Below are 72,089 nucleotides of genomic sequence, written 5' to 3' on the forward strand. Positions count from 1 at the left end.
CAACTGTGCATAGGGGAAGGAACTGGATGGTCTGGTGTGGCTTTCCCAAGGATGCCCCTGGACAAGGGCTGACACCAACTTCAGGTGCTGTTTTTCCAGTTGCACAGATGCTATAACACCATGTTAAAGGGGGAAAGGTGGCAAGAAGCAAGAAAAGACATTCTTGAGAAAGGGCTCTCTCCAGTGAACACAAGTGTATCTTACATGGAGATGTTCCTTTCCCTTAAAAGAAGAAATTTGTGTACATGACCCATGAGAGTTTCTGATGAGGACGTGTGAATCCCAATCTTGGGAAAGACTACAAATACTCCCTTAAAACTAGGAGCCACAGTTAATGAGTGATCACCACAGGCACTAATCGTGTCTGTTAGCAGTATAGGGCCAGGGAAAAAGTTCAGACTGCGCAAAGTGGAATCGATCTTAACAGAACATACACTACAAATACAACACGGAAAAAATTACTGGTTTAGCTCTTGATTTGCATGAACTACCATAGCTGAATTATTTTCAGTCCATTCAGTCCAGTTGTACTGATTTATGCAGTATCGAATTATAGTCTTAGTAGTTTAAAAGTGTTTTTCAGCTTTGGACAGACTGGAAATTTAATTCAGCAATTGTAAGTAATTTCTGACTTTCAGGTTGGTTGCCCATAACCAAGTGGCTCTTATCTGGCTGTAGCTCCTAGGATGTGACCAAGCAGGCAAGATTTTTGCAGGAATTAAGTAATCTATCAATAATAAAAGTCATGAAGAGGAGCCTGAGATGCTAAAAAAAGTACATTTTGGGAAAACCAAGCACCTACACAAGCCTTAAAAGGAAAACAAGTATTTCACAAGAATATTCTCTGATAATTAATGTGGTACCTATGCTTCACACAGGTCAGATTCCTCTTTAACAAGACCTTTAATGGTCTACTGCAGTTCCATATTAGTCAAGTGACTCATGAAAGTAACAAAATTAATGAAATTTTATTGGCAAAAATCAAGCTGAATGCAACCTATGTAACTGAACAGAAGAGAGTCTCAGTTTAGCTTATCAAAATACTTCAGTTTTCCAGCTGGATCTGGAATTATCTGTACAAGAAAGAAGATTAAAATGTTAGTCTCAAACCAAACCCACACAAATGCAACAAACTATAAAACCAGAACAATACAGTATTTCATAATAAGATGCTAAGGCCAACCCACAAGGAGCACTTAAGATAAACTAACGAGTTGATTTGTTACTACATTACTTTTTACCTCTAAAAAATACTTAGTAGTATCAGAAAGATTTAACTAATTAAGGAAGAGAGAGTGCAGCCTACCAAAGGAAGAATTTTAGCAATTGGGAGCACATAAATCTATGCTGCTTGTCCCCAGATCAAGAATTTTAATATATTAATAACTGAAATCAGGAATCAGAATTTACTTACAGTTCTTCCCTTGGCCACCACACTCTCATGGCTTCCTCTGGTTTGATCTAATTAAATCAAACACATTTAGAAGGCATGGCTATATCTTCAAGAAAGTATTTCTGAACTACTCTGCTACTTAAATTATCTGCATCTTTTCCACAAAGGAGAAAGAGAATACTTATGTATTGGTATAGACCTTTAAACAGGTAGTATTGAAGCTGTTAAACTCAGCACTCTAAAACCATTCTTTAGTTAGAAGATGTTAATGTTGTATTTAGGTTATCCATGGCTATGGAAAGCAGAACTTTTTCAGTGCCTAATAAGGCCAGCCAGCCCTCTTTTTAGTTTAGTCTTAATAACCAGCTTCCCCCATGGAGACACTCTTCTATGGCCTTCTGGCCTCAGGTCATCCAGGCAAGTTTTCACATCCAGCAAAGAAACATGACTTAACATTCCAGTGTTTTTACTATCAATTACAATGCTCACTACTCTGCTTAGAGGCCGCTGGGACCTGCTTTTTGTTGAGACAGCTCTTAAACAACAAGGCTCTGTCATCACGAGATGGTCCGGAAGAAAGCCACATGCTCAGATAAATGAGAGTGATCTCATCTGAACTAGGCAGCTCGGACCTCCGGTGAAAGTTTCATTATTCTGCTGAGGCTTGACCCAAGCCCAGAGAACACAAACAAGTTCAATGGGTGTTTATCTGAACGGCAGCTCTTCTGCTTGTAGCCTCATGCAGGCAGGAGAGCTCTTGCGCAGCAAAGCAGTGCGCTCTGCTGGAGTTCTGACAGTGGCACACCCTGCCTCTGCCTGACACTGCAGCACTTTGGGAACTTGAATCTTTAACCTAGCACCCACAGGGAGACCTGACAAAGCCAAGAGTTTATATAGAAAAATAACCAAGATGGCTGGACAGAATTAAGGGTTTCCAACTTCTCATCAGGTGATAATAGGAAAAAAAAGCTCTTGGATCATAAACTCACTGCTGCTCAAGACAGCTTTGTCTTGAGACATGTAGAATCTGAAACAACTGGGACATGTCTAGTGTGAGGAAAACAAGCTCCTAATGAAATCAGTAGTAATGCAAAACCTGTAACTATAATAATGTAAGTTTACTCGTATCATCTCACTGAAAGTTGCAATGATTTTGGATATGCCTTAAGTGGAAATGATAAACAAGTGTTTCCTAGTAGTACTTGCATTTAAACATAAAAAGTGACTTACTGTTTCACTGCCAGGTTTCCAGCCAGCAGGGCAAACTGGAAAAAAAAAAAAAAGTATTTTTACACAAACTTACTTTTGTGCACTGAATATTCCCTTTCTGAACTTGAAATAAAGAAGTTAAGCAGTACACAGCTGCCACATGTAAATAGCTGCACCTATTCAATATGCAGTTTTCTTTATACATGGGATAGTGTCATAACCTTTTATACCTGATGCTATCTACCACTTCTAGCTGCAAACTGTGTATCTCTAGATGGATGCCTATGCCTCGGCTTAATTCTTTTGCCTTTCTAGGCAAAGTACTGGCAAAACAGTGTCTGAGAATGAACACCTATTCTAGTAGAAACAAAAGTTTCATGGCAAAACTCAGGTGACTACACAGCAACCTACCTTTCACTTTTCCAAACCAGTGCTATGGGAATTGTTTTAGCATAACAAACAGTTCAACAACTCAGACTAAGGAATGCTTTATGCTTTGCCTTCTCATGGATGTGAAGCAAAATGTGAATTACTACCCTAGAAACAACCTGTGGAGGTAGCAGGGCAATCAAACCACTTCACTCACTGCATAAGGCAAGTCTCTAATGCTACTGAGTACTTTTTCAGCCAAAAAAGCTACAAATACAGCTCTCAGTCTAAGTAAAACAATTTTCAACATAAAAAGTATTTTTAAAAGCACCTTCTCCATGTTTGTCTGTGTACTGGAATGCTTGTACTAAACGAAGTGTTTCATCCACTGATCTCCCCACAGGAAGGTCATTCATTGTGATCTGCCGCAGGATCCTCTTATCGTCAATAATGAAAAGGCCTCTGTGAAAACATTGTTGTAGGAAACACAACTAATTACAGTGTTGTGTTTACACACTGTTTTATGGGAGGAATTTCACCTCTGTAACAGAAAATACCACAACCCTCAGAATACTACTAACCTACTATTCTTTACCTGGGGTATCAGATGAGATGAGCTGGTGGCAAGTTAAAACCAAAAAGGGACAGTTCTTTGCAGACCAGGGAACTGAGCTCTGGCAGGCCCTGCCAGGGGATGCTGCTGATGCCATGACATTACAGGGATCCCAAAAGCAACTGATCAAGTTTACAAAAGATTTCTCTCTGGAGGCCCTTAGGCATCCTTAGACTTGACTCCACTTGGAACTTGGGAGGTCCCTGAGTAACTGTAATCCTGGGGCATTCTGCGTACTTGCCCTGCCCTAAGTATCTGCTGATGTCTGCTGTTAACAGGAGGTTACCCTTGACTTCTGTTCTGACTCATTACAGATATTTTTTTTGTGTTCTTAAAAACATATATTTTGTCTCCTAGCATGGATTCCCAAGTAAAAACTGCTCTCAATGGAATATATCAAATGCTTCTTTAGATATAAAGCAGTAAGTACTAACCAACAAAAAAACCCAACAAACTGTAACCAAGTTAAATACCTCAGTGTATGCCCTTGATCTACCAGATATACTCCATAATCCTTTGAAATTTGGTGTGTCAAATCTGAAAGAAGTGGAATCTTCATAGGTCCAAGTCCTCCTTGTTTCCGAGGAGTATTAATCCTTTGAAAGAAATGAGATACAGATGTATTTCTCATAAAGATTTATATTCCCCACACAAAGTTAAAAGTTGCACACCAGAACATTACAGTCAGAAGGATTTAGTGCAAGTGACATTGTTCTTGTTGTGCACACAAGGAAGACAAATGCTATTTATTGAGCAAAATGTTCAGTAGATCTTTTGCATTTTTGGCCACTATTAATTGTGACCTCTTTATTAATCAGTCATATTCACTTTATACCACTGTGCTTATGAAGTGGGACAGTGTGATGTGTTTCCAGATGCTTGCAGCCTTCTCTCTTTTTTTCTTTTGTATTTGAAATACTTTTTTGGACTGAGGTATGACATATTTCAAATAATACATATTAAACAAGCTTCAAAGGTAAAAGGTGATTTCACACGCTATGGTTACAAATTTTTGCCACTGAAAAATATTATAAACATTTGTATCAATAACATTATGCTTTTACATGACTTATATAGGCTAAAATCTGGGGATACAATTCTTCAGCTATGATGGATCCATGAATAATTTTTAGTAAAAGACAAGGATAAGATACATACCATGCTAAGTGAGTGAACTTGGAGTCCACAGAGCATGCTACAACTTCAGTATTTATTGCTCTGAACTCCTCAATTCTGTCACTGAAGGCGATGATCTCAGTTGGACATACAAATGTACTAGATAATTTAAAACAACGCAATGTCAAAATTTCATGAGACAACCAGTACATTATCTGTTTTAACTTCAAATAGTGGATTTATCATGAATTATTTCAGCTTTTACCAAATTTTCTTGTTTCTTCAGGTATTTAATCAAAATACTGTCTGAAAGATCTTCTAGTCCCAGACTCAGATTAGTTACAGTTTATTACTAAAGATGATTACAAACCTACAGTTAGCTTACCAGCTGCATACAAGTGTTTTCACAGTTACTTTCTTTTAGACTTTATGAATATTAAGTGTCTGAACTTAAGGACAATACGTCAAGTTTTTACAGAGGAACATACTATAATTTCTTGTTACTGCAAATGGTTGCAAATTTTAACTGTTTTGACTTGAACTTTTTCCACCACAGAAGAAATAGAATTATAAAGATCACAATTTCTAGGGCCTCAAAGCTAAGGGCTAAAAGCCATGTTGTTTCCTTTGTCATGTTAAGGTAGTCATGCATCTCTGTCATCTTTTCTTTATATTGTGGAAAAGAATGGGACTGTCAAGTAGAAAACAGGTGTTTAAAATCTGCTTGCACCTGACCATTTCTAGAGTTGGGACTTTGTTTTGCGGATCCAAAAGAAAAATAAATTTTAATGTTACCTCGGACTGTAACACTGCATTCTAAATAAAGGAGGGTATTGTTAGATGTTCTTAGGATGTTATGGGAAGAACTTAAAGAGGAAACACCATCTCTTCATGTCCTACATTCTTGAAAATATAGGTGGGATGCTATCTTCTGTTTGCAGCAGTGAGTTACAGCACCAGACAGAACGTAAAGGTTGCTACAGGAATGTAAAGGTTGCTACAGACTGAAAGTTATTTTTTTGTATACATGAAATCAGTGGACTCCCTTATTAGGAAAAAGACTGTATTACAATTTTACCAATGTATGGTAAAAACACAAATGCAAAGGATGTATTTTTTTCTGTTGCTTCTTTCTTTTCCCCATAAACCCTTACCAAACAAACAAGACCTCAAAAAAAGAGAAAAAATAAAGAATTACAAGTCTGGTGTAGCTGCTCTCAGTTGGCATGTCTATGGTAGTCTTACTTACAAGTCCAGAGGATAGAAGAAGAAGACAAGGTATTTTCCTTCATAATCTGTTAATTTCAGCTCTTTAAACTCTCCATTAATGACTGCTGTTCCTTCCCAGTAAGGTGCTGGTTTGGAAACTGAAATACAAAAAGCTCTGAATTAAAATTAAGTCAGAATAGGAAGCACGTGTTCAAACAAAGCTATTTATTAGCTGGCTGATGTGTAAGGACAACTGTTCCGCCTTTTGCTTGAAAAGCAACCTACTGCACACAGTTAACAGAATAAAACCTTCTTACCACTTCAGAAAGTTTGCAGCTGGCAGAGGTTACTGGATGATGAAGAAATGTAGGTTTCTGTACATGTGGAAAATAAGTAATTTGACCAGCTTGTGCTTATCCATTAGTCCTGTGAATCACTGATAATCAAGTCCACACAAACCTTATCTGGGCATTCTGAACAAACCCTGTGTGCACTAGCAGCTCACAGCAGAACATCTGTTAGACTAAAGGAGAAGCTGTTTAGCATTTCAGGAACCCTAAGTACTTTGTTAGGAATAGCTGCTGCAAATCAGAAGTACAAGATGGTTCAAATTCATATTGTTTCTTTTTAGCCATTAAAAACCCGCCTGGAATTCAAGTATACAAAAATCCCCACATGCTACCTGTTTAGAAACAAATGCCTAAAAACACAGTGGACATTTATTAGATTAGAACTCCTAAGCAAACTGTAACTTGAAGATAGTTGTGGGTTGTGGTTTTTTATAACGTATATCCAGTTAAAATGCATGAAATGTATTTAATATTCCTGTAAGAAAGGGCTAACCTTAAATTTAAAATGTTAAAAATTATTCTGCCAGGTACGATTTCATAGTAATGTGAATTCTGAAACAAAGGATAGGGTATGCTGGGGGTAAACTTGTGAAGTCAAGGACATTTACATAAAGCCCTAGCAAACTGGCCAAATGCTGATGAGAATAATATAGAGAATCTTAACCACCATCTGGATGAGGGGTGGTTTTGATATTTCCTTTTCTTAGGATAGCCCACAGCTGTAGAACATAGTTAGTGAGGATCTGCAAGAAGAACTGCAAAAAAATGCCCCAAATAATGAGAGAAATGGTTCCTGAGTGGAAAGGCAGTCTGCTTTGGTTTTACTTGCTATAACCCACAAGGGATGCAGTGACACAAGTAGAGGGAGTCAGTAGGTATGACAGATAATTTCAGTGTGAATTTTTTTAAGAAACGCTTTTATCGTAGAATCATAGAATGCTTTGGGTTGTAAGGGACCTTAAAGATCAGAAAGGTTCAACCCCCCTTCATGGGCAGGGACACCTCCCACTAGACCAGGTTGCTCAAGGCCTCATCCAACCTGGCCTTAAACACCTCCAGGGAGGGGGCATCAAAAGCCTCCCTAAGCAACCTATTCCAGTATCTTACCACCCTCATGGTGAATAATTTCTTCCTAACATCTAACCTCTAAAATCTACCCTCTTTCAGTTTCAAACCATTACCCCTTGTCCTGTCACTACTCTCTCTGGTCAAAAGCCCCTTCCCAGCTTTCCTGTAGCCCCTTCAGGTACTGGAAGGCTGCTATAAGGTCTCCCCAGAGCCTTCTCCAGGCTGAATAGCAGCAACTCTTTCAGCATGTCTTCACAGAAGAGATGCTCCTCTGATCATCTTTGTGGCCCTTCTCTGAACCCTCTCAGTTCTACTGCAGAATTCTTTCTGAACAGATTTCAAGCTCCAGACTTACAGACTTTATTGACTCTTTGAAGGCAGAACATTGCTTTTGAGTGAGCAAGAATTAACCTTCAAGTTATTTTGAGCTGCACGCAATGTTTCAGTTGTTGCTCTTTACGAAACAGCTGCACCCTTAATCTAATCTCTTTGCTGCAAAACATTCTGTTCATCTGACTTCCAGATTACTAGGGACAAGAAATTAAATAAAATGTCATACCTTAACTCATTTTCAAATGAAGGTGATATTTTTGGTTTTAAAAGCCTTGTCTGAAATGCTGTAATAACTTACCAAGGGAGGGAAAAGCAAACATAAGTTGTTACACATATCTTGACTGTTTTTCCATTTTTCTCATAGCATCCGTTTGCAAACATTTATAAGATATGTTGGCAAAGCAAAAGGCTATACATTCTTACAGCAAAGATAATTTTTAGGTGCGTTCTCTTTCTCCGCTCTACAAAACCATGAGTTTTGGAGAGCCACCGACCACTTGAGCAGAAACCCTTGAACTGTGACTCAACTGAAGATGTTTTCACCTGGGTCTGCTATAAAGTAAATAAATCACCAGGCACAAAAGCAAGCCACAGACCAAGGCCAGCAGTAAGTGCTGAGCCTCGCCAGAGGTGGCCGTTCAGTTTCTCTACCCACAGCGTGAACACAAGGCATTCCTCTACGTCATTTAAAGCATTTCCCTCAACTCATTCGCTATCTCTGGAACCACAGACCTTGCCTAGATCTCTGTGACACGTTAAACCCCCTGTCAATTTACCGCGACAAAAACGCAGGACTGGGAGGGTCGATAGCTGGGCCTTCCCCCACCCCGGTCGTCCTGCACCCTTCACCGGGAGAGGAAGGGTGGCTGCTAGGGTCAGCAGCAGCGATGGGGAGGCACTGGGGAGCCGCGGGCTGTCTGCTTCCTCAGGGACACCCGCAGCCAAACCGCGGTCACCCCACGAGGGAGCCGGGGGGAGGAGCGGGGCTGCAGGGCCAGGAGTTGCTTTCGCCCCTGCCGGGAAACAGCCGCCCCACCGCCGGGAGACCCCGGGAGGGAGGGCCGCAGTCCCGCCCGGCTCTCTGGGCCATGCCGCTCGGCCTGACGTGGCCCTCCCGCCGCCCTCCCGTTGCACCCAGGGTGCAGGCGGCCGCCCTCCGCCCACCCCGAGGCCATTAACGGCCCCACACCGCCCCCCGTTCTCTCCACCCGCGGCGCATTGCGGGCACTTCCCCCCCGGCCCCGTGCCGCCCCTCAGCTGCAGCGCCCGCAGGGCATTCCCCTCCCCTCCGCCTCCTCTGCGCTCCCCGCTCCCTCCTCAGCTCCGACCCCGCCCGGCACCTACTCTTAGCCTGGCTGAGATGCAGCGAGTGGTCGGAGAAAGGCACACGAGCCGCCTCCCCGGGGTAGACCTGCCCCCCCGCGTAGTAATGGCACTGCTCGTCCTCCCGCTGCCGCGCCGAGCGCGGCGCCTCCGTCGCCTCCCCTCCCTGCGCCGCCGCCACCACCACCGCCGCCACCACCAAGAGCAGCAGCGGGGAGCGCCAGGTCCGCACCCCGCATCCCGCCCGCAGCCGCCGCCGCACCGCCTCCATGGCCCGACGACCGTGTGCACGTCCCCGCGGCGCGGTAGCGGAGGGGCGGTGGCGGTGGCGGCGGGGCGGAGCTTGGCCGCTGCTCTCGCACACGCTCCCATCCCGCACGGCCAGGCTCCTGGCGGGCGGTGGCCGCGGCGGCTGCGTGAAGCGGAGGGGAAGGCTTGGGACCCGCCGCGCTGCCCCTCGCCCGGCACCCTCTCCCCTCACCCGGCCTTTCGGTGGGGCCTTGCCCTGCCCTGCCCGGTGGTCCCAGGGCCGGGGCCGTGCCAGCCACCCCGGGCTTGTCAGCTTTGTCAAGCCGCGGAGGAGTTTGTAAATTTATGTACACGTCTGCAGAAAAAGGGAAGGGGAAAATGCGTGTGTGTAGTCCAGCGGGTGTGAGTGTAGAAGGAAACTGTTAGCATGTGAGATTTACCGCCTGGTATCTGTCCTGTCTGCGGCAGCTCGGGTTCCGTGGGTTTTTTCATCACTCCCGGTAGTACCGGTCTGTGCCAAGCGCAGCTTGTGCATTCTGGCCTCATGAATACACGAAATGTGAGAAAGAGTACTGCTTTAGGTCTGAAATCTTGAGTTGCTGCCAGTCGGGTAGCAGTTTGTGAATGAGCTACGTGTAGTGCACGTGGTGGCTGCCTTAAGAGTGTGGTTGAACAGAAATGAGGCTGATAAGTGCCTTTTAATTCGTATCATAGAATGGTTTGGGTTGGAAGAGACCTCCCTGCATGGGCAGGGACAGTTCCCACAGACCAGGTTGCTCAAGGCCCCATCCAACCTGGCCCTGAACATTTCCAGGGATGGGGCAGCCACAACTTCCCTGGGCAACCTGTGTCCGTGTCTCACCACCCTCATAGTAAAGAACTTCTTCTGAACATCTAACCTAAATCTCCCCTCTTCTAGTTTAAAGCTGTTGCCTCTTGTCCTATTGCTACATGCCCTTGTAAAAAGACCCTCCCCAGCTTTCTTGTGGGCCCCTTCACTGGAAGGGCAGTGTAAGCTCTCACCAGAGCCTTCTCCAGGCTGATCAACCCCAAATCTTTCAGCCTGTCTTCACAGCAGAGGTGCTCAAGCCTCTGGTCATCTCTGTGGCCCTCCTCTGGACTCACTCCAACAGCTTCATGTCCTTCTGTCATTGGGGGTGCTGGCACTGGACCCAGTACTCTGGGTGGGGTCTCACAAGAGTAGAGAGGGAGAATCACTTCCCTTGACCTGTTGGCCACTCTTCTTTTAATGCCGCCCAGGACATGGTTGGCTTTCTGGGCTGCACATGCACGTTGTCAGCTCATGTTGAGCTTCTCATCACCCATTGTCCCCAAGTCCTTCTTCAAAGGACTGTTATCAATCCAATGTCACCCAACCTGTATTTGTTCCTTTGGATTGCTCCTGCCATTGTGCAGGACTTTGCATTTGGCCTTGTTGAACTTCATGCAGTTTGCATGAGCCTACCTCTTGAGCCTGTCAGGGTCCCTCTGGATGCCATCCCTTTCCTTCAGTGTGTTGACCTCACCTTACAGTTTGGTGTCACCAGCAAATTGAATCATAGAATGGGTTGGGTTGGAAGGGACCTTTAAAGGTCATCCATCCCAACCCCCTGCAGTGAACAGAGACATATTCAACAGGCTCAGGTTACTCAGTGCCCCATCCAGCCTCACCTTAAGTGTGTGCAGGGATGTGGCATCTAATACCTCTCTGGGCAACCTGTTCCAGTGTTTCACCACTCTCATTGTAAAAAATCTATTCCTTATCTCTAGTCTGAATCTACCCTCTTTCAGTTTAAAATCATTACCTCTTGTTTTATCACAACACACCCTGCTATAAAAGTTTATCCCCATCTTTCTTATAAGCCCCCTTTAAGTATTGAAAGGCCACAAGAAGGTCTTCATAGAATCATAGAATCATAGAATTGGCTGGGTTGGAAGGGACCTCAGAGATCATCGAGTCCAACCGTTTTACCACCGTTGCGGTTGCTAAACTATGGCACTGAGTGCCACATCCAGTCTCTTTTTAAATATCTCCAGGGATGGAGAATCCACTACTTCCCTGGACAGCCCATTCCAATGCCAGATCACTCTCTCCGTAAAGAAATTCTTCCTAATATCTAACCTAAATTTCCCCTGGCACAACTTAAGACCGTGCCCTCTTGTCTTGTTGAAAGTTATCTGGCAAAAGAGACCAACGTCCACCCGGTTACAACCTCCTTTCAGGTAGTTGTAGACAGCGATGAGGTCTCCCCTGAGCCTCCTCTTCCTGTAGCCTTCTCCAGGATGAACAACTCCAACTCAGCCTGTCCTCATAGGAGAGGTGTTTCAGCTCTGTGATCATCTTCATGGCCAAAGTGTCTTGGTTCAAGTTTGACTCATGAGAGGTCATTTTGAAGACAGGCTGAGGAAATTGGGGTTGTTCAGCCAAGGGAAGAGAAGACTTCAAGGTGACATTATAATGACTTTCCAGTATCTGAAGGGGGCCTACAAGAAATCTGGGGTAGGGATTTTTACATGGGTGTGTAGTGAGAGGACAAGGGAAAATGGTTTAAAACTTGAAGAGGGGAGATTTAGACATTAGGAAGAAATTCTTTCCTATGAGGGTGGTGAGACACTGGCACAAGTTGCCCAAGGAAGTTGTGGCTGCCCCCTTCCCGGCAGTGTTCAAGCCCAGGCTGGATGGGGCTTTGAGCAGCCTGGTCTGGTGGGAGATGTCCCTGCCCATGCAGGGGGATTGGAACCAGATGATCTTTAAGGTCCCTTCCAACCCAAACATTTCTATGATTCTATGGTTTTTGCTCAGTGCTGAGTAGATTTTAATTCATATCATAAACTAGCTACATATTTGTCACAGGTAAGCATAGCTAGAAGGTTATTCAGCAGATCATTTAATAACAAGCAAGGTTTTGAAGATAGTAAGTAGGCTGGGACAAACAGTAGGTAAGGCTCTACAGCACAATGTCTGATGCAGCCAACTTATGGTGGGCATACCTATTTGACCAGGACATTTTGGGCCACCTGCCAAGTGTTATCAGTTGAATTGTAATCAGGATGCTTAAAAATTTAGATATGAGAGAGATGGAGCTGTCTTTTATCAAAAGTACATTGACCTTTTTGTTCTTGGAGCACTGCGGATGCCATCCTCTGGGAAAATTGGTGGCTCAATAGAAAGGTTACTCCAGACTGACAATGTCAGTCTTAACAGAGGAACATCTGCGTTGTATCCTGTCTTTGCAGATATTTGTGATAAATGTACCTTCAGGATGGTCCAGTATCCATGCCAGAATGGACAGTACAATTTCTTTCTTTTTAAAAAAGATGCAGGAAAGACATGGAAAGAGCAGAGTCAAAAGAAAATGCTGAGGGCCATTTTCAGAGAATATAGGCTCTGTAAAAGAAGGAGGGGGTTAGTGAGGTTACCTATCATATGTTGTCTTGAACAAATATTTCTGTTTTTTTACAAAATAATCCATCCTTTAAAAAGATATTTCACAAAAATAAATTTACAGAAGTGGGAGAAACAAGACCCTGCAGTCTTGCTTGCACTTTTTAACCTATGATTTTAGTGTTCCTTTCACATGAAGCTCTGACTCCTCTCCAGAAGAAGTTGCTTTCTTCTTCCATCTCTTATCATGTTTGCCTTTAAGTTCTAGTCTGGGCTGTACATGTTGGCTGTACCAATTTCAGATTCAGGCATGCCTTACATTTAAGCTTGCCAAAATGTGTTTATAGATTGCTGTTTTACACCATCCAGTGCTAGTAGTATTGATTTTAAGATCAAGCTATGTTCTGTCTTGCTGCTTGTAAGGCCAGTGCCAGTCATGGCCTCTGTGAGTTTGCAGAGCAAACTATTTCTGTCATCCCTGCTCTTTCCTTCTTGCTGATGTTTTCAGCCATAGGTAACGGTGATTTGAAAAGCAGTCATATAGTAAAGCTGAAAAAAGAGCAGTTGAGAGGTATGAACTTTGCATAATGTTAATATCCTCTGTCAAAAGATATTCCCAAATACCTGTAAATGAGAGAGAAAACCAGTAAAATCAATACAGTAAAAATAGAAAAGAAAAAAGCCTCTCATGAGTGGAAAAAATGCTGAAGGACAAAAAAGTGTTTTATCTGTGGAATATGTTAGTTAAATAGCACTGATTTTAGGCTCGTATGTGATTAACTATATAATAGACACAGAACAGAGTTCAAAAGAGCAACAAGGAAAACTTTCTGGCTGCTGCTGTACTATAAAGACTTCTGCAAGTGATTAAAAAATGAAAAATTTTGCAAATTAAATCAAGGATGAAATCTTGATATATATCGCTCTTAGTGTCCAGATGAAGAACACTTTCTTTGCCCAGTGATGAAATACTTGAACTCAGTACTGTGTTTTGTGTTTAGATTGATGAAATTAGGTTATGCTGTTAATAAGAAATAGAGAAATGTTGTGCTACATTCATCCAGTTGTACAGCTCTTCTGAAGCTGGTAGGGCTCACCATATACAAGGGAAAAGCCCTTAAATCCTTCTTTCCACCTCTGTATTACAGGCTGTGTTCCTGGCCATTGCCAGGCCCTCAAGGATATTTCAGTTTTGGCAAAGGGCTTGACTGTGGTAGGGTGTCATTGCCACAATGGCACCAAAATTACAGAAGCAGAGTGATTTAGGCCACTGAAGCAGTTTAGAAATGTTTATGTAGGTTCTGACTGTTCTTGCTTGCATAATAAAATGCCTTACTATGATTTAGATGACCTAACATAAAAATATCTTGGAAAAAATTAGCATAATGTGTTGTCAGAAGATGCCTGTCACCATCTCCTGGAGCAGATGGAGCAGATGTTCAATATTTCACTGGTGAAACTAACAGTTGTTTTATCCTCCTCATGGTTTACAGGGACATTTTAACAAATATATTGCATTGCTTGTCATGCGTGACAGAAAACTTTGCCAGAGAAAGGAGGGTAGAAAACATCTGCTTTGTAAGTGTAATTGGATCACAATGACCATGGTTTAAATTGCCAGTGAGAAAAATCTTCTCCTTTTTGGCTTTTGGTAGGGATAGAGTCGTGGGGTCGGCTGTGTGTGTGTTCCTTGACTGCAAAGGGTCCTCAAAGGGCTGTGTGGTGCCATTTGGTTTGAGGGGAACTTCATCCTGACTTTTAACTGCTTCTGGTATTGTCAGCTGGCTGAAGTAGTATGACTAAGTATAAACATGAACTTCTTAAAATCTGCCACTCAGTAGGTTAGAGGTATCATGGATGTATTTATTCTTGTAACCTACCTTTGTGGAACGTGCTGGTGTCGGGAGCAGAATTAATGTGTTTCCTCTGCAAACACACCTGCCATAGAAAAGTTCTGCTTCATTTCTTTCCTTTTCTCATCCAGCCAGCTCTGCTTCTTGCAGCATCAGTGTCAGAAACCCTGCAGGGCCTGTGTGATAGGAAGAGGACTGAGAGTGTTATTAATGTGTTTGACTGAGCGTGGCAAAAACAGGGTGATCAATCCTGCTAGTCACTCGGAGGTGGAGGAGTCTGGTTCCTGAAGCACCACCTGTTCCAAGCTTTCTTCTGCCTTTGTAAGTGCTGGCAGAATCTACCAGTTTGTGAATATAAACAAATACTGTGAAACCACCTTCTTGATGTAGGAAGGTCTATCCCATTTTTATTTCCTTTGGCAAGCATGTATTCAAAGGAAGTGCCCATAAGGTGTCTGAGCATTAGCACAGTTTTTGGACAGTCACTCTGACAAGTGAGGACAGAGAAAGCCAATGCTGAGCAGCACCTGTGAGATGTATGCTGTCCACCATGGATCAGTGAACTTTGAAGGATAATTGAGCTATTGCACCAAGAAACCATCAGTGGATGTCTGGACCTGCCCTTGGCAGCAGCCTGAGACCATCACAACTAGGAGCTTGCTAGCCAAAACCTAGCTAGCTTTGTCTAGTGTTGCTGACCAAGAGAGGCTTCTCCTGCAGAGCAGTAACCTCACTGTGTCAGGTGAGGTTTCTGTCAGTGTCATTTGTGGGGCTTCCCAGGCTCCTGTCCTTGGAGTCCCACCTTTGGTTCTACCTTTTCGGGTCAGAACTGAGACTAGTGCTCTCTGGTCTACGTCTCAAACTCAGTCAGCCTTTGGGAAAAGGTGGAAAATCAGTCACCTCAGCTCAAACAAAAAGTGAACCTGCATCCTTCCCTTGCAGCTGCCCACACCACAGCTTCATGGATAGAACGAGACCCTGTGGGAACCCAATTTCATTTCATCTCAGGCAAGAATAGAGAGAGATGTTGCTGATGATTGTTGATGCCTGGGTATGCTGCTTCTGCAGGGAGTCACTGTAGCCTTGCTCAAGCTTATGGGTGTGCAAGCTGCCTTGCATTCAGCCTAAGTGAAGGAAAATGAGATATTTAATTGTTGTCAAAAAATAGACTTTGCTGCCTAAAGCATGGGTGATCACTTCAAGAGCTGTGAAGAAAGGAAGGAGCATTCCCATGATATCCAAGTAATATGGTCTTTTTCCAGCTTATCTCCTTATGCTTTCCTGCCCCTCTCCAGTCATCTGCGGAAAACCTTTTTGTATTATATATTATCTTGAACCGTTCTATATCTAAATATGCTTTTCTCTTCTGTTGGACTAGTGAACAACAAAAAAGGCTTTTGACCAGAGATATTAATGTGCTTTGATGTGTTAGTCACATTTACATTGCTCGCTAGGTGGCAGTAAGATGCTGTTAAACCCACTGAAAAATTGAAATGCATTCTCCAAACGCTTGAAATTTCCTAAAATCTGAGGATCTGGTATACAAGCGTTTTTTTTTTCTTTTTCTTTTTTTCCTTTTTTTTCTCTAAAATACAAGGTCCGCAAGTGTAGTGAATGCAAGATGAACTCTGTATTTAATACTCATGAGCAACTCCAGTTCCTGTGAACTTGTTGCAACAATAAAGGTAATCAACCTTGTATAATTTTTCAGTCAGAAGTTTTCTCTATTATGCCTCTGAGAATGAAGATGATAAGAATACTAAAGCAGCCTCTCAAAAAGGAGGACAGAATCAGAAAAAACCAAGCATAAACCTCATGTGAAAGAGGTGGAAATTTGTAACAGAAGATAACCTTTAGCCTGGTCACTTAGAGTACTGAAATCAATATTGGATTTTTGTTTTGGATTCCTTTTCTGCTAGCTACACACATTTTTTCCAAAGTCTAAGCAGCAGTCCAGAAAGCTATAATCTCCACTCTATTAGTGCAGTGGCCTTCATTTTCTGCTGCTTCAGAAACTTTGATGCTCCATTTAGAACTGCTGTAAATAAATTAAGATAATTATTAAGATATTAAATTTTTTCCTAGTAAAATCCTCATCTGTTCCAATTTAATTTTGCTTACATTTCAGAGATTTGCCTATTTCAGCTTGTCCACTTGGTCTAATCCAAGGACCTAGAGGCTTCCTTGCAAAGCAAAATTCCTTAGTCATTAGAATTGAAATAGAACTAATATTTTTGTTCCCCAGACAACAGGTATATATATCTTAACTCTCCTTCAGCTACCTCTTGTAGTTGAGTTTAGCATATTAGTTGTGTTGGTAGTGAACTGTACATTAATTTAGGCCAATAGTAACATAACCCCATTTGTGTCAAAGCTCCTTCTCTGCTTTGGATTGTTAGCTTTCCAAGAGGCCTTGGGAAACTGTGTCTGTGTGCAGGAGCCAATATTTAATCTACCACATCTCACCTTGAAATGGAATGCTGTTGTTATCCCATAATCAAAGGAAAAAAAAAGCCCATAGTTTCTCTTCAGGAGTTTTAATTATTACTGCGTGCTTACTTTTTCTTGAGAAAGGCATAATTCTTAGAAGTTTAGAAAAGTTTGCAAGATTACAAACTCTTAAATGGAAGTATAGGGATTTCAAGGTATTGCACTTAGAATATACTGCCAATGTGCAAAGCATTTATATGTTTATACCCTACAATCTTACAGAATCAAAATATGGAGGAAAGTGTTTAGAAGATACCAACATGTGCTATGGCTGAGTGGAGCTGATTTTTTTATATATCTGCCGCTCCTGAAGCCTCAAATAAGCATGGCATGCAACTTGGAGGAAACTGAAATACTAGACCTGTCTTCTTCAGTGTGGAGTCTCAGGTGGGAAAAAAGGGAATGAGTTTGTTCATGCCACTGGGTAATCTGCAAATAAAATAGCAGTTCTGCATATGCACAGTTCCCATTCATGCTCATGGCAGAGTGGTTTGAGTCAGCAACGCCTGTCCCTGGGTGTGTGAATGGGTGCACTGGAACTGCTCTGGAGCTGCAGACATCTTGTCAAAATTTGTGCCATCTCTGCCATTCACCAGTGGCAGGCACTGCTGAATAATTCCCCATCTAAAAAAAAAAATCCAAAACATTTTTAAGCTTTCCAAGATTTTGAACATAGTAAACTATTGCTGAGATGAAGAAAATTATGTGTGTACTTACTGCACAGCTAGCTGTTAAATGGAATTATTCTTTGGGCCTACTCCTTGAAAAAAATGTGACAAAAAGTTGGCTGAGTGAGCTGAAGTTCTCTCTTAAGAAAGCTGATAACATAGAATAGTTCATGGGGCAGAGTTCCGCTTTTAAAGCTGGGTGTTGATTTCTAGGATGAGGTTTCTGCCAGATGGTATTTTTAATGGAAACGAAACAGGCAGCAATCAAAAAAAAAAAAAAAAAAAAAAAAAAAAGGTCAGATTCCATATCTCCTGATCATCAAAACAGACCTCAAGGTCATTTGCAACATTTGCTGCCATTTTGCAGGGGACTGACAGGAGGCTTTTTGTACTGGTGAGTCCACAGCCATGTTACCAACAGACTGGAGACTCTTAGTGTTTAGCAAGTAATAACTCATTTTAAAAACACCTCATTAAAAATGCCTGACATCATCTTTTCAGTGATTTCATTTTTATTACCAGTAAGGTCAGTTTACTTACTGGAAAGCCATGGATACTGCCAAAAACAGCTGTGGCAAGTTGGCAATGATACTAAACAGGCTTGGCTGAGCCACAGGCTTTGTTTTTATTTTATTGCTCAATTATTTGTTAAGGGTCAGTAGCTCACTATAATCCCATGCTGCTTCAGCATATCCACATTCCCATCTTGGTGTTCCTGGATGCTTCTGAAAAACAGCAGGAGAGCTGCTGCCGGCTTGTTACTGCAGGACGGAGGGAAAAGGCTGTCACCAGCAACCAAGGGTATTTCCTTTCTAACCGAGTTTTTTTGCTTGTTTTATTTGTTTTGGGGTATTTTTGTTTTTGTTTTTTGTTTGTTTGTTTTTAATTGTAAATAAGGAGCAAGCAGAGGGCTCTCAATGATGGAATGCATAAACTGGTCAGTAAAAATCCTACTGCACCCACTCATAGCAAACATGAGACCTCCCTCTCTGCAGTTATAGGGGCTGGTTGTTTTTCAGAAGCTAAGGTCTTGCTTTTAGGCTCAATGTCTCTGGTGTGAAGCCTGATGTTGGAGACATCAGGGCTCCCACAGGTGAAGAGCCTGAGCTTGGCCTGGGCAGCAGTGCTCTGCTGCTTGGGAGACCACTGGGCCCTCAGTGGCACATAACAGCACCAAGCTTGGAAGACAGGAATTTATGAGCCCCAAGCTCTGACCTTTTGTGCAGTGTTGCCAAATCCAGATTCTGAAAGATTGTGAGATGGGGAGTGGTACAATAATAGACTTGGAGAGCTTTGGACCTGTCTGCTTCCTTGTCTGTGTGTAGGGTTTACATGTCTTTGCCCCCACAGAATTATTGTTTGATTTAAAGAGAAAATGAGTTTTCATGGGATTGTGAGACTTTTCGAGGAGGAACTATGGGAATACAAGCAAATATTGTGGTGCTTCTTAAGAACTGTGCCCCGCCTTTGGGCAGCTGAAGGCACAAGAACCTGAAGGAGTCTCCTCCTTTTGCCATGTGTCATGTTTGGGGTTGGCTCTTACGCATGGCATCCATAAGAGCAGAGTGCACAGAGGTCTGTGCAGCCTCTGGTGTGCCTGCAGGCTTGTCCTGCCATGGTCTGGCTGCAGGAGAAGCCAGCAGCTCCTTCCCCACACCCTTGCCCAGCAGGCAAATGCTGAGAGGAGATGGACCAGGTTCAGGGCTCTTTTCTGAGGCTGGTTGGAGAAAAGGGGTTTGCAGGCATTGCTGGGAGGAATCTGGTGTCACTCTGCTCCCACTTTGCCTAGTGGGACCCTCCTGCCCTGCTTAAGTACCACGGAAGAGCTGGGCCAAGCCTGAGGCTGGAGGAATGCCATCCCTGAAAGGCTGAGTCAGGTTCCAAAGGGAACTAGCGTGGGAATGAAGTCTTGGGGAAGCTGTACTGAGGCTGGGCATGAGCAGTGCACCAAGAGACACAAATATTGCTAAAATATTGTATGAAATGAAGTTTAATGGGAAAAAAAGAAATATTAGTGAAGCACGTAGGGCTGGAAACATTGCTATAGTTCTTAGATTCTAATTAGTTGGAAACTGTTCATTCAAACTCTGCTTCTGTGCAGTGATTGTCCCAATGTGGTTTGGTTTGGGATCTAAAGCTGCTGAATTTTCCTTTCTTTATAAGTTCTAAGTACTGAAATATTCATTATACATGTGTCCTCCTGGCTTCTCAAGTGCTGGGGAAGGAGACTTCTTTTGTACACTAAATTTTGCAGTAAATTATACCAGTTACTTCCTAGTGGTACTTAGTGTAGCCCCAGTGACATGAACCACAGAATCACAGAATGTTCAGGGTTTAAAGGGACCTTGAGAGATCATCAAGTCCAACCCCCCTGCCAGGGCAGGATCAAACATAAATAATCTTATCCAAAAAGATTATTGATCTGAAATCAATCTGAATTGATTGATCTGAAACAAAACATTTTAGGGTGTTTCACAACAGACAAGTAATGCCACTGTATCTGCTTCATCTCTCAGCTGCAAAAATACCACAAAGCTCAAAGCAAGTGTTTTCAAAATGTTCCATGAGCTCACGTGGCTATCTTTATATGCATGTACACACACAGACACATATATGTGTTGGTGAGAAAACTCAAATTATTTGTGTATTCAGTGAAGAATAGTCCATTAATATTAACATACTTCATAATATCTGTTATATATCATACAGGAACGTTTTATTCCCTGGTGTTGCTTTGTATGAGTGGATATAGATCTATCTGTTAAGTACTGGTATCTTGAATTATACTGGCATAATTTTGGGCATCACTGTGTGGTCTGTTTTCTGATGTCTTGTTTGGAAGTCTTTACCTTTGCTGTCTTATCTGTCTAATGCCTTCTGGAAAGAAATTTCCCTTTACACCACTTCATAAACTTCTGCATACACTAGACTGGAGGTTCTGGGCCATTTCTCACATTTTGTAATGAATTTTCTGTTTGAATTCTTGTACAGATAGCACCTCATGAATGCAAAGCAGTGCTTAAGATCCTGGTGGATTTTTTACTACATGCAAAAACTATAAGAACTTGTGACATATTCTGAAAAGTTAAGTTACCACTGAAACGTTCACATTTATATTTTTTAAGGCACTGAATGAAAAATCTGAAAAGGGATAAGAATAAGGTAAGAATAAGCCTGTTAACATATGAAAATTAGAGAGAGCTGAGTATGTTTGCATAATTGCATTATTGGGAATAACCACTTCAATATAGAATAACTACCAGATCTGTTGACAAATAGCTGGATGTTATTAGATGAGCTCTAATAACTGGCATTAATTTAATTACTGTCTTGGGCTTTAGGTGAGTGCCATAACACTAAGATGACTGGTTTAGAATCGTGAAGGGAAGAGCCAGTATGGTTGTGTGAGTTCAAAATGTCCACCACTGAGCAACCCATATGAATTGTAAAGTAGACTTTTGTTAACCCATCTTAGAAGACAGCTGTCATCTTCATCAGGGATGGCTGAACACTGGGGAAAAAAGGCAGGGGCCTCACCCCAAGGAATACAGATCCCTGAGGGCCTAAGTTCCCAAGGGAAGAGCAGGCTGGCTGCAAGAGAGGTCTGGCTTCTGAGGGGAAAGTTATTCTGTAGGGAGTGTTTAGGGCATTAAAGGTGTGGAAACAGTCAGAAAAGGCAAACGTCAGTTTGACAACAGTCTTTAGAAGGGACTTTGGAAAGATGTCAGTGTGGCATTGTGTCTGGGAAGTTGTGTCTGAGAGAAATCTGCTGCTGTTCATCTGAAGCACTGACGTGCGCATGGATTAGGGTGATTTGGTTGGTACGGTGTGCTCAGATTTTCCAGAAGCTTTTGATAAGCTTCTCAATTGGAAGATCTTAAAGACACAAAACTGTAGCAGAATGAAAGGAAAGACCCTCCCTGGAACTGATGTGAGAGGTAGGAATAGACAGTCAGCTATTTCAGTGAGCGGTAACAAGTGGAAACCCGCAGGGATCTGTACCGAGACCTGTGATGTCTGGTATATTCATAAAGGGTCTGAAAAATGTGCTAAATAGTGACATGCTGAATGTTCCTCTAGCTGAGCTACTCAGGGTAGAAAAAATAATAATCTGCTTTTAAAACTGTGGAAGAATCTGAAGTTACTGAATGGCATTGTGATAAAATGGCAGCCTGAATTCGATGCCAATAAGCACAAAATAATGCACGTGGGAAAAAAATAAACCTGACTGTACAGAGCTGAAAATGGGCTTTAAACTACCTCTTAGCACTTGGAAGAGAGCTCAGAGTCACTGTCAGTAGTGCTAAGAAATGTTGGCTGAGGCTAGAGCAATGCTCAAAAAAGCAAATAGATTGTCAGAAATTGCTAGGGAGGACATAGGAAACAAAATAATAATTTTGCTGTGCATTCACCTCTTGATTACTGCACACTGTGCTGGTCTCTCTGTCTCAGAAAAGGTATAGCAGAGCCTGAAAGGGACAGCAAAACCTGACAAGTGTTTTCAGAAATAGAGAATGGCTTCTGAATTGAGATTGATTAAACAGACTCTTTAGATGGGAAAAGGGAAGGTAGAAAGGCATGTGATAGTGGTGTTTAAAATCATGAGTGGCATGGAGAAAATAAGTAGCAAATGATTATTTGCGTTTCTCCCATAACAAGCACAAAGGACATCAGGTGGAATTACTGGGTAGTGGCTGAAGCAAACAGCAGCAAAAAACTTGGTCCTTGCAGTGTGTGATTAAACTGGAAACAGTCTTACCATATCTGCCGGGTGTCAAGAGGTTAGATGGGCTCAAAACCAATCAGATGAATTAATGGGGAAAAAAAAAATCCATCAGAGGCTATTAGGCAGCAAGATGACATCCCTGCCTGAGGAACCGCCTGCATGGCAGGCTGCTGGATGCAGAGGGGAGAGAGTGGAGAAAATGCCTGCATGGTTATCCCTTTTAAAAAGTGTTTCCATTGGTATTGCCTGCTGGATCTGGTCAGTGGTGGGATACTGGACTAAGTGAGCCTTTGATATAATCCTTCTATGTTATGTTTTTATGAGAAATTAGTCTGAGAGAAAGGCAAATAAAATAGACTGGAGACCCACAGGTTCCTGAGGCTTGCTCTCTACTTAAAGAATTTAGACCAAGCCTGGATGTCCACTCAGTGTCTTGGAAGACATTGTCTTGGAAGTTTCCAAAAGATGGATCCAGCCATCTGAGGTGGGGAGAGCCCTAAGAACTACTGTAATGAACCAAAGAGACACTCATGCTTTTGGGTATTGAATTCTGTTCCTTGTGGGATGAGGAAGTAAAATGAATACCATTGCTGCACCTTGCATGTTATTGTGTCGTGCATTTGGTGGGATGAGAAGAGTCACCTGGGAATGGTGGATTTTGTTGAGTAAGGCATGGGATGTGGCTTTCCTCAACCTGTAATTCCATGCTTTGTAGTTCTCTGAAAAGTTACTGCTCCACCTTTTGGACTCTGCAGTTTACTGTTTGGCTTTCTGAGTCTGTGTGTAACATAAATGTGCAGGAGCAAGCCAGTGTATTGCTGTTGGTTAGAGCACTCACTTTAAAACAGTGACAAAATTACTCCACGGCTAAAAGTGCAAACTTGAGAACTGTATTTTGGGATGAGGGTAATGCTGAGCCGGAGTCAATTTGAGTCTCTGTTTCTTCAGGGATGGTAAATTTAGTCAGGTGCTCAGAATCAAATTAAGTTGGAAATCAGTTTGGAAAAACACAAGAGTTACAATCCAGCTAATGACCTGAGGTAATACTGGCAAGAAATTTTCTTTCCCATTGTAAGATGAAAAATTGCTTCTCTAAGTGGGAGCTGCGTCTTGCTCCTGATTGCCTGGGGTAGTTCAGGGCCCGGCATTTCCTTGAGAGAACAATTACAATGATCTGCCCTTGCACCATTTACTTCCCCTCCATTAGAGTGATACCAACAGCTATTATACTGTGATCAAGCATGTCAGTGTTTCTGTCATAGTGTTATTTTCTAACTTAGCTATTCAAGCTGGAAATGTTTTCCCAGCCCAGTCTGAAACGGCCTCTGTGGCTGGTGGGCCATGAGTGATTGAGAAGTGTTGTATCTTCTGCAAAAACACAGGCTCTGCTATGGCCTGTGCTCTTGTAAGAAGCATCTCTACATCTGGGAAGAGAGAACAGATCCTGCATTTGCCTGCAACCTTGCTGTAGGAAGAGGTTTGGATTGAACTGTACAACATTATTCTGATTAACATAGGTGAGCAGGGGGGCTTTATTCAGTATAGCTGAAAGGGGCCTGGTCCTCCTTTGCTGATTTCCTTCCTCTACAAAGGGGAGACTTTGAAGGGGCTGTGGCTCAAGGGTACTGCTCCTGTCCTCATCCCTGAAGGTGGTGTCTTTGGGCATAAATTTCTCTCTTTCATTGAGGGAGAATTTGGAAGTGGTGGCCAGAAGCTGCAGCCATGGTTTAATAGGAAGGGGAAAAGTGCTGCCCTGAGATTACCTGGAATTGCTTTTAACTTAAACTAGCCTGGTGCCTTGATCTTCTGTGACCTTTACCCATCAGGAGTTATTAGATAATTGAATTCAGAAGGTAACTCCCTAACTGTTTTCAAACTAAATTAACTTGCTTCAAGGGACCAACTTATGTTTGTATTTCTACAGAGATAATGAGTTTAGGCTTCAGCTGAAACCTTGCCAAATAATAAGGAAAAAATAAATCAATGACCTCACTCTTATCTGGTCTTAACAGGCAGGCTTTTCTTTGCTAAAAGTGACCCTGAAACAGTCTGGATTGATCCACACAAATACAGAGCCCCACGTCCTGCTAAGCAGAGCCATCCTGGGGAATGCTTTGCTCTGTAAAGAGATATAATCCAAATGTGCAAGTATTGGAAACGCAGCTTTTCTTAGAGGCAAAACAAATGCTTCTGAGAAATTCAAATGAGCAGCAAGATAAAGAGTTAAGGAGAAAAGTAGCTTTGTTACTAATTAGAGGAAAAAACCTGCTATTCTCACACTTGTGCCTGAGTCTGAGCAATCTCCATAGCATATACTTCCCTGATTCTCCCCAGACATATGCTTCTCTGATTGTTTAATTCTCTGGCATTGTTAAATAAGAAATACTTTTCAGATGTTAAAGAGAGAGCGTTGCCTGGCGAGAACTGGTGTAGCTGTGTTGGTGGAGATCTTTCCTCTGGTGCCTTGATTAATGGCAGAAACAGACAGCTCAGTACTGTTCCACTCCAACAGTGTGTACCTTCTTACTTCCTATATGGATCTCTCAAATGAAGGGTTAAATTGTCAGGTAAGAAATGTGATTTAACAGAATGTATGAGGCAATCCATTCAAGCATGCAGAGGTAAGAGGCAGGGATTTTTAGCCATTGGTAAAGAATCTGTAAAAACTACTCTTAAAGTCCAAACAGGAAGATTGAAATTTTATAGTAGCAATAACAGTAGTACTCACAGCAACCATTCTGGTCTGGTAAGAGATGTGACATTTTAGGGAGAGATGGCATCTTTTATTAAATCAGTTGATACAGGTTTTGTAGTAGCACTGCTTCTTTAATGTTGAACTTTATAGCAAAATGAGTCCCTAGGCAAAACACATGCCTCTCTGCTGAAAGATGTTTTACCCAAAAAGATATTCTACCCAGAAACAGACTTTTTCAGTGTTTTCAGGTGACTGACTAATAAAATTGGAACTACTTTAAGGAAAGGGGCATCTATACCCAAGTGTAGCCACAGTAGCAGGCACTACAAAATTTGGAGGGGTGGTTGTGGTGCCATTTAAAGGGACCTCAATAGGTTGGAGAAATGACCAGATAGGAACCTCATGGAATTCAGGAAAGTGAAAAGCCAAGTCCTACCCCTGGAGAGGAATAACCTTAGGCAACAGCACACACTGCCTGGAAAGGTGACCTGCAGTAAAGGACCTGGACACCAAGTTGAACATGAGCCAGCAATGTGCCCTTGTGGCAAAGAAGGCCAATGGTGTCCTGGGCTGTATCAGATAAAATACTGCCAGCAAGCTGAGGGAGTTGAGTCTTCCCTTCTACTCAGCACTGGTGAGACATACCTGGAGTGCTGGATCCAGTTCTGGGCTCCCCAGTAGACAACAGGGAAATACTGGAGAGAGTCCAACAAAGGGTCATGAAGAAGATGATTAAGGTGCTGTAGCATGTGACATATGAGGACAAGCTGAGAGAGCTTGGTATACTCAGCGTAGAAAAGAGAAGGATCAGGCTTCATAATTGGACCTCATAATGTGTCTAAAATCCTGGTGGGGGGGTGTAAAAAAGGTGGAGCCAGACTCTTCATTGGTGGCCAGTGACAGAATGAGAGGCACAAACCGAAATACAGGAAATTCTACTTATTTAAATTTATATGTTTATTTTTCTGTGAGGTTGATCAAACACTGACACAGGTTTCTCAAGGGGGTTACAGAATCTTCTTCGTTGGAAGTATCAAAACCTGACTGAACACAGCCCTGAACAACTGTCTCTTGCTGACCCTGCTATGAGTATGGGGTTGGAGTGCATGATCTGCCTTCCAACCTCAACCAACCTATGATTTTTGTGAACCTTGAATATATTTTTACACAGCTGCTAGGACATTCTCATGGGAACAGAAGCAGAGAAAAGAGCCCAGGTGTCCTGCAGGGGTAGTTGAAGTAGACTCCAAAAAGGGTTTGATTCTATGGAATCAAACTGGACTCCTTGGGATCCTTACCTTTTGCATTCTACCTGAAAAACCAAAGTCCCATGAAGCCTTTAGACAACCTTCCCACTGGGGACTGGCCATGTTTCCAGATTTATCAACCTGCCACCTATGCAACCTAGCCTTAAGTGACTTACATTTAGAGCAATCTTAATTTGTGACAGTTTTGTGAATACTAATGCCAACTTTTTGTATATTTGAAGATCATAGAATCATAGAACCATTTTGATCGGAAAAGACCTCTGAGGTTATTGAGTCCAACTGTCAACCTAATGCTGCCAAATCCATCACTAAACCGTGTCTCTAAGCACCACATCTGCAAGTCTTTCAAATACCACCAGGGATGGTGACTCCACCACATCCCTGAGCAGCCTGTTCCAGTGCCTGACCACCCTTTCAGTGGAGAATTTTGTGCTAATAGCAATCTAAACCTCCCCTGCCACAATTGGAGGTAATTTCATCTTGTTCTATTGCTATTGTAGGAGAGAGGCCAACTTTCCCCTCATTACAACCTCCTTTCAGGCAGTTGTAGAGAATTATAAAGTCTCCCCTCAATTTTCTTTTCTCCAGACTGACTTTCTCCCTGATCCCTCAGTCACCCTTCATAAGACATGCTCTAGATGTCAAAAGGGAGGCAGCAAAACCTTTCCAGCTTTGCTTAACCAGTGGTCATTCAGAAAATGCCTTCTTGGGCAATGTGAAGTGTGGCCAACAGTGACTGTGTTTGTGGTGTATCACCTGGCTCTCACTGTCCACTTGGGGAGGGGGAAAGAAGCTCAGGTTAATCTGTCCTCTTCTGGACCTAAGGCAGGATGGTGTTTTCCCACTGGAGTGCTTTTGTAATCATACTTTGCCCTGGGCAAAGGATGGGCAAATCCCCTGGTAGCTGACCCTGGTAGCACCACATGCAGTTATCACAGGCAGGTGTTTAGGAAGGTGATTTGTTGTAAGCATTAAATTAATTAATTGTAAGAACATCATGGGAGAGAGTAAAATGGACAGCATACTCCCATAAAATAAATCAGATACAGAGATTAAATATCATGACTCGAAGACAGAAGCTGAAAGCATTCTATGTAATACATTATATTTTCCAGGTATCTGCAGTGGAATTTTTTATTTTTTGGAATGGACATGTTTTTTAAAATCTTATGATTAAAGAAATTAAATTAAAATATCACCTGCCCTCTTTAAAATATTTTTATTTATTTATAACTATTTATATTTTGTTTCTGTAGAAGGTAAGATTAAAATAAATGTAAGATACAAGAAGTAGATGTTTGGAAAGCTGCTTTGTGTCATTGTCTTCAAGTGGTTCCCATAGCTCCTGACAACTTGAAGACCTTTGTATAGTCAGAGTGCTGCAGGAATGTGACAAGTGAGGCTTGAACTTTATGGAAATTGTAGGAGGTTTCTTGCCAAGAAAAGTGAAGGCCTGAGACCCTGCACCTGGAGGAGATCTCATCAGAGACCACAGAGAATGCAATATATAACATTAAAAACAAACAAACCCAAACCAAATTCACAATGAAAAGTCCATAAGAAACTGGTTGCTATTTGATTCTAAATTTGATTATATAGATAATTTAATCAAAAAGTCAAAGCTCATCCACTCAGCTGGATAATATCTCGACACAGAAGCAGAATATTTATCCAGAATATTTATCTATTATATGAGCCACAACCACAACTTGGATTCTAAAGCTTTCATCTTAGTTTTTAGTTGTTTTGTGATGACCAAACAACTCCTCTCCTGTAAGCTGTTGTCCTGACTGCATAATACAGTCCACTCAACATCCATTTCATCAGTGCTCCATCCAATGAATCCGTATTGTTCCCATTTAGAGATCAGAATGTCATGCAGGACAGTGCCAAATGCTTTGCACATGTCCAGGTAGATGACCTCTGTTGCTCTGCCTTATTATAAGAGGCCACCAAATTAGTCAGGCAGGATTCACCCTTGCTGAAGCCGTGTTGGCTGTCACCAATCACCCCTTTGCTATCAGATGCCTTATCAGAGCCTTCAGGAGGATCTGCTCCATGATCTTGCCAGGCACAGAGGTGAGACTGACTGGCCTGTAGTGCCCCGGGTCTTCTTTTTTTTAATTTTTGAAAATGGGGTTATGTTTTCCCTTTTCCAGTCAGTGGGAACTTCACCAGGCTTCTGTGACTTTTCAAATATGATGGACAATGGCTTTGCAACTTCATCCACCAGTTCTTTCAGGAGCTGTGGGTGAATCCCATCAGGTCCCATGGACTTGTTCACCTTCAAGTTCTTTAGATGGCCTCGAACCTGCTCTTCATTTACAGTGGGGGAATCTTCCTTTTCCCAGTCCCCACCTTTCGCTTCTATGATATGCAGGGTTTGATACCTCAGCCTTCTCTATACCTTGGGTGACGAGCTCTCCCCTTTCCTTATGGAATGGGCCCACATTTTCCCTGATCTTCCTCTTATCACTGACATACCCACAGGATTTTTTGTTGTTGCCCTTAACCCCCCTTGCCAAATCCAGTTCTCTCTGTGCTTTTGCTTTCCTATCCTCATCTCTTGCTTCTCTGACTACTTCTCTGTGCTTCTCCCAGGGCAGCATTCCTTGCTTCCATCCTCTGTAAACTTTGTTTGTAATATAACTGATCGCTTAAAATAACAGCAGCTTGAAATTTTATCAAAGTCATGAATGTTCTGGAAACAGCTGTCTCATTCAAGTTGTTACTGTGGTGTGGGATGTTTCAGAGCGTAGGCTTCAAGGTTTCATTTTGTTTAAAAATAATGCAAATGAAAGAATAGTGCTTAAAATATTTTCTCTAGACTTTTTACTTTTTGTAGGGGAAATAAAAAAGTAAATCTGAAGTTCTAAAACAGAAATTGTTTCTAAAACAGAAACAATTCTTTACAGAATTGCTCAAAGATGTGATTTTGGACCTGTTTCATCTCGAGGTCAAGATTTCTTGTCTGGTATTTCCTACCAGCTCCTTGTGCTATGTCAAGCAGGGCCTGTTAGCTTGACAGCAGCAGGTAATTACAGATGCTGTTAAATTTAACTTTCACAGAATCACAGAACTTTAGGGGTTGGAAAGAACCTTGAAAGATCGAGTCAAACCCCAGTGCCAGAGAAGGATCACCTGGTGTAGGTCACAGGAACACATCCAGGCGGGTTTTGAATGTCTCCAGAGAAGGAGACTCCACAACCTCCCTGGGCAGCCTGGTCCAGTGCTCTGTCACCCTCACAGTGAATAAACTTTTCCTTATGTTTACACAGAACCTCCTATGCTCCAGCTTGCACCCATTACCCCTTGTCCTATCACTGGACATCACTGAGAAGATCCTGGCTCCATCCTTTACACTCACCCTTTACATATTTAGAAACATTAATGAGGTCACCCCTCCGTCTCCTCTTCTCCAAGCTGAAGAGCCCCAGCTCCCTCAGCCTTTCCTCATAAGGGAGATGTTCCACTCCCTTCATCATCCTGGTGGCTCTTTCAGTGTCACTGTTGAAAGAGAAGCAGAAAGAGCCTTACAGGTTGTTAAGCTTTAGGTGGTTTAGTGTACCATCAAAATGACATCACAGCAGCTACCTGCAACTTACTGGAGATGGAAAACACCCATATAATGTGGAGTCATTAATCGTAATTATGTTCAAATTGTGCTTGAATAATGTTGGCCATATTTGCAATACTGTAAACGTGAAAATGAATTTGGCTGAAAGAGTGCCAGTGTGAAGCAGCATATAATTTTGTTTTTGTTTGTGCTGTACTCTGCATAATTACTGTAATTATGCATATTAGGCTGTTCTGTGTAATGGCACCAGAAGGTAGATAATTTTGTCAGTAACTGGCTTTAGCAGCTTATATACTTTTTGCACAATCCACAGAAGTGCTTTGAAGATCATTTAATTCTGCTGATTTGCCTCTAATAGGTCAGAAATTACTGCTGCTGTTTCCAGAATGTCTATCTGGAAGAGATGTCTTCCAGAAAAAAGCAGGTGCCACTAAAAGAATTAGAACTTTTTTTCTGAGAAGACAGAGCAAAAAAAAAAAAAGGGCATACGTTTTCAAATAAAGTAAAATGTTTGATTAGATGATAAGGTTATTATCAGTATAGTATGACAAGAAGCTGCAGCTGCTTTGCAGTCCCTAGAGGTGTATTTCAATTCAGATTATAGTTCACACAAGAGTTTGGAAATAAGCACAATGCCATGTACTTTTTTCAATAGGACAAGTTTAGATCAGGAGACTTTAATGAACTGCCATGAAAAATCAGTTTTAAAATGAGACCAAGCAGAATTCCATTGATAATAGAGAGAGAACAAATTGGGGAGGGAATGCAGGCAGGAAAATTGGAGCAGAGAGGACGAGGTAGGGATGGGGTGAGATGCTGCCTGACTAAACTCAGAAGTTCAAAGGAAAGTTGGTATTTAGGAGACTGTTTCTTCAAGTGTTTGGGAAAAATACTTCAAAGTTGCCTTTTCTGATGTATGAGTTAATGGTTAGTAGTGGTATTATGTTAACTGGAGCTCTCAGCTATTTTCTGAGAGTATTCTGTGCACAGCCACAGGGGCTGTGGTGCCAAGGCCAGCTCTACAGCAGCTCTAGGTCCATGTGGTTGCCTGCAGTGGCCATGATCTGGGAGAGGCTGGGGCATGGATCTCCGCACTGGTCCTGTGCTCTCTGTGAGCAGTAATCTGCTAGCAAGAGCCATTTTCACTGCTGCCCTGCTATCCCTTGGCATGATGGAAATTGCACGATTTTTTTGTTTTTTGTTTTTGTTTTTGGTTTTTTTTTACTGCCAGAAGAAACACGGGTGGATGGGTAGTGACTCATTTGTCAGAAGTCTGGAAGCTAGTGACTGAAAGCAAATGTGGAGGTGTCTGGAGAGCTGAGCAGGGCACAAGGTATAGAGCTGTCATGTTTTGCTTCCATGTGTTCTGCTCCGCATACTCGTCAAATTAAGACTCAGTTCTGGAAGGGACGCCTGAGTGACACTGCTGGTTTGATGCATTAAAAATGCCCTCAGCCCTGGAGAAGCAGGAATGCTGCTGCTAGATAAGAGCAGCTTCTCTAAGAGGATCCGCTTCTGCTTCATGTCTCTTCGGGTTGAATGGATTCGTTCTGAAGTACAAGCCACATGAAAAATTTCAATGTCATTTTTAGCTCTGCTTCAACAGGCATAGTTTGGCAGGGCTGATTTAAGATACGCCGTCTGTGTGGGATCCACTGTTATTTATCATGTATTGATCTGGCAGTAATAACCTGTGCTTTCCTGAGATTAAACGCTTGGGACTCCCTTTTTTGTTTGGCAAAACTGCCCGGCTGCTTGCAGTTCATTCAAAATGCAGCAGCACACTGTAGTGTGGATTTGAGGTAGCACATTCATCCTGCTCTGCTCTCTTTTTTATTAGAGTAGTTTTAAGCATATGTAGCCCTGAAAGGGACTAGCACTGGTTGTATACAATGGGACTTTACCACCTGGGATTCTGGGTTTTGCCATCGTGATAAGTCAGAAAGTAATTATGATTTTGCCATGGTGGCTCTGGCAAAAGGTCACTTATTCCCCTCTGAAATTTGGCTAAATTAATTTCCACTCTTAAAAGCATCCACAGATAAACATGTTTTCCCCTGAGTGATTTGAAATTATGATTATTGGTTTCTTGACTGATTTGTTTTTCAGTCAACCCACTCTCATTTTGTTGACTTTGTAGAATACTTAAATTAATAAAATGTTATTTGTCTTTGTTGGGCACCTCAAACGTATTTGTGCTCATCAGATAAAGCTGTTATTGCTTTGGTTAGTATCTAAAAAAAAAAGATTACAGACGTTGCATAACACTGTTTATCAGCAGATAGTCCCAGAAAAGAATGTCATAATTTAAAAGTCAAGTCAAACTCCCTCCTTAATAATCAGTCAGAAAAGTCCACTCAAATGACAAAACATTACAAAAAAAAAAAAAAAAAGTTAAAAAAATTATCAGTGTTCAGAATTGAATCAGATGGTGAGATTTAACTGTAGACTAGCAAAGGAAAGTACCTGGACCACCACTGTGACAATGCTAAAGAACAGATTTTGAGCTCTCCGAACTAATAGGTGGTCTATTGATTTCCAGTCCAATTAGAAATTGTAATGATAAGTTGATTTGCTTTTTGAATGTTTTGCTTTTAAACCACATTGACATCTGACTGAATGATGGTTCAAATCTAATTTTCAAAGCTTCTCTTCCACAAGGAATGAAAGTATTCCCTGCATAGGTCTGTTCCTTCCTGATGAATCACCTGTGCCTGCCTTCACAGGGATTGAAGCATTTGTTTAGTATGAGCTGGGGTCCTGTCAGAGTTTCATCTTTGCAGGTTGCAAATATGGGGTCTAGGCTTAGTGTTCAGTGCAAAACACTCAGTGTTCAGGGCAAAAAGCTCTTGTGCACTTCCCTGGGATGAGTGACACCAGTGGCTGGGTACTGGGATGGTTGCTGTAGATTCTCCGTGGCCTTCATGAGCCATGGCTGAGGCTGAGGCTGGGATTGTTGAGACATGCCTGAGGTCTGAACACCTTATTTCCTCAATAGATTTTTTAGCTGAAGAGTTTCTGTGCTGCTCTTTTTCTGATGGTGCAGCTTGTAAATGGTGCTACCTGCTTCTCTGCAATTAATGCTCTTGTTCTGAGAACATTTTGGTGTTGGTTTTCAGCCTCTGCTTTCATTCCTGAGATAATTTTTATCATTCATATAGAAGTGTATAGCAAAGAAGAGGCCATGCAGATGGAAGCATAGCCTCACTCTGTGCTGCACTTCCCTGGGTGATAGAAGTAGCTCTCAGAGTTCTTCCTAAAAGGTCAAGAAACCCAAGTGTACTTGATGAGTTCAGACATGCGTTTTCAGTCTGTCTTTCAGTAGATCTCAAATGAAAGTCTGTCTTGTTTTGATGCATGAGGCTCTAGTGGTGCTGCTTGCCTAAACTAAATTCTCAAGCATAAAATCAATCAGATATTCAAACTTGTGTAGCGGAAAGTCTAAATGTCATTCATTTACTTGCAGGGAAATGACAGTCTTTATTGACTTTTAAAAAACACTGAGTTATTTGCACTTTTTGTAATACTAAAAAGGAATCTAGGGAAGGTAATGTAGCTTCCTTCTTTTTCTGAATGCTGGATATCAAATTATAGCCAGGACTCCTATCCAACATTAAGCAAAGACATAACATGTCAGACCAGGGATACCTACCCAGGTATCCCAGCTTTTGTCCAGGAGCAGATACGCGAGCACAACATTAATATCACACACTGTACACAGTGCTGCTTCCCTGAATATTCTCCCAAATGCTAGGGGTTTGTGGCTTGGGAGCATTCCTCACTGTAAACCTGCCAAAAGCAGTGGGCAGTTTGGGTACCCTTGAGGCAAAAGTCTCTCCAGTCCTGCTGCAGAAAGAGCCCTAAGCTGAGAGGAGCACTTGAGCCTCTTGTATGTCCCAGGCAATCCTAGAGACCTCTTCTACCCACTGGAGAGAAGGTTGCCTCCAGCTGAGTGAGAAATGTTGATTATCTAAGTTGGAGGAGCAGTTGGACCTTTGAGGGAGAGAAGATCAGACTTTAAATATTATAAACTGTATTGCAGAAGAGTGATTGGTCTGGTCACCATCCCTGCAGGGAAACACATGGTCTGCACTAGCACTGACCTGACCTGGCTTAAGAGTGTTGTGATAGATGGAAATCCTTGCAGCACCTATTCCAGTGTGCAGTGGGCCTTCTGGCCTTGCTTCATGCATAGTTGTTTATTCCTGAAACTGTAACAATTGTAGTAGAATCACCTTTATAAATAAATCAGTGCTAATTTAAAAAACTGAATAACTCATTCATATTAATAATTTTAAATGATTATAGCAATGTTGTCCTTTCTATAACCAGTACAGGATAGACCTGCACAAATTTTTAAGAGGAGTTTTGACTCTCAGACTAAATCAGTTTTTTTGTGGATACAAGCCCAATAGAGCTCAATAAGCATACTGCATTATTAGCAACACTTGAATTGATTTACTTCAAGTAAATAGTAATAGTAATAATAATTAAAATAAGTCATATGCTGAATAGATAATAGACAAATAAGTTTCTTATTAAATTTGCCACTGTGTTTCCAAAGAAGGACATTTTAGTTCTTGATAGAAAAACAGTTTGGTCTGGTTTTGAATGAGTCAGTTAATTTTTTGCTTACTGCAGCTTTGCTTGGAGTGGATGATAATCAGTTGAAAATTGGACAAAGAACCATTAATTCTTTTGTTGTCAGTTTTATGGATTACAGCTCTGACTTAAGGGAGAAAATCATTATTGATATGTGAGAAACATTGCCCCTAAACCCCAATGTCCTCCCAAATAAGTTTTTCAGGGAAAGCACTAGGTCTCCTCCACGTGTTCTTCTTGCTAATGTGATTTCTTTTTCTTGTTTGTTGTGTATATGTATAATAGTCATGTATTATGACTTGCTAATCATTTTCCTCATCTTACTGCTTTTGTCTTCATGTATACAGGAGCATATTTTGGGTGTCATCTAAGTGATTTCAAATGTAAGGTCAATGACTACATTCAGCTAGTTGTTTGTGGTCATAGTGGTAGAAGCTAAAAGCTAAGAAGTTGCTACATTTTTTCTTTGCCTTTAATTAGTTGCTTTCACTTTGCAATATCTACTAAAATTCAAGTTAATTTTTGACCAACAGAGACCTCTAGATAGAGGGAGATGAATGCTGCCATGTATATGTCACTGTGCTAAGCACCTTCTGAACCAGTTCAGTTACTACATGGTTATACTTCATTAGAGTATTTAATATTTTCATAAAATACTTTCAGATGCTCTAGTGCAGTGAGTCTTCATGTGATTTCAATGCTTTACATATGTTTTCACATAAAATGCTGGTGCAGCCCTAGATAGAAACCCACCGAGGGCCGTAGTGTCAATCCCTCTCCAAGTGAAGAGAGTGTTGCCAATAGCAATTGCCCACTTCACTTGTCCAATTCCACTGCAATCATACTGTCCCTTGGGAGGTTTCTTGAACCATTTACTACCACAATAGGTAGATGTGTTCTAGCTGTGAGTCATTAGTAACATTAGTTAGAAAATTAAACACACATACACACACGCATATAAGTTTGAAATTTTCATATGCAGCTATGCACGAGGGATAGTTTTCTATCACACAGGCTATCCTTGCTTCTTCTTAATTCTTTTTATTTATAGAATGCATGTTCTTTCAGAAAGAGCACTCAGGGAAGGCCCTGATGTCCAGACAAGAAGACGTGTAACTATTCATACTGAGACACACAGGGCACTTTGAGTGAACAGGCTTTTGGAGGCATAGATCTTGTTCCATAATTTGTTAAGTTTTTGTAATTTTTAAGAGAAATAATTGGTGTCCCTTCCTAGCTCTGCCAGATTGAAAAGGAAATTATATTTAGGAACAATATACAAAAACATATAGAGTACAGGAATATTTTAATTTCTTGACCTCTTTTTTTCTTTAGATGGCTATGTCCAAGGTTGAAAATGGCAACATGTACTGATTTAAATGATTTACCAATTCTCTGACAGATTATGCTATAAAGAAAACAAAAAATACAATTCAGAGAAAGCTAAAGAAGGAAATAGGTGAAAAAAGTTTATAGACTCATGAGTGAATACAGACATAGATACTTGCACTCTTGCAACATAGATGTTGCACTCTGTCTTACAAGGATTTGGATCAGAAACGTTCAGGCAATATGGAAATAAAAGTATTCTTGAACATTGTAAGTAAGGTCCCTCATTTGAAGCCCTGTTGAAAGGAAATTAAGCCTAATACATTAGACTTAGAGTATCATATTATCATTAAAATAACTTCATAAAATAACATCATGTACATAGCAGAGGGCAAAATTTGTGTAGCCTGCAGACATACCAAGGTCCATTCAATTGTGTATCATAAAGATAACAGCAACTGGAATTCCTGTTTTTAAAGCAGCACAGATGGTCAGATAAAGTAACAGAGAAAGAAATAAAAAAGTCTTGACATTTTTAACCGTTATTAGCAGCACTTACTTGATTTTTTATTCTTATTTAATTTTTAATTCCTAGAACAAATATGTGGAATGATGTGCCACTAGCAGGGCCAATAAGCCCAAGTGCCATAAGCCCAGTACATCAGCCATTCAGACTGATGATGATCATGATCTTTCTGACTGCTTCTTGAGGCACATGGTCCTTTATGGGGTTTGGTTTTCTTCACTGTGCACCTGGAGTTCACTGTAGCTCGCTGGAGTGCTTTGTGGCTGGTCGTATCTTGAATATATTATCTCCATTTTCTTGTCCTGTGTAATCTAAATTTCTCAGTGACTTTTCTGTCTACTAGCTAGAAAACTGTTTTAAAAATTGTGAGCACTGGTAGAACCAGTTTTAAGGATGACACCCAGATTTAGGAGGGAGGAAGATGGTGGAAGGCAAAATCTTTTCTCAACTGTTACATGTGTCAGCTGAAGATATGGGTCTGATAGGAGGCTTGTGATCCTGTCCCCCTGTTGCTCTGGATTGAAGATGCATGGCTATCCCTCAAAACCCGCTCCTTCAGTCCTGCTCTGCAGCCTCTACTGAGAAAATGACATGGAGAGTGCTTGTAGGTCTCTTCATTGCATGTTTTATGTGACCTGTTGTCAGATGAAGAGATGTCTGAAGTCTTGGCCTGATCAGAGGCATGAGTTAGAAATGTCCCACATGGAGTCAAACCTCCACCTCCAAGGTTAAGAAAACCTCCATGGAAATAAAACCAACATTTTATCTTTCAGACTCTGTCTTCTTCAGGCTTGAAAAGTAGGGCAACAATTTTGACTTCAATAACTTGTTTCTGTGAAGAAGATGGGATGAAACACACTGAAATTATGGATGAGCTGGGGCTAGAGAGAGTTCTTGCTGTAGCAAGAGGCGGTGCCAGTGCAATCAGTGCTGGCGCCAGTGCAGGCACCGAGCTGACAAGTGCTGACTTCTGAGAGGAACTCTGAAGACTGCAGGGAGAATTGTAGTTACACACAACCATAAATATTTAATTCCTATTATTGCATGCTGCAAATTGCAGCACGGTCTGCAAAACACTTTGAAACAGAGCAGCATAAAACGTATCAGTAATGCAAGTATGCAGTAAATAGTGTAGGGAAATCAGAAGCATACAATTAACTCATATCTATAGACCTCAGAATTCTCTTGTGTGTTGGGTGATGCTTTGTAATTATACCAGTAGTTCAAAATGGCATAAAATATGTTGTGATTTAATTAAAGCAAGACTAAGAGAAATTAATTAATTTAAGAAGACTAAATCAATTATGAAGAATGCTGTTACTAGATCTGAAAGTCTAGCAAAATGTGTCAGGTTGTATAGCACCACATTTTCTCATTGATAGTGGCAGAAGAAAGGTCAGTCCATCATTGTTTCCTATAGTGCAAGGAGGGTAATTCAGAAAATTTGAGGATGTGACATTTTCAATCATTAAGTGTAATAAAGTAATCACTCAGACTTTGATGGTATTTTGACAGAAATAGGTACTTCTTTTAATTGAAAACACAAGTAGTCCAGCCAAAACCTGTGCCTTTGGCTATGAAAGTGCTGTACTAAATCCTCAGAGAAGGTCTCATTTATTTTCCTCATGCTCCCATTTTGCCCTATAAGCCAGGTTGACCAGAAGCAATGATTTTCATGAGTCAGAGGGAATGATGTCTTCAGGCATGATGGGACAAGCAGTTGGACCACAAACCTTGGCCAACAGCAGAGTCAATGCCAGTCCCGCAAATGACAGTTACTAGTTCTGTTTCGTTAATGTTTTTGACAAAAAGATATTTAATTTGAGTTTTTGTTTTTCTTTAGCAAAATCAGAAATAGAAGCCTGCTTTTCAGCTCTTTCTGTTTTGAATCAAATTTCTTGTCAGGTAGTTTAAGAGAGTTCTCCTCTTATACAAACTGTGTATCTAGATTGGTGGTTTCTTTTCAAATACATCAGTATCTTGAACTTATGAATCAAGTAGCTTGTGAAAGTGTTAGAAGTGCATTTGTTGCTCCTGAAGGGTTATGCTGTGCCAGTCTTTGCACATTACCAGGGAAGAGGTTTGTCTTTTCTCTCTATATCCTCTTTCCTGTCCACTCACTGGCTTGCTTGTAGAAAGCCAGTGAGTTGGACAGCTGAAATAAAGACTTATCAACTTATCATCTTTTCTAGGTGAGGAAAAGTGCCCAGGGGATAGTTTAAGAGGGTGGAGCTGCTAACAGAAGTCCTACCAGTGTGGCTTCAAAGAAGTCCTGTGGCCAGGGAGCTGAGGTCTGGCAGGGTCAGAGGGGCACAGCTGAATCTTTGCTGTGATCTGTGGGTTTGGGGCTGATATTCCTGGCTGTTCATAAGAGGGATGGAGAACTGACAATAAACCCTGACAAACTGATGCAAGCGTAGCCCTAGGATGTATCTTCTTGGGTCATGGCCATAAGCTACTCCAGAAGACATGGATTGTAGGGGAAAGGCTTTAGTGCCCAGCCCTCTAATAGAATCACCAGAAAAATGCAAAATCCTGAGTTAAAGTGATTCAAAAAGTTCTCAGTGCAGAAGCTGTGACTGCTCAGCTTGCTCTCAGTCTGAAAGTTGTTGCAGCTGAAGCTGTTCAGAGTGTGGAGATGGTGATTTCTACCTCAGTATCAGTGCTATCTCGAAGTGTCTGAGTTGGAATAATCCAACCTACTGCACTTTGTTCTAAACTGAAATGAAGATATGTGCAAAACTGTTCTCTACATCTCAGATCACCTCCAGCTGAGCAGTAGTAATTTCATTGCTTATGATTGTGTAATACAGCTGGAGTCTTTATAAAATTCTAATGGCAAAAAGTGACATTTGTCATTGTTATTTACACCAGGCATATGAATAAAACAAATGAGGTTAGCCACTGCCAAGTCTGAAAACATTATATGATCTCATTTCTCCTCTCCCTTGCTTCTTCCCTCTCTCCTCTCTTTGCTCCCTCCTTCCTCATATGTATGTAGAAGATAATTACTGCCAAATATTCCAAGAGTGGACCTTGCCTAAGATGAAGTGCCAGTGAAACCCTACTGCAGAGAAAGAAAACTCCAGTAGGTATTCCATCTGGGCAATTTAACTCAAAAGTCTGTGTGCTTTCATTTCTTACTGTAAATCTGTGCCAGTCTGATGGAACACTTTAACACTAATTCAGAATGTTCTTGCTTCTGCTGGATGGTTTCACCTACCAACACCATTCTATGGCTTCACTGTTCAAGAGTGCCTTTTTCCTATAGTAACAAAAAAAAAAAAAAAAAAAAAAGTCCTATAAGTTTTCAAAATTCTATATAATGATTGCTTATATGAATCCAAAAGCTTAGTATAAAAAATCAGCCCTGTGCTTGGAAGCTGGTAGATCTTCAATGACCACTGAATAGTGTAAGCTTAAGAGAGTGTAAATTCTCAGTATCTTTTATGAGCAAAAAGCTTTTCAGTATTCAGACAAACTGCTTTGCAACACTCAAGCAAAGAGCCAGCCATGCTGAAATGAAGTCTTACAATGCTTTAGAAATTAGTTTTAGAAATAACAGTGATAGTAATAAATCTTCTCACAAGATACAAAAACGTTCCTCATAAAGCTATTCCTCATAGCTTTATGTATCTTGCTGAGAGGTTTTTTTTTCAAGGCTTGCATGAAATCAGCTAATGGTGTGCTGTCAAGGCTCTGATTTCAGTTTAGCACTGGTTTATATTAATTTCAAAAAAAATTACTATGAACTAGCTTGATCTAAGCTGAGAGAAAATACACCTAATTTAAATAACACATTGTAGATATGATTGTGCAACAGTGAGATATTGGCTATGAAGTTGATTTAATTGTTACAGCCAGTCCTTTGGGGCCCTCATTTCAGGAGACAGCATTTCTTCTGTGCAGCATCCTCACCTTCCATTCCCCAGGACTCATTTGCTACATTTATTTGGCAGGAGGAGCAAGTATCTCAGTTCAGCTCCTGTTCTTCTCCAGCTTCTAATCCATCTGGATTTGTCTGCAATTTTGACTGCAAACCACTGCCAGGGTACCCAAAGAGGCAAACATTCTGCTTTGGCAGAGGAGGCAGCTTTGCCTTCACAGCCTGGAGCTTCATGTGGGGTTGTGCACCCAGCTGTGGGGCAGCTCCAGCATCATGGAGGGTGGCTCACCCATGTCAGGGACCCTGCTCATACCTGGCATAAACTGCTACAGAGCTTTGGTACACAGGAGCTTTGCAAAAATGTCCCAATACAAGTAGGTGTATGAAGGCATAATTAAACCTTAGCTGGTATTTAGACACTTTCACTTACTATAAAAAGAGCCTGTAGTGTGCAGCATACTTCTAACACCCTGAGATTCCTGTTAAATATTAATTTACCAGCAGGTTCTGAATCTACACTACAGGTAAAAACTTGTACGTTTGGCATTGCAGTTTAAGCTGGTGCTTGTTGCAAGTCACTTAGGGATGGTGGAGTTTTCTCCTTCTTTGGCTTATTTCCCACAGGATAAACAGTGAAGTTCTGGAGAGTAGTAAAGATGGGGCATTTTTACGTGATTCTAAAAGCCTCCCTCAGGCTCTCCAAGGTTGCCTGTTGGGAGAGTCCTTGTTTCTGGTAATGACAAAATGATATTACATAGTTGGTTGTAACAATTAGGGGAATATATCTACCGTTTGCCCAGAGCTGGCAGGCTTCAGGCTCTGCTAGTCTAAGAGCTATTGAAGGCCCTTTCAAACTGATGTGAAATCTTTAGTAACACAATCTGTAAGGGTGAAAATAAGCTATTTTGATTTTTCATGGTTGGTCCATTTGTGATTGCCAAGAGGTCTTCAGGCTGTGGCTGGTTCATGATCTGCCTGCCAGGATGCTGCCCTGTGCTGGTGCCAGTCAACCAAACTGGTGTTAGCCTGGTTTATGCATTCAGCTTAGGACACAGCAGCACTCTTGCTGTCCCCTCACCCTGCAGTAGGTGGGGAGGTGCCTTTTTTTCTGCCTGTGTTCTGTTGCATCCTTCCTGCCCCAGGGAATTGGGTTTCAGGTCCTTATGGCCTGGGTGGAGCTGAGAAAGTGGGTCATGTTTCTGGTTTGCTGAAGAGATGGCACTGCTCATATCTTCTAGTTTTCACTCCTTTCACCTTTTCAGGCTTTGGCTTCCTTGGGTTCTCTCCTTGCTGGTAGCAACTCTCCTACTAGCCTGGGTTCTGTTTTCCTGTACAGACTCAGGGTTGCCAAGCTTTGGCTCCTGTGCTGACATCCTGCCAGCTCGTTATTACTTGCAAAACTTAGAGGTGAAGGTCCACCATAAAATATCAGAGGAGCTAATGTGATGTTTCCTCTCTGAGAAGCTTTTCCTCCTCTTTTGTTTTGAAATATTTTGCCCATGCAGCTTGTAAGTGTTTCCAGGGCTAACTGAATGGTTTCAGGATTTCTCTTGCTCCAGGAGAGGATCTAGTACCCAAATACTTACTGAAGGGTTGAGATCTAAATTCGGAACACCGGCCTGATATTAATGAGGTATTTTCAGAGAATACCCTGGCAGCACCCAGTCTTTTCCTAGCAACAAGACTTGTGTTTATTAAAGACACTCCCTTTTGGGGCTGCTGCCTTTTGTTGCTGTTGTTTCTCCAAATTTCTCCCATGTCTTTTCCCTCCCTGTTTTTCTTCTGGTTTTCATTTGCTTCTTCTTACATTTCCATTTCTCAGAGGGTTTCACTGACCACTCATGTTTCCACAGTGTTCAACCCCCAGGTTGCTGGTGCTGACGTGGCAGTGTTATAACTAAACCTGCTTTTTCTAAAACCAAATGAGCAAAATTAAATGCACGTTATTTCACCGTTTTCAGGCTGCCTGTGGACTGCAGCTCACAGTTCCAAATCCATTAGTGCTCAGCCAGCAGTAAAACACTTTTCATCATCTCTGAGAGAGCTAGAAATGCATATTAAAAAACATGTGGTTAAGGCTCCTGATGATCCTAATGTCTCCTCCAAGCCTCGCAAATATGTAAAGTTGTCACATATTTCATCCTCATAATTTGCCATGAACATGAACTATGTTTTTGCTTACGTAAGTTAAAGCACAAACGAGAACTTTAAAAAAAAATTATTTATTTCAAAATATTTGTCAGGATGAAGAATACTAAGTGAAGGATGATATGTGCTTTTTTCCTTTTTTTTTTTTTTTTTTTTTTTTTTTTTTTTTTTTTTTTTTTTTCTCAGCTAACCCAGGTGGCATTTAGCAGCCAGTAGGCTGACTACTCACTTCTATCACCACAACTGTCATATCAAAACACCTCCTCGGGTCAGGGTGGTGACAGTCACTGTGTGATGTCTGCTGTGTTTTGGGGTACCCTGAGGACCCAGCTGAACAGTTTCAGTGCTTACAAGGAGTCTGCCATTGCTTGAGGTGGAACATCAAGAGCACATTTAGAAACCAGAAGGCAAACTGTATTATAAGCTCACCTGGGGGGTTACACTTGACCTAATGTTTCATCCAGTTCCGCATAATGGAATTGTGAGAGAGGTGCTTGATAACACTAATTAGGAACTGGGTATTAAAACTGATATCACTAAGCCTCAAATGGAATTGCAACAGTGAGGATTAGAGGAACAGGCACAGCTCAGAACTGATACAGTCATCTAAATATTTCCAGCTCCAGTTAGGCCAAATGCATGCTCTGTCTGAACTGAGTGTTTAACAGCACTTAGTGTGTGCTACCCACTGAGCTCCCCAAGCTCCCCAAGCAGCAATAGTTTGCACTTGAGATTTTTTTTAGGAGATCACAGAATCACAGAATCACAGAATCCTAGGGGTTGGAAGGGACCTCGAAAGATCATCTAGTCCAACCCCCCCTGCCAGAGCAGGGCCACCTAGAGTACATCACATAGGAACGTGTCCAGGCGGGTTTTGAATGTCTCCAGTGAAGGAGACTCCACGACCCCCCTGGGCAGCCTGTTCCAGGGCTCTGTCACCCTTACAGTAAAAAAATTTTTTCGAATATTCAACTTGAACCTCCTATGCTCCAATTTACACCCATTACCCCTTGTCCTATCACTGGTCACTACTGAGAAGAGCCTAACTCCATCTCCCTGACACTCACCCCTTACATATTTGAAAACATTGATGAGGTCACCCCTCAGTCTCCTTTTCTCCAAACTAAAGAGACCCAGCTCCCTCAGCCTTTCCTCATAAGGGAGATGTTCCACTCCCTTAATCATCTTAGTAGCTCTGTGCTGGACTCTTTCAAGCACTTCCCTGTCCTTCTTGAACTGAGGGGCCCAGAACTGGACACAATACTCCAGGTGCGGCCTCACCAATGCAGAATAGAGGGGGAGGAGAACCTCTCTTGACCTACTAACCACACCCTTTCTAATGCACCCCAGGATGCCATTGGCCTTCTTGGCCACAAGGGCACATTGCTGGCTCAAGGTCATCCTCTTGTCTACCAGGACCCCCAGGTCTCTTTCATCTACACTGCTCCCCAGCAGGTCAGCCCCATGGTGAAGCTGCCTGTGCTGTTAACCCAGGGACAGAACCAGAGTGTCAAAGCATTTCCATGATATCTGTCAGAGGTGAAACCCTGTAATTTCTAGCTTAACATTAAAAATCACAAAACCAAAACCGAAACTTTTGTGGACAGGTGATAACCAACACAAAATAATTTAGCAAAGTCAGCAAAATACTAATAATGTTGTCAATAAATATTCAACTGAAAAATACTAAGAGAAAATATTGCATCTTACTGGTAGCAGCACTAGTGCAAAAATGGTAAACAAGTCTTCGGTGTTTTGCATTTCCACTGGAGCTTTATGAAGTTCAACTTTGAAAATATATATGTACCTGAACAATTTTTGGGAGTTTCGTGTTTTGCAATACAGGTTTTGTGCAGATATGTTTTGAATATACATACATGTGTATTTGTAGAATAGTCCCCAAAGGTGATGCAGAGGATCCAATAGAGAAAGATGAGTATTTTTTATTGTGTGAATAATTAAAAAAGTGTTGAGCTAAGCATTCTATAAATGTTAATTGTAGTGATTTACACAGGATTAGGCAAGGTCTAAATGGACTGCAGAATCACAGTGTTTTCACTGTAATTTTAAAAATGAATTTATATTTTTTCTATCAGGAAAGACAGATAAAGTGTTAACTAATGAAAACAAAATTACTGTAGGAAAACATTTTTTATAATGAGGGTGGTGAGACACTGGCACAGGTTGCCCAGGGAAGCTGTGGCTGTCCCCTCCCTGGCAGTGTTCAAGCCCAGGCTGGATGGGGCTGTGACCAACCTGGTCTGGTGGGAGGTGTCCCTGCCCGTGCTGGGGGGTTGGCATGAGATGATCTTTAAGGTCCTTTCCAACCCAAACCATTCTGTGATTTCATGATTCTATGCTTCATCCTTACAAAAAGGTTATGGAGAATGGAATGGATGTTTTGATCCCTGGAGAACTGAATAGATGCATGTGCTTCATATTATCCATCTAGTGTATGACTGCCTTTCATGTGAAGTGTTCCTGTGTACTTTGCTGGAGCACCACCTGGTTTCCAGGAAATAAGGATGAACTGGAAGCTTCTCTTTCTAGAGCTCTGAATTCTCTACAGCTTTTGTGAAAGCATTTCTTACAGATAGTTTTCCTTTCTGTTTTTATTATCTTTTTGCTCTGGTGTCCCTGGGGCAGCTAGTGTGCCATATGCAACACAGATACGAACTGCTGGCTGTTCCAGACAACATTAGGTTGAAAGATTGGGCTTGCAAAGCCAGTGTAGGATGGTGATGTTAGTGATGTGTTTTCCCTCTGTGCTCAGTGTGGCTGAAGTGGTACTCAGTCAGCTGTGCCATCCTGGGGGTGCTGGAGCAGCACAGAAGTGATGTGGCATCTGTGCCCTGCTCAGGGAGGTGTCTTCCAGCTGTCCTGGTCACCCTGACTCATGTTGTTAAAGGCCTTGGGAGATCAAATGCTGAACATCCTAGATGGAACCGGATTTGGCCAAGACAGTGGTATACACCTAGGGAATTTGCTTTGTTTTCTTTTGCTTATTTAGGCACAAATGGAAATACAACAAATGTAATAGGAGGCTGTGGCTGTGACCTTCATTTCAAGTGGGTTTGCTGTTTGAGACACGATTAACCACTCAGAGTTCCTGCAAGAGTTAACCCTTTGCTTGTGGAAAGATGATCTATATTGACACACTTCACTGTGCCAGTTTGGGCATTAGAGAACTGAATGGTGGGTGGAGAATATCTAGAGGCAGCACCTGCTTAATGCTTTTTTAAATTCAGTCATGCTCCTGGTCACCACAGCCTGCTGTGACAGCGGGTGGCACAAGCTATTTATCCATTTTTCATGGTGAAATTCAGCTTAAAAAGAGAACAGGTTGAAATCCTATGCCTCCCTATGTCAATGAAAACATTCTCTTATAAGTTCAAATACCCTACAATTTTTTCTCTCCCTCAGGCACCAACATATAAAAAGAAATCATCATTATTTTTTTTTTCAAATTGTATCTTGCGGAGTCATTTCCATATCCTGTAGCTAAGATGTAAATGTGATGGATGTGATGGCTGTACTGAATTGACCAATAAGAGCACATTTAGTAGCCATAATGAAACTCTGGTTAGTTGCTTGGCTTTACTTGTTTTGTCTAATTTTTTTATTTATGATCCTGCATTACCATAATTCATGTGCTCCACTCTTCTTATTTTCCTATATCTCTGTGGAGAACTTCTGTCCCTGACCTCTTTAAAAGGGTGCTCAGTCATACATGCAATTGCACATGTCCTGGGAAGGCTGATGCTCATGCAATAAGCAAAGAGAATGGGAGAAAACAACCTGCAAACCAGAAACATATTGAAGGTAGAAACAGGAATTCACATAGTTAAGTGTATTTGAGGAAAATGTCTGTTCTCAAAAATAAAGGTTACCAAGCTGAAGATGAACCTGTGCTGTGTCATTTCAGCCCACATTCAGAAGATGAACTAACAGCTGCTTTTGGGGCCTCAGTTCCTATGCTGGTTCCTATCCAGGTTCAATCCACTTCTCTAAATGCTGGGCAAACTGTGAGCTGTATGGAAACAGGGAGATGCTGATACCCAAGGCTGGACCCAGAAATAGATATGAGTGGTTGTGAACATAGAGAAACACAGATTTACTACATGTAATAGTTTTGCAACTGTCTGAAACTATGTAATATGGAAATCAATGGATAAATAATTATAATGAGAGAAGTCATAGAGATTACTGATTTTACAAGTTCTTATAGGGTAGGCTGAAGGCTTTGATTCTATGATTTGTTCACATATTTTAGAGAAAAGGCTGCTGCTTTGCACACACATGTAGCATACGAATAAGGTATTATTTTCCACCTCTCAGATCTCTTTGGAATTTAAATGTATCTATTAGCACTTTTACAGCACAGCTTATGCATATCCCAAGCCTATATGATTAACTATTTCTACTGTACTATTTGGTGGGTGGCATTGCAAATTACAGAAAAATGAAAGGAGACAGTTTTCTTCTGTGGGTCTTAGCACCCTGGATGGAAAATGCAGGGAGAAAAAAAAGAGATATTTAAAGTAATTTGCATTATTGGAGCTGGCAGGGATCCAGGCTTTGTCATTTTAAGGCTTTATGAATATGGGTCAGGACAGTGCCTGGTGGAGGGAAGCCTTTTTAAGGGTTTTGAAGGCTGTTTCAAGAGTAGAGGTTTATACCAGTAAGAGTGGTGCTTGGTGTGGTGGAGGAAATGTGTGAGTATGGCTGAGAGTTGTTACTCAAAGGAAGATGCAAAGAGAGAGCCAGGCCAGGCCAGTCAGCAGAGTAGGCATCACATTTGGCTGACTCTGGGTAAAGTGTTTGACTGGTCTGTGGCAAGATAATGGCAGAAGATGGGCACAGACCTTGCACAGGGAACCAAGGGAGAAAGAACAGGGAAAAGCTCAGCAAAAGAGCTTGTTTTGCTGCTGCTATGAAATGCATTTGAGCAATGAGGCACCTACTTCAGAGTAGGCATCAGCCTGCATGCCCTGATGCCCCCCTTCAGGAGCCTGCCTGGATTTTGAGAGGTCTTGATGTGGGTAAAAAAGGCAGTGAGATCACTGGTGCTCCTGGTAATCACTCTTTCTCCACAGGCTTTGTGGAGGCTTGGGGCTGTCCTCATCTGGCCACTGAGAGCAGTTTCAATATGTTAACCATGGGGTTTTATGTTCCCAGGTGACTCTGAGGGCAGCACTCCAGTCCTGAGAAGACATTAGGAGTCTTTCTGTTGAAGACAATGAGAGCTGAACCAGGTCTGCTTGCTGCACCCATCTACTTTTTTTCACCTGTTCTATGCAAATTTTTCCAGCAGCTAAAATTAAAGTGTTGGCTTTGCTGAAAAATACAGCTGATGTGATGATCCATCTCTGGGGTATGGCAATACTGATTGCCAACTGCTGTTGTTTGTTCTCAGGCTGTTTTGTGGTCTGAGGGAACACTGCATGGATCGTTTCCTCTCAGGGGCATCCCTGGGTTAAAGATATTTTTCTCCTCGATCCAAATAGGTTAGAAGGTTGCAACTCACTCGTGGGATGTGTCCACCCTGGAGCCAGTGGCAAGTCTGTGCTTCAGCAAGCTCAGAGACAGCTGGCAATGTGATAAGAAGGAACACAGCACAGACTGCAAAAGCAGGGCAGGTAATTTATGCAAGATCTGAGAGTCCTGGCAACTCTGCTGCTGAGGTTCTCTCTCCTAGCTGGCTTAAAACTGATCTGCCCTGATGTTTTTTACTGCTCTGAAATTTGACGTTCAGGTCAAAGAGGGGAAGATCAGTTTGCCATGTGGTAATGCCTGCTAAGTGATGGGGAATGGGTCTGTGCCACTTACTGTTAAGGGTATAAAAATGGACCATTTCCCCACTGCTCTTTGAATTTAGCACTGGGGCTACACTGTCTACTGGAGGGGTGACCTGCTCCACCTCCCATTTCTGTGGGCCAGCTTGGGCAAACATCTTTTGGACCTGGATCTCTAAGTGTTGCTGCTCATTTTGGTCCAGACAGGGCAAGTACCACATGCTCTCCTATGCTTTTTTTCCAAAGGACTACGCAGAAACTCCAAGGAAGTTTTGACTGTGGTTTCTAGCTATCTGCGTGGGCCAGCTGTGAAATATTCAGATCATGTTTCCAAGTTTCCAAGTTATGGGGTTGGTTTCAAACATTTTTTTTTTTTTTTTTTTTTTACCTAAAACTTGTTGCTGACAAACAACTGATGACCAACTTGTTGGCTTGTTGCCTAGGACCTTTTCTAGAGTGTTGTTTTCTTCTGTGTTGTAACACAGCACATGATGTGCTGACTAGCTTTCATCATGAACCCTTCATTAGAAAGCTGTCTGCCCTGAGCATTTACAATAGTGATGCTTAATGGATTTGACAATTGACTGCAGTTTCCATATGAACAACTCTTGCAAGTTAGATAAGCCTGAGAGACTAATTGTTATCCTAAACTTTATTAGCTGAGTTTAGCTTGGATGGTCTTTAGTCACCTTCTGGTATAAGACTCTGAAGCCAGTGTCAATATTTAAAAAACATATCCAGTTTATGACTTTGTCAGATTATAAGAATAGTCCCATTATGCTAGACCAAAGGACCATCAAGCTCAGTATCCTGTTTCTGACAGTAGCTGATAATTAAGGAAAGGGTGTAACAGCAGGGAAAATATTGAGTGATATTTCCCCAATAAGCTCTCCCATCCGTCAGTAGTTTACGGCTTAAAGATTTGCTGATCTTTGGGTTTAATAATTCTTTGTGGAACTTTCTTCTGTTAATTTGTCAAATCCTGCTTGTGAGTTCAGCATCTGCAGCATTTTGTGGCAATGAGTTTGGCAAGTTAATGATTTGCTCTGATAAAAAGCCCTTGCTTTTGTTTTGCTTTAAAATGCTGACCGGGGATTTGATGTGATGCCCTCCCCTCATTCTGGTATCTTGAGAAACAAAATTCCTTATTAATCTCCTTCATGACACTTCATGATTTTATAGAACTCTGATGAGGACCTAAACTAAATGAGTTTCAGTGGATGATTTAAGGCTCTATATTATTACTTATATTTTCTGGCTGTTTATATCCCATTTGCTTTTACTTTATGTTTATTTCATCTTTATTTCACTAATTTAATCAGTTTGAGAAGATTATTTGGTCTAATTACGATAGAATTAATCCAGGGACAGTGATAATTTGAGAGCCAGGATTTGAAGGCAGTTTATTTAATCTATGTGTCTTCAAATCCTTTGGATTCAATTTGCCCAGCTTTCATACTGATGGATGCTGTATTAAATTATTTAAATAGATGAATTAAATTTGGAGCAAACAAAGGCTAATGCATTTCACCCTCAAATAACATGCTACTGTAGCCAGAGAGCTTTTCTAGAAGAACTGAGGAGACAGTCATGAGCTGGAAGCACTGTATGCAAAGCAGGGGGCAAAAGCCAGGCAAAATTCCCTTTGATTTATCCTCTAGAACTAATTAGCCAATTCCTTGTGGTCAGATTAGCAGAATGGAGCCAAGAAAGAAACCTCGCAGGCATCAACCACAAGAGATGGAATGAAAAACAGCTGTTGCTCCAGAGAGAGCTCCGACTGGGCTTGCAGAAATGCAATGAGCAGCTCCCTGGCTGAGCCCTTTTTACCTGCCCAGAGCTTGCTTGTTAATTGCCACCTGGTGGGCAATGGGAATTTTTAGTCTCTGGTTTGGTGAGAGGAAAACTCCACCAGCTTCCTTCCCTCTAAGAATTAGGGCAGCTGGACGGGGATAAAAGATGGAGAGGAGGAGAAGATGCTCTTTAGTACTCAGTGACGCTAGGTGGGGATGTGTGCTCACTTTGCAGCTCCTCGGACCCCACGCAACTGCGGTGTGGTGGGGATGCTGCTGAGATACTCACCAGGAGCATGCCCTGGGGTGGTGGTAACTCTGGGTGTGACTTATCCCAAGGGGAGACGGTGATATCCCAAGGAAGGGATTGCTCTGAGGGGGTGGCACTGGACTCGCAGGGCAACCGATACCTTTCGTTGACTTTTCTCACTCTTTGGTTTCCATCTCACACAGAGCTGGCCTGCACAGCTCCAGACATGCTCAAGGCTCTCTTCTGGCTGTGAAACAACAGCTCAGCATCGCAGGGGAGAGAATGACTCTTGCTCTTTCTCTGCAGCTGGAGAAAAAAGGGACAACTCTTGCCTATGGAAGAGGGAGAGCCAAGACTGTGGCATGTTCCCTTTGTGGACTTGAATCATTTTTGCTGCAGGTTGTCACTGATGTGTTTTTGGGAGAGAGGAGGGGACCTGGATCTAGTTTTGGAACTCATTTTCATGTATTTGGCTTTTCTGAGGGGATGTCATTCAAAACAGAAGACTCCTTCCCTCACTCTGAGGCCTTGAAACGTGACCCAGGGTGAAGCTAAGCTGCAGAGAAGGCTGGATGAAGGCTTTACCTATTTTGTAGCTCCTTGTGGAGCTGCTGGCTTTAGGGCAGGCTTTGGGAAGTCCCAGGGAAGAGCACAAGCATGGAGGATCCACATGTCAGTGGTGCCCGGGACAGATTTCAAAGGTGACCATGGGACAGCAGATAGACATGACCTGTTCTGGCTCTGCAGAATGCTGCTGGCAGTGTGGGTTCATGCTCCCCCATGTTTTGTGCATGGTTGGCCTGCAAAAAGGACTCTAAAAATAAAAAAATCCTTGAATTCTTTTGCTAGGCTGGTGAATATAAAAGGAGCAAAAAGGTGTAGCTGCCAGTCTTCAAGATCCATACAGGACAGACCATGGGTACCAGTAACATCTCTGGAACAGGTGTAGTGGAAATAACAAAGTTGAGTCAAATGCTTACAGTTAGGGAATTAGGAAGTGATTTTTTGTTGTTTGGTTGGGTTTTGTTTTTCTTGCTTGTTAAATGCCTGTGGTATTCGATACAGTTGAGATCCTAGAGGAATAGTACCAAATATTTAACTTAATGCCTTATGACTTTCTACAGACTTTAGGAGGGTTGTATGAGAAATTCTTAGTGGAAATGGCAGTTAAATTAGAAAATTGAGATTCTCTCCTTTATGTATTCTAGAAATTATAGAAAGTTTAGGCTTCTGTATAGTTACAGTTTTATAGTTGGTTTTCAAAGAAAAAATATCCTTTTTTTTTTTTTTTTTTTTTTTCTACAGAGGTGTACTAGCTTCATTCTGTTTTTCTTAAAGTTTTTCTATTGTATGTTGTGCATACTGCCTAGCAGTTCAGAGTTTTAATTCTTTTTGTGGAATATTAACAGCTGATGTGAAGCCTTTGGATGAGCAAGTGGAGATTTTGGCATTTTTGAGATTTTCTCCATTTGGCATTGGGTTAAGAGCTGGTTAAGAGTTAAAACATTGGGTTGCAGAGTTAAGCTACTGGTATTATTGAAATAGGTTCCCTATCCATTTTGTATTAGGGCTTGTGTTTCTGAAATGGATGAGTGTCCTTAATTATTTTCTTGGGATTTTTTTAAAAGTGAAAACAGTTTTCTCTTCAACAAACTAAACTCTCCAATCCCTGACTTTAGGCTTGCTTGCATTTGGATATGTACCAAAAATAGCTATTCCAGAATAAGCTCCCAGGAGAATATTTTGCAAATAGATTAAATTAAATTGCAAATAGGAACCCTTATTTTGGAATAAGAGTGCCCGCTTTGGGATTTAAATTGAAATAAATCATCTTGGAATAATTGTAGCTATTTTGGTATATTTCCAAGAGCAGACAAGAGCTTAGCAATGTTGTGAAATAATTATATTAAAATATCATGGGTATGATGGATAATGTAGAAAATGTCAATACTGAGTTAGAACATATTGGAGTAAGTGTGTCTGATGGTGTCATACACTTGTTCTGTGTTTTGCTGTTTTTAATTTTAAGGAAAAGGTCCCACCCTTTGGGCTAGGTACATAATTTGTTGTTTATATTATAGTAGTAACCTCACTGTGCTAGGAACAGTCTTACAAACACAGGTCCCACCTCTGCACAACTTGAAGTCTAGTTTTGGCCACAACAACCCCATGCAGCGCTACAGGCTGGAGACAGAGTGGCTGGAGAGCAGCCAGGCAGAAAGGGACCTGGGAGTCTGGATTGACAGGAAGCTGAACATGAGCCAGCAGTGTGCCCAGGTGGCCAAGAAGGCCAATGGCATCCTGGCCTGTATCAGAACAGCGTGGCCAGCAGGTCCAAGGAAGTGATTCTGCCCCTGTACTCAGCCCTGGTGAGGCCACACCTCGAGTACTGTGTCCAGTTCTGGGCCCCCCAGTTCAGGAAGGAGATTGAGGTGCTGGAGCGGGTCCAAAGGAGGGCAACCAGGCTGGTGAAGGGACTCGAGCACAGACCCTATGAAGAGAGGCTGAGGGAGCTGGGGTTGTTCAGCCTGGAGAAGAGGAGGCTCAGAGGAGACCTCATCACTCTCTACAACTCCCTGAAAGGAGGGGGTAGCCAGGGGGGGGTTGGTCTCTTCTCCCAGATGACTTTCAACAAGACAAGAGGGCATGGTCTCAAGTTGTGCCAGGGGAGGTTTAGGTTGGAGATTAGAAAGAATTTCTTTACAGAGAGAGTGATCAGACATTGGAATGGGCTGCCCAGGGAAGTAGTGGATTCTCTGTCCCTGGAGATATTTAAAAAGAGACTGGATGTGGCACTCAGTGCCATGGTCTAGCAACCGCAACGGTGATAAAAGGGTTGGACTCGATGATCTCTGAGGTCCCTTCCAACCCAGCCAATTCTATGATTCTATGATTCTATAATACAATTACTTTGTAATACTAGAGACAGCAGCAACTCTGTTTTGCAGATAACATATATGTTCCCAACACTTTATAACACTCCTTGTTTATAATAATTGTTTATAACACTCCTGGTTCAGGCAAAGCTGCTACTTATGGTTTTGTTTTTTTTTTTTTTTTTTTTTGGAAAGAAGGGAAAACAAGACAGTTACAAGAAGATAGAAATCACAGGAACCACAGATTTGTTCCATATTTGTAGTTATTTTGCCACCCCTCTCTTTGTTTACTACAGATAGCACATGAGTCATTATTTACAATAGCAAATGCAATGTGCTTCATTACAACCTATGGCAAGGAGCTAGGATAGATGTGAAATGAAAATATCACCCATATTTACACACACACACACAAAATATATATAAAGAGACTGTTTAAAGTAGCACTTTCTCATTCGATAAAGAATGCTCACAGCTGAGAAAGTTTTGCCATCTTTCTGGGTACATTTTTTTCTCCTCCCTTTGGGCACCTTCATTTGTGCCTTGACTCCTCCCAGGGAGAGGAGGCTGCAGGGGCTTTCTCTGCCCAAATAGAAGGTCACACTCTTTACTCACATTCTTCTTACTTTAATCTTCCATGTACTTTCAACACTATTTTGGTTCCGTCCTAGAGATCTAAAAAAAGATGTAGAAATTCAGTGGCACAATTTCAAGGTTATCCCACAGGCCAGCAAATCCATAATGGGATTTTTTTTTTCCCTTTATGGTACATCTTATTAAAAGAAGTTGATATAATGTGAAAGAGAAAGGCAGTTTCTACTTATCAAATTATCATATCTAGCATCAAGCTTGTGCTTGAAGGTAATTTCAGCTAATCCTTTGTAGCAATAAATATCTATTACATTTATCACATTGAATTTGTTTCCCCTTCACTTCATCCAATTACCTTTTCTACAACTGGAAAATATATCAGAGCTATCTCCACATTTTTTTATGGATGTTACCTCACTATTATCTTCTTGATCTTTTGTCAAGATGTGCTTTAATTAAAATCTTCATGTAACTTGCCTAGATTTAGCCTTCTGTATCCAGATAATTGTTACATTTGCTTTGAAAAGTGGAATATGGCAATCCCAAGAGCTGGGCTAGGACTGAAATTCTGTGGGTGTAGAAACTTCTGTGAAGGTTGCTAGAATGCCACAGTTTAGGACCTTATATTCAGAGGTCTGTTAGCATTTCTATTATAAATCTCTGTATGTAGTGGTTTGCTGTTTGACTCCTAACATTTGCCTAGGAAATACTGATATAAATAGCCTCAAGCGGGCGACGATTTTTTTTTTTTTTAATTAAAAAGACATATGGTTTCATGGTGTAAAAATGCAGTTGATGCTGCTCATTAGATGGGGAGCTGCCACTCAATAGCTCCATATGGGAGTGACACTGTATCAGCTTCTTGGAGAAAATAGATTTTCCCACTGTTCTCTTACAGAGCCTGAGCTGTAGGTTCCTCAAGAGATGGCATCTCAGGGATTCCTCTTCATGTGCACAGTGTAGGAATGGAGCTGATTTCTTATTAATTGTACATCAAGTTTCTTGCAGCTCCTGTGCAAACACGTGCAAACTATGGAGTTATAGTAAGATGTGTTCGTCGCTTATAAACATTGTGCATATCCAATACTGGGGTTTTTTTTGTTTTTTGTTTTTTTTTTAGCTATGATGGTAGAGAGTCAGAAGGTGGATTAAGACAGAACAAGCTGGATGATTCAGAAATCTGTGATTGATGAAGAGTTGCCTTTAAATTGGGGAGTTTCTATCAGACTCTGCTGCTTTCCCCCAGCCTATTCACCAATCCTGACAGTAAAAAAATAAAGTAAAAATCTTTGTGATAGATGTCTTGCAGATATCCTGGAGATTTCCTTATGCTAAGTAGTGATAAAGAGAGGACTGCTGGGCAGACCTTGCTTCACCAGGTGTACTCAAAACTACTCTGAAAGTGCATTGGAATGAGGAAAGAAAGCACTGGGGAGATATTTCAGCCAAGTGGTCTTGAAAGAAACATCTACAGCTTACATGAATGCCAAAAATCTAGCTTCTCTTTAAGAGAGGTAACAGAGTACATGACCAAAGGCTCAAGCACTGAAGGGTTGTCACCCACCAATGTGAAATTTTTCTTTTCCTAAGTGGCAGCTGGAAGAAACAAGAACAGGTATAGGGAAAAGGGCCAATTTGTTTGACCCTCTTTATTGCCTCCTTCTCAGTTTGTCCTTTAAAGGAGATGATGCAGGAGACTAATTACTGAGGTTAATGTCCTGAAATGCTTCCTTACTGAAGGTTAATATGTGTGGTTGAGGATGCATCGATACCTGCAATCAGTCACAGATTCATCGGGGAAGACACTGACCTTTTGGAGACTGTGGGGCTCAGGCCTCTGATTCCAACAGTTTGATGTTGCCAGAAATCCACTTTCTATTTCAGCCATCAGGGAAATCTCCGAGTCCTTCTCAAAAGGGTTGATTGCAACAAAGCATTTGCAGCACAACTACAAGAGACTTTAAATCCTGAATAAAGAGAGATGCATCTCCCCATCCCTTCTGATGTTTATTTAGAAACATTCAGGTTTTAGTCAGACACTGGCAGTTTATTTCAGCTGGGAGGACTCCAGGTTGTTAGTGCTCCACTCTGGGTTCATTCAGAGCACGGAGCAGCTCTGCTGCTTTGGGATTGTCTGCTGTTGGGAAAGGAAAAAAACCACCCCAGGCAGGCTCACTGTGCAACAGCCTAATGGAAGATCTGTCTCATACCCAAAATGTCTATTCCCTTCTGCTCTCCTGATGCTTCATCCATCATGTCAGCTGTGTATCGTGATTCTCAGCATGGAGAAAAATATCTGGAGTCTTTCAGTTTCCTCTTAGGGTGACAGAGTGGTTTGTTATGGGAAGGAGAAACCCTTCCAGGGGTACTACTTCCTTAACTCAGGAGCATCCACCTGGGAAGAGAGGCCACAGAAGAAGACACACGACGGTAAAAGCCTGTGAAGCTTTGCAAACTATCTGATACTTTGTACGGAAAGACAAATATGGATATGTTAATCCACATTATTGTGGTTGCATCAGTTAGACAACAAGGCAAACTATATTCAGAATAATCTAATTTCATACGTGTAGACATCCAGACCTGCTCTGGGTGCTGCTTGACAGTGTGCTCTGCATCTGTGAAAGCCAGGGTCCAGGAATTGGTGGGGTTTTTTTGGCCTTGCTTACAAATCACTGCCACTCAGACAAGAAATGAAACCTGCATTCTTGTCCCAAAACACCAGCAGAAAATGAACAAGCCAGACTCCCAACTCTTGAAGCTGTCTTTCATACACCAAGAAATACCAAGGAAAGGGCACAAGCAATTTTTGGTTTTATTTTATGATTTTTCTTTTTTCTTTTGGTCCTCACAGGTCATCTTCAATCATCTAGAGGCACCAGTAGAGGCAAAGTGCTTAAAGTAGTCAAGAGCAAGATAGGGTAATTCAGTCTGCACCTCTTCATCTTAAACTGCCTTACCTCTAGAGCATCACACTGATGCAGCCTGAAGTGTCAGAGTAAAATATGAAGCTACTTCAGCTTCAGTATCCTTCACCTCAAAACTACTGAACTTAGCACCTTCACATGGAAATATATTTTTCTTCCTCTGGGAGGCCTATGCCACACATTTACTTTGATCTTAGGACACTCAACCATTTTTTTCATTTACATTCATGAAAAAATTTTAGTTGGAAATGGTATTTTCTCCTTTTCAATCTTTTTTCATAAACAGTATTAGATAAGCCACACCTTGAACTGAAGCTAAATGTAGAACATTAATAATTTTGAAACATTTCAAATATCAGAAGTGTGTGAAATGAAAAATTGCATTCAAAGCTTTTTTTCCACTCACTAACTACCCCCAAAGCCTTGAGCAAGGTAATAAGTAGAATTAGTAAAACCCAATTTAAATCCAGCTGTCAGTGGTTATTATATCCTTTCGGTGGTAGAGCTCTGGTGCTCTCTCTGTGGTGCTCTCTCTGTGATTCCCTGGCTGCAGGCAGTATTCAACATGAACTTTTCCAGAGATTAGAGATAGAGGCACTTTCATAATACTGACTTGGTGCATCTTCTTGGGTTTTTTCTTCCTTGAGGGCAAAAAAGAGATTACCTTGTTCTGAGGATATCTGACAGTGATATTCCATGTCTGGCAGCCACTACAATCTAATTCTGCTGGGCTTAACTACCATAATTTATTCCCTGTAGGTGGGTTCCAAAAATAGAAGTAGGTGTGATCCTTGCCCTACAAGGCTCACACAATAGACAGAGAATTAAAAAGACTGGCAGATAGGAGAGAAAGAAAAGTAAAAGGAGTAATGGCTATGGAAAGCACAGAGATATAAATTAAATCCAAATTACTCCTTCAGTGTGATAGTTAGACTTAATAAGCAAGTTTGTTAAAGGGAAGAACCATAATTCAGCTAAAAGATAGAGATGCATGAGTAGCCCACGGAATAACACACAGGGTGGCAGCAGCCTAATGGTACAAACCCTACCCCACATGAAAAGGCCTTTTCTGCAGTTCGAATCACTTATCTCTGCTATCATCCAGCCTGTGTGATCTAACAAATAACTTGGTCCTCCCTCAGTCACTCAGTTTCTTCCAATGTGTTACTGTCTCATTTTCTTGTTACATCCCAAACTATCTTTAGAGACTGTCCTGCTCTCCACAAGTGATGAAGAAGCCCTGAGAACATGCCCCAGCATCCAGACCCCTCAGAAGGGTTTGGATTGCACTTCATCTTCCAGGTTTGATGCTTTCATTGCTTGAGGTCTTTCTGATAGGAAGGTAGCCCTTTTGTAAGGCCAGAATGGGGATTCTGCAAACCCCAAACCTTCTGCTTCTCTCAAGGTTTTCATTTCACTTAGTACCTGCCCTTGCAGGCTCATGTGTGGTCCCATGTATTTCTCTTCAGCCTGTTCCTGTGGTGTGTGGCCCTGCTCTTGCCCCTCTCTGACAGATGACCAAAAATTTGTTTGTTGAGGTTTGCAGAGGAAACCTGTAGTGGAGCAGGCTTGAGCCTGAGTCTGTTGTCTCATGTGAGCGCCTTAAATAATGCGATGTATTTCCTCTCCTTTTAGCCTTGTTGAGTTGGCTAAATAATGCTCCTAAATAATACAGCCCTTGTCAGTGTGTATGTATCAGGTAGCAAGGCCCAGAATATTTGTGCTTGCGTCCCAAAGCTGGCCAGGTTTAGAAACGTGGAATATATTTTCTTACAGCTTTGAGAAGCAAGAAGAATGATTTTATTTATCACTTAGGTAAAGAAGAGAGTATTTACATTTGTAGTTTTTTTTTAAACTGTTTGTTTACTATGATAGAAAATGATAAAACAGTTTTATAAGGAAGAGAGAAACCCAAAAACAGCTTTCAAGGAAAAGTAAACAGTGAGGAGAAAGGATGTGGTGAGGTAAGACCTCACTGAAAGAAAAAAACACCAGGGAGATGGATCTGACTACAAGTACAAAGCACAAACACAAAGCAATCTGATTAATCAACTATTCTGCTTAGGTTTATTACACATGACAAGACATTTAATAGAGAACAAAATCAGGGTATCTGCAAAAGAGTAGAGGTGAAACTCCTTGCTGGTAATAACCAGCAATTTTTATGTTGGATTCCATAAAGATTGCCTGTCTCTGTCCAAAGAAGAACCCAAAAAAGAATAAAATAAATATTAAATGGTGCATTGTGATCATAGTTGTAGCCTGTTTATAGGTATGCTTCAAATTAAAGGTTTGGTGTCATGGAAACTGCTTCTTCATTTGGAAAGCTCTGCAGCACACTGAGAAGGAAAAGACTGGTGAGAGCAAAAGGAAGAGGGAATGAAGGAGCAAATGTGTGTGGCTATGTAATCTTCCCAACACTGTCAGCTCCCTCCTTTCTCCAGAGAAAATGGAGCTAAGAGGAGGTCAGGGCTCCCACACTGCTTGCTGTACCTTACTCTGGAATAATGCAATTTGTTCCCCTCCTTGCTCTTTGTTGTCTGCAAGAATACATGTGGCTGATTTTGTAGTCAATGCAAAGTGCAGTTGTAAGCAATTCTTAAGGGAATTTTCTTTACTGAAGGAATGTAGAGGGATATATACATGGTTATGCCATGCATTTGGTATATATTTGGTATGTTCACAAAAGTGAACTAGTCCAGAAACTATAAATACTGATTGTTCTCTTCTGCTTGTGTACATATAAGCATAGTATGTTTTGTGTAATTTTAGTGCTAAAAAGATGTTTTGTGGTGCTCTGCATCAAAAGAAAGCAGACATTTATGTAAAGAGCTTTTAAATTTTACCAGGAGAGAAATCAATGAGTGCAGGATTGCAATAGATGACTGGGAATTAATACCACCACTTGCATTGTCCTAGCTTTGATGACAGTTTATATTCATTTAGTGGCCACAGTTTAAATTACTCAGTAATTAATTACGTTAAGCAGTAAAACGAGAGTTTGCAGAGACTAAATTGAGGGCATTTACTATATTTCTGCTGTGTTGCTGTCATACATACCACGAAGGAGCAGAAACAGACCAATGCTATACAAGGGATGGTTTTTAAAGCATAGTTAAGATGGATATAAGCTCCTGAGGTGGCATGATATGAAGCCAGTGGAGATATTCCCCACTTCTTTGTGAAGCTCAAGTTGGCATCACAGAAGGACCTAGTCACAGGGCAGTGCAAATCCTATTTTTCCTTCACCATGAGGCCAAATGTGTCCCTTTGGCTCCTAGATGAATATGCACCTCTTCTCTTCACCTAATTTTCTAATCAGGCATGGTTTGAAACCAGTTTTTGTTCTTCTTCCCCTTTGGGAGAGGAGACATAATAAATTTCTTTGTTTTTTATTTTATTTTATTTTTTAAAAGAACTCCCAGTATAAGAAAGGTGCAAAATGAAGATTGAAGAAGTACCCAGAAGAGCCCACCCTTCTTATGTTTGTGCCTAAGAAAAGAGGCTCCCCTATTAATGCTGCAGGGAGGATGCCTCGGGAACATTAATTCTGTTGCTACAAAATCAGTGTGCATCTTTGGCACTGAAGATCTGTGAAGAAAAGTTTGGTGTTACTGTAGGAGGTGCTCAGTGCTTAAGAGGCAGAATCTATTGGAAAGACTGTTGAACAAAAAGTAACTCATTCCTGTCTGCTGCACAGAAATAGGTGTGTTGAAGAATCTAGAGCTGGAATGGATGTCTGCTGAATTCTTACAGACAAACTGGGATGAAAAGGGTCTCATCAATGCACAAGGGAAAAAAAAAAAAGTCACCTCTAAAATGACAGAAAATTTTCTGTCTAAGAATACTCAATAGTTAAGGTAGAAAAGCATGAAATTTCTTTCTTCAGAGCCAGGCAATGGAGTGTAGCTTAGTTGAATAGCTCTGCCTCAGACTTTCGTTCTCTATATTATCAAAGCAACATGAAAGGCATAAGAGCTCAGGCAAAAGAGAAATGACTGCACAACCTTTCTTCTCCAGAAGTTGTGCCTTTGTGCATTACTTTTTTTGGTGCTCTCAAAGGTTTTGAGGAACAGGATGAAGAAGTGTGCATTTACTTGAGTGGTTCTGCTCAGATCAGGGATGCATTTTGAGACAGCCCTCTCAGCTGTCTGTGCTGATGCTGTTTGGTTTGTGTTACAGAGACATCTCTGTAACAGAGCTCATGAACTCAGCTCCTGGGGACAGCAGAGTCAAGTGCTCCCACTGCTAATGGCCATTCAGTCCATCAGACAAGACTAGAGCTTGTCTGAAGTAAATCCCACCCTCTCTGCCCTCACTGTTTTTTAAATAATGTGGCCTTAGGTCCTCAGCACCAACTGTTTGTCCCTGATGTGTCACAGCATAGTCATGGCTGTCTTCTAATTGCAGTGTAGACATAGCCTTAGGTTTCAATTGCTCGCTATCTGCATCTCTGGGAGAGCTGTAGCTTTCCTTCAGAGTATTGACAGAAGGTGCCTGTTTAGCGCTTTTTTTTTTCCTTTCTTTCTTTTTTTTTTTTTTTTATAAGAAAACAACCATTTAAATAGCACTTACTATTGTAAGTGTGCATGGTACACCCTATTAATGTCCTTCTCCTGAATAAGCAATGCACAAAACTCCCTCAACAGGCAGAGTCATTATGGAGCTATCTAGATACATGTGCTTTTGCAAGTCTTTCATCTAACTCAGAGGTGGGAATACAAATCCTAAATCTCAGGGACATCCTGTGGCTTTGTAATACCCTCCAGGAGAGATGTGCTCATTTGAACAAATAGATCTCATTCACATTCCTTGTTTACTCATGTAACATTTATCATATGGATAATATTACCCTTTAAATAAGTGGTTAATAATAGCTCAGTGTGAGTTGCAGGTAGAACTTAACATTATATTTAATTATACTTAACTACTGCTTTAGATGAGGCTTTGCAGACCTGTGCAAAGGGCAGAGCAAAGCTGCTCTGCTGGAGTGGGAGCCCAGGGGACACAGTGCCACTGGCAGATGTGAATCCTGAATTTCCTTCAGCATGGGCACTGGGATAGCAGAGCAGGTGGGAATGGGACCTGTCTGGTCTCCTTTCCCTGATCTCCCCAGGTGCTTTTTTTTTCTCTGGGAGCAGAGCTTCCCCCAGGTCCTGTCTTGCATCTCTTTGCTCCCTTTCTGGGGTCCTGTCTTTTGGTTTAAGAGCCAGAAGTGTCTCTAGGGATGAGGGGAGACCATGGCTGAGGAACATGGTTCTTACTGTGCTGTGGGCTTCTCCCTCCTGCTTCACAGGAGTCTGGCCCCAAGTTATTCTTGCCACTTAGGGATGCATGGTTTGCAAACTCATAACATGTGACAGGGTAGTGGCTAAGGAACTTAAAAATTTTTTATGCAAAAAGACACGATCAGCTTTCCTGCTGTCATACCTCTAAACACCTCTCCTGTGCTGTGGAAAGGATCCCCCACTGCATTGTGGTGGGAGAGGGATCCCAAGTCCCTGAGCAAGAGCTGGGCTGCCCTGATGGCTTGGGGCCTGGTTCAGGGCAATCCTTAAGTCTGTGTTTAAAATCAAGGGCTCAGGTGCTGCTCTGCTCTCTCATTCTTCATCTCACCAAAGACGTGCATTTTGACATCAATACTAACAAAAAAATCATGGTAAATTTTATGCAGTCCATGAATTTCTTTTTTGTTGGGGCCTGAACCTTGCTTCAGGGCAGTGTTTTCTGTATTATTTTTTTTCTTTTTTCTTTTTTTTTTTTGTGTTGATTTGTCTCAAAGTATTTTTTTTATCTCTCTGATCAGCACATTTTGGAGGAAGATGATGGCTGCTTCATGGAATCAAAGCCTGTGAAGAGATTTCTTAGCAGGTCTTTTTTAGCTATAACAATTTTAATAAGCACTTTTCAGAGACATTTTGAAACTCTTGCTTGATTCAATAGCTATAGCACAGAGACTCAAAGAAGATATATCTGAATAGCGGTGGTCATAAAAATAGTTTTTCAAACTATAGAACAAGAGCTTTCTTAAATTATAGTGTGATGTTGGGATTAAAAAATGGTTGGTGCTGGTGACAGAGAGAGAAGAGAAAAAGGAAAAAAACCCTCCAGCCATAAAACCAAGCAACTTCATTTAAGACCTCTTGCTCAGTCTTTACAGTAGATTTCTCAGTCCATCTCTAGAACCGTCAGTATTGTGCATGCAAAACTGATTAAAAAAAAAAAAAAAAAGACATCTTTTTCTTCTCAAGAATGAAAAAGGAATGACCTGGCAGGTTTCATTGCAAGTTGAGTATAAATTGGCCAGTAAATTTAACAAAGTGAATGCAAAAAAATGTGGACAAGACTATGAGCAATTGCCTTGAATCAGGAAGGAGTCAGGAGGAGGTTGGGGTGGGAGCTTAGTGTGGTGTTGCTTGAGAAAAGGGCTTTTGGGTTCATGAGTATGGCTCGTTATTAAGACACACATGAGGAATGTTTCTGCCATGGCTGAATGTAGTAGTTTGACATATTGCCCTGGCCTTTGCTGTAGCAGAAATACAGGAACATTTTCTATGCTGAACCTGAAACTCTTAGAGAAATGAAATCAATCTTTCTTTCCATCTGCATGAATGGGAGTTCGATTGGACCCTAAATATTTCAAACAACTCTGGTTTGCATTTCAGGACCAACTTGATCAAAATTAAAACATTTAACTTGGAAACAGAAGAGAAGGATGTCTGCTTTTTCTGTAAGTGTCTTGGGTGATGGCACTCGTGTCAAATGCAGACTCCAACACTGTGTAGACTACAGTAAATAGAAAAGGATGATGGAGTCAATTGTAAACACTTGGATAATTTATACTTTACTGATTCAGTTTAAAAAGCACTCAAGGAAGACATATGAGAGAAAAAAAAGCCCCAAACACCGTTATGCAACAAAATGCAACAATCAAAGGCCATATTTTAAAAGATGAGCTGTTTTCTACACTAAAGAGGCACTGATTAACCTGCTGTACAGGGAAACTACCAGACCCAGCCTGAGTTACTAAGGATAGCTCACATTTTACTCCTAAATAATACAAACATATTTGGAAAATGTAAAGAATATGGTGATTTAAGAAAATTAAATGTTTTGCTCAACTCCAATTTCAGTTGCAAATGCAAAGTTCAAATGCAAAAAGAAGCTTAAGTCAGTATATGCATATCACAGCATCTCAGAATCATCAGAGCTTTAAGAGACCTCTAGAGATAATCCAGTCCAACCCCCCTGCTAAAGCAGGATTGCCTCAGGCACATTACACAGGATTGCATCCAGGCAGGTTTTTAATGTCTCCAGAGAAGGAGACTCCACAACCTCTCTGGGCAGCCTGTTCCAGTGCTCTGTCACCCTCATGGTAAAGAAGATTCTCCTTATGTTTAGGTGGAACTTTCTGCCTCCTGGTTTGTGCTCATTGCCCCTTGTCCTACCACTAGGCACCAATGAAAAGAGTCTGGCTCCATTGGCAGACTACCTTCCATATGAAGGAAGTGGTTCGTAGAGTCATAAAATCAAGTTATTTTGGAAAAACACAGATTTAGTTTGATTATAGATCTTTAAATGTCTTAAATCCAGTATTTACTCTATGACGAATGTATAGCAACCTTACTGAGAGAGAGGCTTAATGTTATGTGTATTTTTCAGAGTAAATTCACAAGATGAGAAAACAGTTAAAGAATTTTACTGGACTATGGCAGATGTTTTTGCAAAATTACCTTTATTTTTTCCTGTTTTTAAAATCCATGTTTTCATTTTGGGGGTGATTTGTCAAACTCTGTGTATAGATACAGATGACAGAGAGGAGGAACTGGCAAGCTTAATTTAGGTTTCTTAAACCTCTCAGTGCTGGTGGTGATGGTGGTAGCTCTCTTTTTGTGTACTCTTTCTAACATGATTCATTTGTTTGTGATGAAAAATTTAGAAAGCCACTTCAAGCGTCCTGTGAGGATTTTCAGCAAATCCTTGTATTTGTGTCAAAGGGCAATTTTAGCTCAAAAAATACCTTTGTAAATCTGGCTTCTTGCACTGAGGATGTTAATAGCAGACAAGGTCATGGCCAAAATTTGCCTTTTGTATCAGTGCTGCTGCAAATGGGAGACTAGCTTGTGCTTTCAAGGCAGAATTTGGCCCTTCATCGGTCTTGGCTCATCCTGTGTGGCCATGGAATGTTATTGACACACAAGGGGTTTTTATTGTAATTCCTTTGCAATTACAGGCATGCTTTTTTTGCTTTCCTGTAGACTGCTGCTTACCAGCTCTGTTCAAAGGACTGTACCATTTATTCTATAATGATCTTTCTCTAACCTGATCAGTGGATGCATCAAGATCTGCTACTTTGCATTTATCTCAGTTAAAGATTATTTGGTGAAACAGTGGAAACGCTTCTGCTACTTCTTCTATATCCATATTTTTCATTGGCTTTCTCTCCACAGGGCAACCTGAGATTTTTTTTTCTATGCTTTAGACAGGCTTACATGAAATCTTTTCCTTGGAGCACTGCTAATCCAGATCTGTCACTTCTCGGCCAAACCAACCATTTATGTTCATGACCTTGCTCTTATCTTTTGAAGAATGTGGAGAACTGAAGATATTACACAGCCTTTTTGTGGGACTTGACAAAGGGGTTTTTTTGGGTATATATTTCAGACTACTGAAAGGATTAAAAAATGGGTGGTGTATTTACAGTATGAAGGGGGAGCAACTTCTAGGGAGACTGAAGGCAAGGCTGGGAAGTCAAGGGGGATAAGCAGATTGTTTGATAGATACTTTGGTCTGTTTCTCATCTGTGGTTATGTGAGGTACTTTGTACATAATTTTGCATCTGCTTATGATTTTGGAGTGTGAGGTTGTCTTGGTTTAGGCCAGGAGAGAGTGAATTTTCTGGCTTTGTAATTTTGCTTTCAGCAGTGACAGAGGTAAAAAGGCTGTTCTGGAATGGAAGTGTTTAAGAATTAATTAGTTCCTTTTTGTTTGTTTGTTTATTGTATAATGGTTGTGTGTGTTAATTCAGGATGAGGATTGTGCTAGGATGACTCTGCTGAATTTCCTCAATGGCAAACCACTGCAGGCACCTGAAGCCACACTGAAAATCAGCCTTGAAATCAGAGTCAGGACAAGGCAATTTTCTTTATGAGCAGGGTGATTCACCAGGAGCAAATGAAAGATCCAGGGAAATCAGTCTGGTGTCAGCAGAAGATTAGTAACACATGAGGATTTCTCATAAAAACCCAGTTCCAACTAAATGTTTTTGCTGTAAACAATTGCTGCTGAAATGATACATGGGAAGAAATAGCCTACTTCATTTCAATGTTTGGAGTCTTTCTCTTTCCACAATATAAATGTACCAATTTTCTTTGGCTTTTGTATCTCTGACAGATAAAGTGTAGAGGGTGGCTTGAAGGGTCATCTAGTTTAACCTTTATTAGCACAAGAGTGCATGAAATTTTTTCCATTTGTACCTTGTATAGTTTCAGTATAAGCATGTTGGGTTCCATATGTGTTCTTTATACTGAGATTTGACTGGTGCAAGTAGGTTCTCTAGTGAGGAGCTTCACATAAACAAATTTGTGTTATTTTGTAAAATGCACTGGCAAGCTTTTCCATTCCTCTAATAACCTTGAAAAGCAGATATTTAAGAGTAAAAGGGCCCCTGTCAGTCAAAGCACGTCAGTCTGCAACTCATGCATAATCCAGAGGTGTTGAATAGGAGATTCCTGCTGTAGACATCAGGACTCATTTTCCATGGGTTATTAGGAAGCATTTTGCCTTTCAATTCATATTCCATTAGCTGCAAATAATTTAGCTCTCAGCACTTCATAATTGTGCATTAACAAAAATGAAAGGGTAGCCTATAAATAAACTTTCCCAGAAGCTAGATCAGCCAAATATAACTTTGCAGAGGCAACAGATGTGGATGAGTTTCCTTGCCAAACCAGGTTCAATGCCTTCAAATCCATATTCTGCTGCCATTTAACATCCACGTTCCCCTGGTCTGGCAAAGTTGCTTTATTCTTCACCCCTGTTTTTCTTCCTTGTTTTCCAGACTGCAGGGCTGAGGTTGGTGAGCTGTGAAGCCTCCTGCTGCTGCCCTTTCCAGTGCCAGGCTCAGGAATGTTCTTTATTGGAGCAGGGAGGTGGATGAGAAGATTCAGGTGTGGGGAGGGGTAAAGGAGGCCCAGAAGAACTGCCAGGAGGAGATGGTCAGCTGAGGCTTCTGAGGGGCTCCTGCTGGGACCACTAGTCTTTTTGAAAGGATTATGGTACCATGTTCTTCTTGCCACATACCATAATTTCCCAAGCGGGTGCATCTAATTGCAATGGTCACTCACTCAGATAGATGGAAAAATATTTGGGATTTTTTTTTTGCCTCGATGTCTGGTTTTCCTTTCCTCACAGAACCCCACAGCTCACAGCAAACCTTTCTGCTTTGCATTAAAAAAAAGGGTCTTTTGCTTTGTTAGAGCCTCTGTTGCTTGATGAGGTTTTGAGCATGTTTTTTTGGCAGAGGAGGCAGCCTTTGAGGCAGTGGCAGTGGGCACTGGTGATGGAGGGAGGGGGCTGGACCCCTGGTGCCAGCCAGTGCTCAAGTTGACATGGTCCTCTTTGGGACTTCACCTTCAGCAAGCTGAGCTCTCTGTCCTCTTCAGACCACTCAGATGAAAAATGCTTTAGTGGGAACTTGACCTTTTCTTTCCTGGTCACTAGGAGCCTGGGAAAAACAATAAACTTTTCTCAAAATTGTTATTTTCTTGAGAAAAGGTCACTATTGTTTAAGGAAGGGGATTTTTTTGGTTTTTATTGGCTGATTTTATTGTTCAGATATTTCAGAAGGGGAGTGCAAAGCATCTGGCTGTTCCAAGGCACAAGTCAATGTATTATAAATCAAAGGGATATGAGGGTGTGCTGGGCATTCCACAGGATTCCTAAGCTTTGATTAATGAACAGATTTCTTTGTTTCCATTAAACCAGCTGGGATGCAGTTCAAATATTCCACATTGTCTTCAATAAAGTGCCAGCAAATGCCCCCCCCCCAAATAATAGTTGATATTCTAGAAAGAAAGCTCAGCAGGGTTTATTTCTACCTCCTTCACTTTGGTGGCAGGGAGCCTTAGTGAGGGTCCTGTGTGAGCAGGTCACATCATGCTTTTCTCCTGATTTGGTTAAGATAGTTTCTCATCTTGTGTTGAAGAATGGGAGAAGGAGACAGAATTTTTGTTTTCTCTTAGTTGACTGTTGAAAGTCTGAATTTTTGTGAGTAAAATAATCCCAGAGCCACAGAGAAGCCACCAAATGTTCAGTATTTGCATGTTTTTCTCTTTCTCTGTTTTGACCTTGTCAATGAAGAAGGGCTTCAAAAAATTACAAAACTCAAAACATGGGCTTTTTTTGACTAATTCTTAATTACTTAGCACTTAGACTCCAAGTTACTGGTTTTCATTAAGTACCTCCTAAATAGCAGATTTTAAAAAGTGACTATGTGGTAAATGTTTGGGGGTGATAACACATGTCTCACATGTGAAGAGACAGGGTAAAATAATAATGCAGCTTAACTATGGCATGGCAACAGGTCTTCCAAAATTAACTGTGCTAGTTGCAAATGAATCTCACTGATTTATTTCAAACCAATATGGAACATGAATATTCGTGTTTCTTAACCAAACCCCAGAGAAGGGAACTACTCTTATGTGAATTATTAATATGTAAGAAAAATGTATGATGGTAAAAGAAGTACTAAATTTTTTTAGAACTTTCTTTTTCTTCTCTCCAGTTGTCTATTAACAGCTGTGTGCCTGTTCATATGAGCATTTCATCTCATCAGAGGGATCTTTACCAATACGAATACCATTTCAGAAGCAATACCAAACAACTGCAGAGCACTGCCATTATTCAAACCTTTGTAAAAATGTCCTGGGTTTATGAGTGAAAATAGTGAATCCTGTAGATGAAAAATGAATTAGAGAGTGACAAAGCAAATTCAAAGTCAGATGGATTTTTTTGGTGGATCATGATTCTTATTTAGATAAACTCTTCTATTCTTATGGACTAGTGCTCTATGGTAGTAAAGCTGAAATAATAATGGTGCTTCCAAGGGGATGAGAAGAACTGGCAGCTCAAAGTATTTAATAGCACCAGTGTTTACTATAAATTAAGTGTGCAGCTTTACATTTAATTAGCAGGAAATAGCTAATTTGTCTCAAGACATCTGGCTCTTGATTTTATTAACCTGCAGGATGCCTAAACAAAGAAGCATATATATAACAGTATGTCAGAAAGATAGTTATTTCCAGAATGGCATCACTTAGATATGAGACACTTCAGTGTTTCATATCACAAGCAGTGGAATACTTGTCAATGCTGTGTTTAATCAGAAAGTAACTATCTCAGAAGGGGATAAAAACCAATAATTTTTCATTGGTTTCTTGAGAAAAAATTTTATATATACTTGCATATATATGTATGTAAAATATATATGCAATATATAATTATATATATAAAAATTCACTTCAGACTCTCTTAATTGTTTTTGTGCATTTAATAATAGTATTTCATACTTTGTCAACTTCCATCCAAGCAGTTAGATGATATTAATTGGGATCCCTGGTCTCACACCTGTCACGGAGATGAGAGATCATGCAGTGGAAATGGAAGGAAAGGGAAGGGCTGATGGGCAGAGAGACAGCCAGCCCTTGGTGAACAGTGTGCTCAGAGCCTGCCTGTGATGTCTGCCTGGTGCTGCCAGCTCTGGGAGCTTTCCTGCAGGAATTGTAGCATTTGGTGTTTTCCTTGAAGGTCCCCTATCCCAAGTCACGTTACTGTCTTGTGTTATTTCGAGGCTTTCATAGTCAGAGACCACTTTGGACGAGGCACTCCAAAGGTTCAGAAATCAGAGTGTAAAAGAAGATGTGTGCTTTCTATTTTAAAAATCCTGTAATTCTGAAGGACAATTTTATGTGGTATGTTATGTGGTATCTGAAAGGTTTTTGGGATGGTTCCTCTGAGCCAAATGGGCAGCCAGGAATCTCAGGAGACCACGGGCAGCTCCAGATGCCATTTCTCCACCTTCCATCAGTGTTGGGGCTGGGGATGGCTGCAGGCACCAAAACCTTGTGGGTCCAGCCAGGGTATGTGTGACATGCTACTGTGTCCATGGTTTGTCTTTGGCTTTGCTACCACGATTGTGACAATGTTCTCCTCTCCCTTGCCATCCTCAGGAAGGTGGCAAAGCTGGGGCTGGCCAACATTAGGGGGGATGTATATTCACTGCATACAGTAAGCACAGATGAGGTGCTTTTTCTATTAGTAGTTAGCTCTGTGGCTGCTACATTAATCATTCAGGGTAATATGAACTGTGAATTTGCCCTGAATTTTTGAGCAGGCTCCTTTTCTCATTGAATTGGCCAGCCCAAGCATGTGGGTCTTTGCTGGATGGGTGAAGCCTTCCAGCGCCTGGTGTGCCAGCTCCAGTAGTGACACACAAGGAGTCTGAAATCACTTCTTCAGTATTGTCCCTGCAGTGCTGGGACACTGAACATCAGCCATGAGCAAACTTGAGGTACGGGGGGTCTGTCATTTGAAAGAGCTTGAAGCTATTTAAGAAGTTTGAGACATTTCAGAGATTGTCGTGGCATCTCAGGTGAGTGAGAGGGAGCTCTCTGTTCAGACAGCAGCTCCTTCAACTTCTTTGGTGTTTTTTTTGTGAGTAAACATTTGCCTCACCCAAACCATTTTTCCAAAGCTTCTCTTGTGCTGCTGGAGGCAACTTGGAGCTGCTGGCACATGGGGTCCAGGTGGAGCACTGGCTCTTCTGAAGCTGGTTGGGTGCTGGATACAGCCATCACCAATCAGTAGTTTGGCTGTGACAGCAACAGCACAGGTTGGGATCTTTGCCAGGCTGGCTTCTGGTCCCAGACCTCAGGCTTGGACCAAAATGGCAATCTAAATTTGGCACAGAAAGCCAGGTCTGCCTGCGTTTGAGAGCTGAAGCTTCAGCCCTGTTGGGTGTCAGACAGTGATCAGGCAGCGTGGTTACCTGGCACTTTGTATCCAGCTGCAGTAATGGAGTCACCTGGAATTGGGATAGCATCCTGTCTTCATTTGATGACAAAACTCCTTCTAAAAATACATGAAGTGTGCCCACACAAACCTTCAGCCCTCCCCAAGGCCATCTGTGCCCTCTATAGCAGCCACGGTATCAGACAAAAAGTACCAGGTAGCCTATAGTTGTTCCATACTTCTGTATACACCTAAACCTGTAGTTGGATTAACAGATAATAAATTAATTGTATAAATAAATAAACACAACACATATTTTATTACTGTGCTGCAATAAGTAATTAATTATAAACAAACAAAAAATGCATACCTAGAAAACAGATTACATAAATAAATAGTGTGCAGTTGGCCTAACATTATAAAAATAATATTTGTCAGGGGGCTGTAACTGCTTTTAGGTGTGGGTAGCAGGCATGGTGTTTTTAGAACAGATGATGTTTGTGTTAAGTGAAGCTGTCTGTAAGTCCCTCTTTTACAGTACAGACAAGCACAATCATCTGGTTCAGTTGGTCTGTGTAATTGAGAATAGTAGAGAGAAATAAAAAGATTTTGGAAAGGGTGCTGCCTGTTACTGGAAAGGATAAATTGGAAGTGCTGCTAAAAAGCTTTGGGTTTTACTTTTGGATACAGAGGAAGGACAATATAGAGAGAATTTACCCCACAATCTGGCTAACAGTGGATTGGCCACCTGATGGGGAAAATGACACTAAATAGTGCAGTCATTTAGTTGCTGTTTTGTCAGATGAGATTATCAGATTATCCAGAGCCCAAATTCAAATCCTTTCTGTTTATAAAAGTTCTCCTTAAATACTGCAGCCAGGTAATCACACCTCATTCTAAGACAGAGCAATATTAATATTATAGATTTTCTCAGTTTTATAACTTTGCCCAAATTTAAGAGTTTATATTTAGAACTTGCACTGTCAAAATGTATGCACAATTTCTATTCTCTGAAAAAATATAGCTGTTTTCTAGAAAGAGATGACAACCTTGCTTGAGGGAAAAAGCTCCAAGCAACTGAGCACAGGTAGAGCTCTAGAGCAGGGCTGGAAAGCTGGGTGAGAAGCTGGGCATGGTGTCAGGGTTTGTCCCTTACTCTCCCTGTGAAAGTGTCCCTGAAAAGCACAGCTCCTGACATCTTATTTCATTCTGTGTGCACGGGTCTGTGGGGAAGAGGGAAGTATAAGGGGGTAAGAGATGGGTGGGAATGAGGAGCTAGGAGCAGGAGGCAGGACTGAGCCCCATGGACTGGGTACAGGCTGAGGTGGGACCAAGCCAGAGGCATCAGAAGTCACAAGCTGGTTGAACCTGGCCTGAAGAATAGAAGTGATCTGAGTAAGGGGTGCAAGGGTGAAAATTCACTTGCTGCCATTGCTGAGCATAATTTCTATTGCTAAAAAAC

General features: G+C 41.4%; 1 protein-coding gene across 2 annotated transcripts; it reads right to left on the minus strand.

Annotated features, from left to right (window-relative positions):
- Nucleotides 1–948: 948 nt before the first annotated feature.
- Nucleotides 949–9,279, minus strand: PRDX4 (peroxiredoxin 4). Of its 2 annotated transcripts, XM_030448120.1 has the most exons (8): nt 9,005–9,276; nt 5,950–6,067; nt 4,743–4,859; nt 4,058–4,180; nt 3,303–3,433; nt 2,624–2,658; nt 1,415–1,461; nt 950–1,073 (listed from the first exon to the last, which is right to left on the minus strand). In XM_030448120.1, exons 1-8 carry the CDS (start codon nt 9,252–9,254, stop codon nt 1,070–1,072), a joined length of 825 nt encoding a protein of 274 aa, XP_030303980.1. In that variant the 5' UTR covers nt 9,255–9,276; the 3' UTR covers nt 950–1,069. The 2 variants fall into 2 exon arrangements, with proteins under 2 accessions (XP_030303974.1, XP_030303980.1); XM_030448114.1 differs by lacking the exon at nt 1,415–1,461 and having other exon boundaries at nt 949–1,073; nt 9,005–9,279.
- Between the last annotated feature and the right edge of the window lie 62,810 nt (nt 9,280–72,089).

This window comes from Calypte anna, chromosome 1 (assembly GCF_003957555.1).
Source record: "Calypte anna isolate BGI_N300 chromosome 1, bCalAnn1_v1.p, whole genome shotgun sequence".
Taxonomy (NCBI): Eukaryota; Metazoa; Chordata; class Aves; order Apodiformes; family Trochilidae; genus Calypte; species Calypte anna.

Bases quoted from the DNA above. Each gene is read 5' to 3' on its own strand.
- PRDX4 (XM_030448114.1), bottom strand. From the start codon at position 9,254: ATGGAGGCGGTGCGGCGGCGGCTGCGGGCGGGATGCGGGGTGCGGACC. The intron at 4,860-5,949 runs GTAAGTAAGACT...TAAATTATCTAG, and splicing joins TTCTTCTATCCTCTGGACTT to TACATTTGTATGTCCAACTG. The intron at 2,659-3,302 runs GTGCTTTTAAAA...TTTTTTTTCCAG, and splicing joins CACAGACAAACATGGAGAAG to TTTGCCCTGCTGGCTGGAAA.